At 47.5% G+C, this 71,761-nt stretch overlaps 3 protein-coding genes across 3 annotated transcripts; all 3 read right to left on the bottom strand.

The window, feature by feature from the left end:
- Positions 1-23,747: 23,747 nt before the first annotated feature.
- LOC122392430 (radial spoke head protein 9 homolog) lies at positions 23,748-28,778 on the bottom strand. The gene is made up of 6 exons (XM_043387255.1): positions 28,114-28,778; positions 27,784-27,970; positions 27,156-27,285; positions 26,523-26,663; positions 25,816-26,015; positions 23,748-24,448 (listed from the first exon to the last, which is right to left on the bottom strand). The coding sequence occupies exons 1-6, from the start codon at positions 28,338-28,340 to the stop codon at positions 24,152-24,154; spliced, it is 1,182 nt and encodes a 393-aa protein (XP_043243190.1). The 5' UTR covers positions 28,341-28,778; the 3' UTR covers positions 23,748-24,151.
- A 5-nt stretch (positions 28,779-28,783) lies between these two features.
- Positions 28,784-56,610, bottom strand: LOC122392428 (galactosylgalactosylxylosylprotein 3-beta-glucuronosyltransferase I-like). Its single transcript, XM_043387253.1, has 9 exons — positions 56,179-56,610; positions 39,123-39,281; positions 38,620-38,711; positions 36,880-37,010; positions 35,860-36,019; positions 32,994-33,140; positions 32,142-32,305; positions 31,521-31,650; positions 28,784-31,056 (listed from the first exon to the last, which is right to left on the bottom strand). The coding sequence occupies exons 1-9, from the start codon at positions 56,426-56,428 to the stop codon at positions 30,955-30,957; spliced, it is 1,335 nt and encodes a 444-aa protein (XP_043243188.1). The 5' UTR covers positions 56,429-56,610; the 3' UTR covers positions 28,784-30,954.
- Positions 43,690-47,784, bottom strand: LOC122392429. Its single transcript, XM_043387254.1, has 2 exons — positions 45,656-47,784; positions 43,690-43,706 (listed from the first exon to the last, which is right to left on the bottom strand). Exons 1-2 carry the CDS (start codon positions 46,760-46,762, stop codon positions 43,701-43,703), a joined length of 1,113 nt encoding a protein of 370 aa, XP_043243189.1. The 5' UTR covers positions 46,763-47,784; the 3' UTR covers positions 43,690-43,700.
- Positions 56,611-71,761: the final 15,151 nt, after the last annotated feature.

The following is a 71,761-nucleotide window of genomic DNA, read 5'->3' as shown; positions in this document are numbered from 1 at the left end:
AGAAACGTCTGTAAAAGGCTATCAATGCGCTTTTCCGCGGCGCTGTAGCTCTATTGGTTCCCGAGTTAACCGTTGGCAGTTTCCAAAATTGTTGAAATTGACCTAACTTGACCTTTGATGACCTCTGAAGACCAGAGACCTGACCTTTGAGCTGACCTTAAAAGTGACCGAAGTATTTCCCTCATTATTTTTGATGCTCTTCGGTTGTCGCTTACCGCGTTCGTTTCGCTACGTGGCCCAGGAGCCGAGTTACATGGGGGGTGAGGTGAAAACGCCCCCCCCCCCCCCAGCACGACACGGAAAACTCAGATCACCAGCACGGCGTGGGCTAAGGTGCTTTGCTATGCTCGCAGATGATTTTTAATCTTATCTCCAAACACCAGTATTCAAAATACCAAGGTATGCTGAACTGCGCAAGAAATGCTGGGAGCTATCATTTTTGCAGCCACACAGCGAATTTGGATCTTGCCCCTTGGGAAAGACACGAAGACTGGATTGAATATAAACGGAAGGCTCTTGAAAAAAACGCACACAGACCTTTCGTAAGGTAGGTATTCTTTTCTCCCATATCTCAGTTGTAGAAGTGTTGGTGTAGTAAATGTCTCAAATGATACACATCACTGAGATAGTCATCTTCCGTACAATTTGTCCGACGGATTTACATTCAAATTTACCAGTGCCTATCATTGACAGTTGACATATGAGCATTCTGCACCGTGCCTGCATAGGTGTAGGAACGTTTTCGAAAGTGTGTGGGGGGGGGGGGCAGGCTCCCAGAGGCACAAAACCTCACCTACCCCCAAAATCCATTTTCTCCTCGGATTTCGGCCACTTTATTTTCGCAAACATGCTCAAATTGGTTAAAAAAAAACGTGACAAGAAAAAAATCGAACAAAATCTCGGGGAGACTCCCGTCCAGAAATTAAATCTCATGGACGCGTCCCCCTGGCCTCCGCAGCCGCGTTGGCACCAGGAGCGGATCCAGGAAAACTCCAAGGGGAGGGTCATGAATCGAAGTAGTGCCCCTACCTATACCCAAAATTAAACCCTCAACTGATTTCGGCCACTTAACCCTCGCCCATGTAGGGGGGGGTTGGTGCAACCCCCCTGAGGCTTTTCGGAAATAGCGCAAAAACGGCGGCGCGCAGCGCCGCCAAATTTTGGGTACCTTATGGGGCAAACCTTGCGCATCTTTTGATAAAAAAATTTAACCGGGTCATGTCAGGTCACGGAGTTATGACGTCACAAAGGGAACAGCCTCCGGCCGGATTTTCACAAACTGAGTGCCAACGCCCGAGGTTTCCTGCCGGTGGTACGGACATCGGTTGATGGATCGTGATGAAACTTCCCATGCATGTTGGGGCAAGTATTGGCTATCATATGGTATAAGAAACTTGACCGGGTCAGGTCAGGTCACGGAGCTATGACGTCACAAGAGGAACAGCGTCCGGTACTATTTTTGAAAAGCGCCCGAACCACTATTTTGCTAATTCTTGTCACCTCAATAGGAATATGCAGCAATATTAGCTTCTATAGGGAGCAAATGGACCTCCCAAATCCAAAAATACAATCAGATTTCAAAAATTTAAATTTTGATTTTTCGAATTTCTGCCGCCGACTGTGACCTTGCCGACTTCCGGCGCTCCCAACGCGCCATTTTTAGAGCTAGGGAAACGAAATACATACCAAACGATAGAGAATTGATCAAGGAACACGATAGTGAAGGTTTCAAGTCGATATCTCCCACCGTCTTGCCGCAATCGCCGCGGAAAGTTGAAAAAAGTCTATTTTTCCGAAAATTTGACCTTTGACCGGTCATAAGTAGGTCAAATGTTGACCTAGGACCAAAAAATATACCACCAATCGCGAGATCTCGGCGAGAGCAATCCGTTGGTCTTTTCCGCTAAGCTCTACGACGCTCCGTTTTCAAACGCCAAGGGGGGGGGTCGCACCAACCCCCCCCCCCCTGCATGGGCGAAGGTGGCAGATCGCCGTTTACGGGCGAGGGTTAATTTTGGTGGTGCCCTATTTTCATTTTTTATTTATTTGTTTTTGCCCTGGCAGGCCTGTGGTGCCCCTGGCGGGCCTGTGGTGCCCCTGCTAATCCCGCAGGTGCCCCTGGCAGGTTTGTGGACTGTGGTGCCCCTGAAAGGACTGCGGTGCTCCTTACAAGCCTGAAGTGTCAACGACAGGCCCATGGTGCCTCTGCGAGGCCGGTGGTGCCCCTGCGAGGCCGTGGTGCCCCTGCTAGGCCGCTGGTGTCCCTGGGCCCTGACAGGACTGTGGTGCTCCTGACAATCCTGAAGTGTCCCCGACAGGCACGTGATGCCCCTGACAGTCCCAAGTTGCCCCTGCGAGGCCAGTGGGTGCCCCTGGCAAGCCTGTGGTGCCCCTGGCAGGTCTGTGGTGTCCCTGGCAGACCTGTGGTGCCTCTGCTAGGCTTCTGGTGCCCCTGACAGGCCTGTGGTGCTCCTGAAAGGACTGCGGTGCCCCTGGGCCCTGACAAGCCTGAGGTGCCCCTGACAGGTCCGTGGTGCCCTTGAGAGGCCCAAGGTGCCCCTGCGAGGCCGGTATTGCCCGTGCGAGGCCGGTGGTGCCCCTGGAAGGCCTTTGATGTCCCTGGAAGACCTGTGGTGCCCCTGACAGGTCTGTGGTGCCCTTGGCAGACCAGTGGTGCTCTTGCTAGGCCGATGGTGCTCCTGACAGGCCGGTGGTGCCCCTGTCAGGTCTGTGGTGCCCCTGATAGGTCGGTGGTGCCCCTGGTAGGCCTGTGGTGCCCCCGGGCCCCAAGGGGGCATGACCCATGTGACCCCACCTTGGATCCGCCACTAGTTGGCACCCATGCGAATTCCAGAAGCATCCAAAAACATTTTTATTACGAGCGAGCGTGAAACGTGAGAAATGAAAAGTCAGCAAAAGGTGTGTGTGTGGGGGGGGGGGGCAGTTAACATTGCTGGCCCCCATTCGAAAGTGGGGGACCATTGCCCCCTGCCCCCCTGTTCCTACGCCTATGCCAGTAACCGATCAACTAATGCAAGGCCGCCAAACATAAGTTTACGCATTCTGCTGCGCCAGTATTGTCTCTCTTTGCAGCGCGCGCTGCCCCTAAGCTGCCACTTATTGCTTCTGACCAAGTTACCTTTCATTGGGTGGAGGAAAATTGCACTCAATAACGATGAAGCACAAATGGAAATCTTCATGGATAGGCAGGCCAGAGAACCGTCACGTTTGTTCTTCGGGGTGATACCTACAAATACATTAACAAGTTCGGCAAAAAGTGGGGGGGCCAGTTAACATTACTGGCCCCCCACTATGAAAAGTGTGGGGGGGGTCCACCGGCCCCCCCCCCGTCCCCCCTGTTCCTACACCTATGCGTGCCTGTTTGAACAATATTCATGGGTAGGTGTATTATTATTGTTTAGGTTTGTGTATTCTTCTTTTGGAATTGCTTCGCATGCAATTCAATCAACAGCCAAAAGCCCGAGTGAGACCTATCTCGCTTTGTTCCAGCTTACATTCCCTGCCCAATGCCGTAAGTCACTTGAACCATAACCCTTTCTGCTCACAGCCTTATCAGCAGTGAGGCACATAACACCGGCCATCATTTGTTTGCCGACCGCGATATACCGTCTGGCACCGCCGCCCGCCGCCGCCGCCGCCGCCGCCACTGACCACCTGTTGCAGCCGCCCCCGCCCGAGAGCCGCCCGCGCAGGCCACTAAAAGTTGCCAGATGTACGACCAAAGTTACCAGACGGTCGTTATCCGCTGCTGGTAGGCGGAACGCTGGGAGCGAGATGCGACCGTAAGGTCAGTTCCGGTTAGGATTTCATGGCATTCGCCCGAAAATGAAAGTTCGGCTAGTGTTCGCATTAATGCGTTTAGAGCCGATAGAACTTTGACGGTACTACTATGCATTTCAGACCCTATGAGACCCTGTTTTTCGGCGATAATTTCTTCAATCTTTGTCCAATTAGCTTGAAATTTTGGCAGATGATGTTTCAGCTCAAGCGCCAATTTTTGTCAATATGGTCTTTTAACAAAATATAAAAATTTAGAGCACTTGTCGTTGCCTCGTAATGTTAAAATCGGCTCCGTAAATCCGGCAGTGGAGTAGAGGCTATCCGTATGTACGTAGGCGTGACGTCACTGACACGTGACCATTAAGCTCCGCCCTCCCGGCGGACGGGGCGGTGACCTTGGCCGGTCAGTCGGCTGCGTGGAGCGGGCGGGGCAGTAGCTGTCGCACCGGGGCGGCTCGCATGGAACGTGGCTGCCGTGCAGTTGTCGTTGCAGCCGCAACTTCATCGAATGAGCTAAATAGCGCGCATAAGTAACGCACTAGCTGAAGCCCTCGACTTTGTATTTATCACAAATGTACGTACACCTTGTTCAGCCACAAAAAAATATCTATTTCCACACAAGATTCGGGCTTGTGAAAAAAAAAAACGCTAATAAAAGACGCTGTTGATTTCAAATGCTTGCGTAAAATTACGTATCGCGTCAGACTACGTCAGACGTCCTAATTGCAAAATATAATCACCATTAACAGGATGCAGTTATGTGTTTGATATATGAAATTTGATTAGGAATGTATGCCGGCGTGATCGATTTATATCATCCCGGTGCAGCATAAGCATTGAACAATGAACACCTTCAGGACTAATTCATTTTATCATCGACTTAGGTTGAGGAGGTCGCCGGACTAACTTGACCCCCAGATCTTGTGTGTTGAAATGCAAACATGAAAAGTAAAAGCCTAGAGATAGTTACCTCACCATTGAGGACATACCTACTGTTACATAAGTTTTACAAAAAGATACGTGTTTATTGATGATCGTTCTCATGTAGTGCACAACGTCCGCCTGCCACAATTCTATTTATTTCTGTGCACGTCTTAACCCGCGAGTTGCTGGGGGGGGGGGGGCGTTAAACGCCCCCATTTTTTTGCCGGGCCATAGCACAAAAACCGCGCGCCGCAGGCGCGCCAAATTTTGGGAACCTGTAGGAAATTGATTGAAGTTTATTGTGACAAAGTTTCAAAAAAATCGGTCGGAATTTTTTTGAGATATCGAGGTTTTAGTGATGTCATGATTTCTGAGTTTTCGACCAATAATGGCACATGTTCAAAAAATCATATAAAATCACAAAATAGACATACAGACATGCCGTAAACGCCATTAGACTGCCAATACCTTGAGCAATCAAATGGTTATCTTCGATTATTGATTATCGTTCCGCATTTTTCAAAATCTTGAACTGAATCTTGGCAATTTCTCTTGACTACTTCACGACCATGATACAGGCATTTCTTAAATGAAATTTTTTGAGCCAACACGTACACATATGAAAAAATGAATGTCACCATCGTGTTCTACGCCCCAAATTACCCATAAAACATGTGTCACAGGTTGTGAATATCAGTTTTGATTTTCGGGGATATGTGCCTACCCGGTTGACCTGACCTTGACCCTGACCTATGCTTGACTGACCCCTACATGGAGCTGACACTCTTGTAGACCTCATATGATGGATTGTGCACCGTTTTGACAGAGTTTATGACGAGAGGCGCCCATTGCGAAGTCCTGAAGTCCATGCTACTGAAAGCCCGATGTCAGGTGTTTGAACTGACCTTGACCCGACCTGTGACCTCAAAATTCAACTTTGAAGTACTCATCTGATGCGTCTCGTCGCGTTCTTTCGTTTGCCGCCTCATGCGTTTCGCTGCGCTTATTGGTTCTCGAGTTATCGGCTGGGGGCGTTTAACGCCCCCCCCCCCCCCAGCAAACGGTGGTTGGCGAAATACCCCAGCAACTGCCGGGTTAACAATATTACTCACACATGACATTCTACCATATGACACATTACGCTTCTGCCCCACCCGGCGCCCCGCACCGCTTCACGAATTACGAATACGGTCGTCTCTCTGGAGCGATGCCCCAGGCAATCGGCCGTGCCCGAGACTCTTCATCCTACTTTGTTGCTTTCTGCGCCTTCCTCAGAAACATTTATTGACACTGCCCAATATATCAATATTTTTGGGTCATGCAGAGGCTTACGCATGATCTTATAGGTAATCGCGTAGTGACCTGACCCAACCTGACGATGAGATAGGTGCAACTCCGGCTTAAATAAATATTCAGAGTCCAAGAGTTCATCATCATCCATCTTTCCTTCTACGGCCGTTTCCGTTCCAATAGATCCTACCTTGATTCTGATCATTCTGAATATTCTGAGCTGGTTCGACGTTTAAATACCAAAATAAGGAAAAGAGGACATCAAATGCCCTCGAACGGATAATCTTTTGGCTTTCGTCCCGAAACAACTTTGCCAGCTTCACTTGTCTCCAGTACGTGGTCCCGCTGCGACCTCTCCGCGGTGCTGACACCGACTGAAGCGGCATAGACCCATCACGGTCACGGCCAGTGGGCGGAGTCAAGCTGAGCTCGGCGTAACGTGATTGGCCAGCGCTCCTATCCAATCTGGTGCGGTTGCGAGCGAGCCTCTATCCGGGTGCAAAAACTGATTAACATTACGAGCCAACGACAAGTGCTCTAAATTTTGATATTTTGTTAAGAGACCAAATTGACAAAAATTGGCGCTTGAGCTGAAACATCGTCTGCCAAAATTTCAAGCTAATTGGACAAAAATTGAAGAAATTATCGCCGAAAAACGGGGTCTCATGGGGTCTGAAATGCATAGTAAGTGTGTGTGTGTGGGGGGGGGGGGGGGGTATTTGAGGCATTGGTTTCTCTTGCAGCGCCGTAATTGACGAATGTTTGCCACTCCCCCTTCCCCCTTATTTAGAAAGAAAGCTTGACATTTCTTCTAAAAAAACTTGCTTTACGTTTCACAGCAACTTATAACAATGTCCCAAAATTTGTAGATGTGGGTGGGAAATGACATCCAAATGAAAATCATTTTCCACTCTCACCTCCAGTTGTCAAGCCCAATTTTCCACTCCCAATTCCACCAAGAAGGAGCAATTGCGTGAATGGTTGTTTTGCATCTGTCACAATTGTAGATAGATTAATGTTTTTGATCATTTTCCCACTCTTTTTGGGCCTTACCTGACCGACAATTTTTCACTCTCATCCTTTTTTTTGGTCAGCAATTTTCCCCTCTGACACCCAAGCAAAAATATGATTTTGGGACACTGACTTATAACGATGCGAAATCCAATACGTTTAGGAAAGTTGCATATGTTTTGCTTAAGAGTACGCCCCCTCCCCCCGTCCCCATGGCAGTAACCACCACATTTCTAGATTCACCAGTACACGGACACATAATTGTCACAGGTGACCAACATCAATATCGCTATCGACCGAGACTCTGATCACTGCTAGCTGGCAAACATCGGAGCCGGCGGCAATCTCTCAGAGGGTTTCTCAGCCGTCGTATCCGCCATTATGCTGATTATATCTACGAATACCACTCATAACAAGCAGATACCGCCGCGCTAAGTCCCCATACCGCCCCGGGCTGCGGAGCATTCCTCAGGCCACGCGCTCGATCGAGCCCAACCCGGAAGGTCAGTGTCTCGGCGGCGGTCGATGCCGCGGTCGGCCACAGAGACATCTTCCTTCGGAGAGCTCTCTCACGTTGATACCGGCTGGTAACACCGCCCCGATGGTCTATCGTCAGTCAGAGCGAGCGAGAACGCCTAGTGGCCGCGGCGGCGCCGTGGCAACTCAGCAGCGCAAGGGATCAGTTCCGCACTCAGCGAAACCAAGAGACGGGAATCGCGGAAGTCGGTCGCGCATGACAACGTGTTGGAAGGCGCCTCAGCTGGCATAACTTTGTTAGAACGTGCTGAGAAACTTAAAGACTCTCCTATCCGTCTGTGCTGTCGGAGTGAAAGGATGACTTTTCATTGCATTTATCCAGACAGCTCGGATTGGCGGGGATAAAAGGCATGGGGGCGGTGACCCGTGTCATATCTGAGAAAAGCACGTGCCGTGCCAACCCACATACTTATTAGCTGAGTACCTAAAGTTTCCTAAATAAGAAAAAAACTATAGCATAACCTCAACATGTCTTATTAATGAGGAAGCATGTTATACTCGTATGATTATTAATTTAGAGCAGCGCGTTTCACGGTTCGACATCTTCACGCAAGTGTGGAAGTAAGGATTCTACACTTACCTGCTTATTTCTCAACACAGCCATACTGATCGCGAACGGCACAAAACTACAAAAACAGTCACTAGCCTCCATCAGACAGATGTGAAATGTGTCAATGGGTGCACCCTTTTCGGCCCAATAAATTCATTGCAAGCTCATTCTTGGAAGCACAGGCTAGGGACAGTGAACACATGAGAGAATGAATGGGCAATGGACAAACCCTGTCAGTACACTGAGAAGTACAGATGACGGCTTTTGTAGATTACCTAAATCTGTTCAATATTGTAAGACATGTTTATAAAGTCTGATGGCCAAGAGTTGCGAACGAAAATTATAATTAAAATCTAAATCTTTTTGTATTTCAGACGTTTCGACAACACTGTGCCATCGTCAGTAATTGTCAGTAATTTCCTTTTCTAGACACATTCATAATCAGAGAGGGTCGAAATTTGAAATACAAGGTATACCGGAAGCCATCGTGCAAAGCATAGGCGGTCCCAGGGGGGGGGGGCACGGGGGCCATGGCCCCCCCTTTGGTGCTGAAAGGTGGGGCCATACTATCTTTTGGCCCCACCTTTCACATCGAACAAAAGTCCTAGAAAAGTTTTTTGTATGTTTCATTTTCTCTCTTGCGCCATCAAAGAACGTAAATTTCACTCATGAGTGGGCTCAGTTGCATTCTGTCAATTTAGCGGTCAGCGTCGCTGGCACCGGTTGACGAGTATGGCCGGATCTTATATGGAATATCAGCTTGGGTTTACTTGAGGCTCTCGTAGGCCCAGCAATGGCTGGCATGAGACCCTCTTCGCCAGTGGCGCCCGCCAAATGAGCGTGGCTCTACGACACATAAGACCTCATGGGTTGGTGCTGTGCACCTCAGAAGCCCGGTGGTGACGCCGTATGCAGGCTTGGTTACTTACGGATTAGCGTGGGACCTCCGGGGCCTGCAAAGAGTTTGCATGAGCTAGTATGTAATCTCAGAGGCCTGTATGTAATGTGTACATGCAGTGGCGGTCGCTGGGGGGGGGGGGGGGGGCATCAGGGCCATGCCCCCCCAAGGCACATAAAGGGGGCCATCATATCATTTATCCCCCCCTCAAGCAACCGATGGGCCCCCATAGGTGTATGGGGCCCTGGCCCTGATTCGATCGTCACGAGGCTAAAAAAAAACACGCCCAGCTATTAATATAGCTCCCACACCGGTCTTTGTGCGTCCTACACTGACCTCTGAGGGAACTTCAGTGGCGGTCAAGCGCCCACGTTGACCGCTAAGAGCCCACTTCGACCTCTGAGGCCCCACATCTGGCCTATGAGGGCCCCTAACCGGCCTCAGGGGCCCCAACCGGCGTCTGGGGGTCTCACACCGGCCTCTAATGGCCTTGTTGCTATCTTTGCTGTCCCAAGGCGAACATTTAGGTGCCAATGAGGGCCCCGCACTGGCTGCTGAAGACCCGATGCCGGCCTCTAAGGGCCTGCATTGGGCTCTGAGGAGGGCCCATCTTGGCCTTTGAGGGCCCTCTGCTGGCCTCTGGGGTCCAACGACGGCTCATGCCGATCTTTTAGGGCCCCACGCTGACCTCTGAGGGCCCATGTTGGCCTGTAATGAGTAAGAACCCACATTAGCCTCTGAGAGCCCAACTCGGTCTCTGATGGTCTCAAACTACTGGCCTTTGCAGTCTGCAGGCCCTGTACTGGTCTCTGAGGGCCCTAAACTGGCCTCTAAGTGAAAGCATATATGGGTGGGCTTCTGAAGATCACAGGGCTCACGCAGACTCCTGCACAGCCTTACGTTGGTCCTGATTGAGATTACTTTACGTCCTGATGGTCCCGCGCAGATTCCCTCATATTTCGACGTCGGGACCCCATGAGCCGGTGTGTGGGGCTGCCAGAGACTGATGAAGTCCTTAGGGCTCAGGGCCAGTCTTTTTAGCAGGAGGACTATAAGACAGGTTGAGTGAGCAACAAAAGAGCCGTTGCGAAGCCCCGCACGAGTCGCGCGCGGCCCTCAGATGCCAGTTTTGAAAACCAGGAACCTGTGGGGCCGGGGGTCTCCAGAGGTCGGTGTACCTACTTTCTCCAGCCGCCACACAACTATATGGGTAAATGTCATGGTTTGAAAATGCTCTCTGGGTTTCACATGCTTGTTCAAAGCAAGAGGTATCTGTACTTTTCCGAATTGTTTTATAGTGGTAAGGTCATGAATCCGCGTGCCCGACCTTCCAGTATATGCTACACCGATCCGTCGCCATGGTGCAGTGGCCCGACCGGTGGAAACACCGTGGGACGGGAAATGAAACTGGTGATTTTGCCTTAAATTGAGCTTAAAGATTTCACGCAAGAATGAGGTGGATGAAGCATAAGTAATGCCAACTTTTTCGGCGCCTCGTGGACGTAAAAAAAAATTATCCGATCACCCCCCCCCCCCCGGTGACGGATAAATGTTATGTCCCGCGAGTGTGACTTTGGCCCCCCCCCCCCCTTTTGCTATCGGCTGCGACCGCCAGTGGTGCAAAGAGGACTACATACACTATTTTTCTGGACACAACGAGAGGTACAAGAGGGGCATTGTAATAGGATTTTTCCTGCGCGCTTACCGAGTGTGCAGCCCGGAATATCTCGAGGACGAGCTGGAGCACATTTTTGAAAGATTTCAGCAACTCAAATATCCAAGAGGGTTTCTCATTTCTCAGAAGAAAAAGGCCCAGAAGATTCGTGAACGAAACACTAATGAAAGAGAAAACGCAAGAATAGAAAAATCGAGTAGATTGCTCTGCATTCCCAATTTTGAAAAGGTGGATACGGTAGCACGACAGCTTGAACAGGCCGGATTCAAGACGGTGATAAGTGCGGGACACAAAAGTGGCGATATTTTAAAAGGTGCACGCGACGAAGATAAGGATCACGAAAGTAGCATAGTCTATCAAATACCGTGCGCTGTTTGCGAAAAACAATATGTAGGCGAGACAGGTAGGGGCCTAGGTACCCGTGTCGGGGAACACAGAAGAGACGTGAGGGGGCACGTATTAAGTAATGCGATAGTGGTTCATGTGGATGAGGCCGGGCACTTACCAAGGTGGGAAGGGGCTGAAATTTTAGAGAAAGGTATGAACAAAAATATCAGGAGGGCACTAGAGGCTGCACACATCAAGACCAAGAACACACTTAACACAAGAGGGGGATTTTATTCGATGGCAGTAGCGACAGCCAGATTATCCTTGCTGAAACGGAGCACGCTGGTGAGGAACGAACGTGATCGAATGTAAAAATACCGAAATGTCATTACCCATGTGTAATTTCTTAATGCAGAGGCCTGTTTCACTAACAAATAAAACTTGTATTTACAAAGAAAAAGCTTGAGTTTACAAGAAATAATTACCAACATTTGATATTTGGATTTCACGAAACCTTTGAACATGAATTTTGAGTTTAAAATTTGCAAACTTTTTTACAAGAAAAAGTTTGCTAGAAAACATGGGAATCGCAAACTTTCTGTTTCACGAAGACCAGAAACTTGAAAGAAACATCGTAATTACAAACCTGAAATTCCAGTGGTCCTGACGTTCGGAATTTTGATATTTTTTGTGCCATAATGCAAAACTGTCATATATTTAGAACAACTATGCTTTGTTGAGTCGTTTCATGCTCAATTTTTACTTAGCACACACCCTAAGAAGCAAAATAATCGGTATTAAAATATCGTCATGTTTTGTCATTCGTGCGCCATAATTGCATTCAACAGTCTTCTGCTGTCAAAAGTTTTGCGTGTTATTTTCTTTCAATGATAGGACAATGTGAAGTATCATTTATATCTTTTTCCAACAGCATCATTATTTATAATTTAATTAGCCAGCTTTTGACATAAATACTCGACAATATTTGATACAAAGAAGCAATATCTTTAACATGCTATAGTTCTTGATTAAAAACAATTTTACTGTTTACAAGTTTATTTGCAAACATTTTCTTATCGGAGGTGCCACTGGCGATGAAGCTTAGTGAAATCGGTTTTTACGTAGTTGGTAAAAATACTTATGGATTGTAAACTACAAACACTTGTAAATACAAGTTTTTAGTGAAACAGGCCTCTGATGTTATTTTAAAAATGTGATTTGTGACTTTAGGAAATATTTTATATCAATTACTGACGATGGCACAGTGTTGTCGAAACGTCTGAAATACAAAAAGATTTAGATTTTAATTATAATTTTCGTTCGCAACTCTTGGCCATCAGACTTTATTACCTAAATCGTTTTTAGTCACTTTTAGGTCGTTAGAGGATACGGCTGAGATATTGGACTACAAACTGGTCACGCAGCGCAGCGAATGGGCTCATCCCATTGGGACGGCGGTGCTTCCGTGGGACACAGGACACCAAGAGGGGAGTGCCTTTGTTGGAAATAATTTCACCAATCACCCGGGCGGGGTGACCGACAGCCCGGAAAAGACAAATGACAAAAGTAGTTCAGTCAATGATGCTGATGTCCTGACGATAAGGTCTTTAACATATTAAAGGCGAATTTTGTTTGGTTAGGCACTTTATGTCCAACATGATCATTTCAGAGTCGGAAAGGATGATAGGAATTACTAAGGGGGAGACATTGGTCTGGGCGTTTGTTTGCTTGCTTGTTTTGTTGGGTTGGGCTCTTTCGGTCTAATGAGACTATTTCAGAGCCGGCAGAATGATAGGCATTAGGGGAAGGCGGACGGGCATCCTGGACGCATTAGTCTGGGGCGGGCGAGCACCCTGGTGACTCGTATAGGCATAGGCGGGCAAGTCCGTTAAATCGCTAATCCTTTAATTAACGGAACTAAATTTTGGGTTAACGATTAACGGACTCTCGAATTTTTTCCACGTGTAACGGACCGTTTGAGTTCCGCTACTTTTCGGCTCCGTTAATCGTTAAAATTTAGTCCGTTAATCCGTTAATCGTTACTTTTATTTCTTTTTTTTATTTACATTTATTTCATTAATTTTACTGGTGTGTATGAAACCTTCATGCGGCGAAGTTTTTCCTTTCTGGCTGCGAACACAAGAACACAAGTTACTTGAGTGCGCCTCTTGAGCTGTTTGTGTGCGCCTATCTCCGGTATTCAGTGTGTTGCGGCAATATACGATGCAAATTGTGATGCAAACGCCTGTCATTGGAACGCTGCCTGGCTGAGAGGCGGAGAGAAAGGGTAGAGCTGTTGTTTGTCAGGCGAGCTGAATCGTCGGTAACGCAGGTTGAAATCGGTCGCAACTCGCATCACACATATCATCACCATGCATTATACTTATAAATAGGTATATCCATGTATATCTTATCCATGCCGTCACCGAGCAGGCGCAATTGTTGGCAGGTCTTCGAGAGCAGAACCGCGCTACGACAAGTGAGTGGCGCCTAGCCGTTAGCGTAGGTTGGTCGAGTTGTCCTCAGAAAAATGCGCTAGCATTTTCATATTGTTTATTACCGTGTAAAATGTTAACGATTAACGAGCTAAAGTAACTTCCGTTACTTTTGTTGTGAATTAACGGATTATCGTTTAACGGAACTAACTTTTTAGTTAACGGATTAACGATTAACGAAACTAACTTTTTGATTAACGATGCCCACCTATGCGTATAGGTATAATCTCGGTTTCCTCAGTTTAGGAAGATCAGTCATCAGCCCAACAACATCTAACTTACTATTTGTGGTGACGTAGTTTCTGTCTATTACGAAGGTCGCGACATGGTGCTACGTAGCGCGGGTTACAGGTCACACCGTTGCACCTACCGCGCTGAAGTTTGCGCAACTCATAGAACAAGGATGGACAACGTGCCTTTGATGGGTCTCAGCTCGATCGGGTCGATAGCGAGCGCGTGGCGCGTGGCCAAAAAGTGCAAATTCGCGTCATAGACTTTACATGTATTAATCGGCTTGCAAAAACGGGCGAAAATGGCTAAATTTGGCCGACCCGGGTTCGGTCCCCGTGCAATATTTCGGTAACCGTGCTCCCGATCGTCACGGGGAAAACAGCATCGTGTAGAGAATCAAACGGGCTATCGAATGGTGTGCGGTGCAGGGGATGGCACGCACCGCGTGCACCTAGTGTGTGGGCACTTTTGTTTGAAAGATCGACGTTTCGGATGGATTTGTGATTTTATTTTATTTTCACGTGACCGTCAGACTGAGGGAGTTAAAACAATGCCTATTGGCAAGAGAAATGTACCGTCTCTCATGGAAAAATTGTGAAAAGCTAATTGATCAAAAACAATGTGGAAAAAATCGCTGAATTAAATGGTAGGGTAACGGCGGGTAAGAGGACGCAGGCGACAAGAGTACGCAGCAGCTGTTTCGGTTGCTTAGCAACGCCTCATCAGCGTCATCTCGAGTCCTAAGGAAGCTGTCTCTCACGCGGCTTCGATGGTGGAAGGTGGGCGCGCTACGGGTTCACTTGTCTTTTTTAGAGGCTTAGACGTGTTTTTCACATCGCTTTTAGACTTTTTGGTGTGCAGGAAAAGGTGTGACCTTCCTCAGGGAGCGGCAATAAAATTTTCATTTTTTCCTAACAAGATACCACGGGGAATCTGGTGTGTGTGTCAAGTCCCAATTGTTTACGCGACGACTGTGGCGCCAGCTCTCAGCCCGCTTTTTGTCTACCGTATGTGTCGGCCATGAGTACGCATTGCCGTGGCGGACAAAAGTACGCAGTTTTCCGAGTGCGTGGTTGTGTTGCATTAATCAACTTAGTTCATCAGGCGCGCAACCCCTCAGCAGATTCACGGGATTGGCCAACAAGGTGGATGACACTCGGGGGGACGCCGAGCAGTTGGGGAAACCACGAAGAGCATCACTGTTTCTGGTAGACCAGGGGGCATTTGCACGACCACAGGGGGGCGCCTCGACTCTGTTAAGAGTGACCGTTTAAGTGGCTGCGGTAATAAAGATAACAATAGTTTAATTACTTGCATGAATGCATTGATTCCAACGAGTAGGAATGCATACACGTAGTGCGTACTCCACCCGCACGAAGTGCGTACTCTTGTACTGCCTATCGGGCAAGAGTACGCAAATGCAGGGTGTTAGAAAATTGCTTACGGTCACGCTTTAAATTGGACGTAGGCCGCTGTGGTCATGACAGTTTGTGGACAAATGATCAGGCTTTATCGGAATATACTGATCGTAGCCGTAAACCAAAACCGAACGGCGTGAGACGACAAAATGCATTAGGTGCGTACTCTTGTACGGTCCTCCCCTATTTGTCCAAAATGTGCCACTAAATAATTACACGGATTTTGCTGCTTAACCTGATACGTTTGACAATTGAAAATGCTATCATTGGAAAGAGCATTCAATTCTCTCCAAGATCCAATCATCACGTTTGCATGACAAGCAACAGTATTCTTAAAAATATAAATGTTTAAAACCTCTGCAAAACGATTTTCAGTGAAAATTATCTACGCCTTTAATTTGTCATAAAACTACGCGCCTAAATTATAAAGCACATTTGACAGATTCTGAAGTGGAAAGCATGCTTATCAGACACGGGCACCTCGATGCGGTGGATATTTTTTCCACAAACCAAAACGTTTGGCTTGACTGCCGTCTGCAAGGTTTCCATGAAACCTGTCAATCACCAGGTTTCTATGAGACCATAGAGATCAGGAAAATCGACAAGGAGGTACAGGTAATCGATCTACGATACAAAAACGTGACATCCAGCGAAGCAAAAAGCGGCTCTTATGAGCCGCGAACAGAAGATGATTGCAATGACGATCAAAAAACTTCAGGCAGCCATCAAGCAGGACATGACGACCGATGCCCCAACATCAACAAAACAAAAACGGAGAAGTCAAAATCGGTGAAGCGGAAGGCGGAACTCGTGGCGCAAGTTGCCCAACTTCAAGCTGAAAATCAAGAACTCAGAACACAGCTCGCCCTTCTCATGACAAAAGAAGAAAACCAGACATCTCCGGGAAGCAACCAAAACAACCTAGCCACTAGACACCCGCCTGGACACATGCTGTGTCAGCCATGTGCCGAGTACTTACTCTGGCTGAGTAACCAAAAGCATGACGATTGTAAGGTCACAGCCCAACCGCAAACCACTAGTCGAGACGAAACTAAAACTTTGAGTGAAGAGGGTGACAAAAGTAAGCAAGAAGTGGAATGCGCTCAGAAGAAATGGGAGGGACAAACCGCCAATGAGAAACCACACAGCGGACAAGAGAAGCTTCGAAGCCATAACCAGGACGATGAACGGAGAGCATCCCACCTTTCAACTGGAAAACTGAGACCACCTGAAGCAAACCTTAAGCGGAAAGAGGGCCCCTCAACTGGCAACGAAAGCCGCTACGTATCAACCCAACTGAGACACGGCATTCATCCTTTTAGATGCAGCATACCAGAGCAGCATCACCTCAGCCAATCAAACGTGAAAAACATGGACTACAGACATGCTCTTAAGTATGGCCAGAGCAAAGACCAACAGCACACAGCTAATCGGGAGAAGCATCATATGCAAAACAACTCACTGTCACATATCCAACAAAGTAGCTCAATGAATCCAACAAACAGGACAGATTCATATCAAGCTCCTCTGTTCCGGCACAGTCGTAATTTCCAGGCTGGACCAAGGCCATCTATAGAAGGTACAGTCACTCCCCCGCCGACCAATCAGAGACAGATCCTGAGTGACGTCACCCCTGATGCTCGCAAGGGGTACTCCATTCCTTTGCAACGTAAAAATGACTAACTTCATTTGAAGATTATTGATGGCATTCTACACATACCGCTCAGCCGTTGATGTCAATGGCAAGCTTAACTAATTTTCCAGCGACAAAAAAGAGCAGTAATATGCTAAGAAATGGCCGGTTTTGAAGATATAGACGATTTAAAAACCCTCTGCAGCAGCAGGAAAGCAACGTAAAAACGCATCGAGCTTATATTTTTACTACGGATAAATCATTTTTCAGTAAGTTTTTAGATATGGTATAGATTTAAGTTACAACTTTATTACAATATTTTCATTACTTGAAACTTATTTTCAAAATAATATTTTCAAAAATGGCAGCTGTTGGCCAGTAGCTTGGGAGCGATCGTGGCGCACCGCGCCATTAATTGTACTGAGGCCCCCTTATGATGTCATCAAAAGTGGAGTGACATGGGCCTGGGCTGGACAGACACCAAGATTCGAGAAACCTTGGTACTCACATCGACCCCACTACTCCAGACAACAACAGCATCTCAAACATGACGGCCCATCTGCAACGGGAATAGGACATGAAAAACATAATGCGTATCAAACCCGTTTAGGGATCCAGAGTCACGCAACAAACAGAGAACATGCAAGTTTTCGAAGCAGGAGTGTGGCAAACAGAAATACCGCAACAATGATCACAGAAAAACGCACATGGAACATGAGCACAGCCCGGCCCACAAATGGAAGAATCCGTAGAAACCAAACAAATGTCATCTGGAATTCAAAATACAGAGTGGAGTCAGAACTCTGCGGTCACCCAAAAAACTTCACTTCATTCAGTACAACTGTCGGGGCTACAAACCCGATGATGAGTTTACGAACTCACTACTAGTCCATGCTGACATCATTCTTCTGAATGAGACATGGACATTGAAAACAAGCCAAGAATCCGACCTGAGAAGAGACGGGTACACAACGATCGCTACAAGCTACGACGCGTACTATGACTATGCATCGATAGATAAAACCGGCGTGACAGGACACGGTGGAGTTGCCATCCTAGCGAAAGAAGAGTTGAATCTATTATCTATTGGCGATACAGGCAGCACAAGAATAGTAGCCGCAGTCCTTCACGGCTTCCTCCCCGAAATTCTCATCGTAGCTGTATATTTGCCAACCGGAACAACTACAGAGAAAGTCGTAGAGTACCAAGAAACAATAGACAGTGTCAGTGCAATTATAGACAAGCATAGTACAAATAGAATGGTAATAATTGGAGGCGACCTCAATGTTGACCTACGAAAAGACACCCACTACAACAAAAAGTATACCTCAGCCCTCATCGATGATCATAACCTTATGATCCCGGTGGAGACGCAACTGGATGAGCTTTGCTCTTTTTATACCCAAGATACGACGCCAGTATCGTTACTTGACTATTTTCTTGTTGACTCTGCTCATGGATACTTAGTTAAAGGGTATGAAATATCTGATAGAAGCGCATTGAATAGATCGGACCATGAACCGGTTCAATTAGTAATCTCAGCTATTCTACTGAAAACTGCTCATGGGCGAGGTCACAGATAACAGTAGTACTGGATTGGAAACAGGATTCCGGTGGCTGCAGTAAGAGGCCGAAAACAGAACCAAATATTTCGCGCCCAGACTTCGATATCTCCTCTCACAGGCAACAAAAAATATTAGTTTATGTGAATGAAACTTATAAAGAAGCAATCTAGCCGTGCTCGTGTTTATTGTTGCATTTTTGCATAATGACAACTTTTTTTACTAAACGTTGCTGGTTACACTTTCCTCACCGTGGTGAGGGAACGTATGCCACAGATTTGATTATAATGATTTCTCACTCTCATCAACAAAAAGTACTTGTACATGGGAGTTTGATCTCTTTATTTACATGCTAATCGACACCAGTCCTGTCACAACGAACCATCCAAACGTCACATTTCAAACAAACGTCACAAAACACCCCTTCAAGTGTCACTTCGCTTCGCCTGCCCTCCCAATTTCATCAGCGACCTTACTTCCCCGCCTTACATCTTCTTGACCCTGCTGAGCTTTGGCCTCTTGTCGCTCCTCGATCGGGTTGCACCAGTGGCTGGGGTGTCTGCTTCCTGACTTTCGATGGACAGCACTGTCTGTCTCACTTATCAGTTACCATGTTTCCACACTTTCCAGCGAATAGATTGAAAACCGTCCCATACATCTCTGGAAGGAGGCTCCTAAGGATGTCGTGGCTATCATTGCAAACGATTTCCGCTCAGTTCGACATCCCGGTGTACGACTATCTTCGTCACTTCTGCGTCACTTCTTGGTTGATCGCAGGCCAGCAGCTGGTTCCTGTTAGCTTCCGTCTTCGGCAGTTGCCTCCAAATAAGGCAGATCCTCACGGTGAGGTCGATGTCTTCCTCGTCTTTCTCCAGTCGTACCTCCAGCGGCGTAGCACCATTATAGATTAGCAGGCTGGCGGAGGCACCGTACTTGTTACGCCTGGTGGCGGAGCGTGCTAAGGCGCCGGAGCTGTGTTCCAGGGAGGCCTTGGCGCTGTCATCCAGGTCCTTCATTTCAGTGGATTTCGCCACCGCGGCCACTAGCTCCTGGATGACAAGAGCACCATCCTGCTGTCACTCCTGCCGTGATGGTGCCATTCGGGAGGAGGCATCGGCGGGGCTGAAACGTGACCAGTGACCACCATCTGAGGCCCTTGGTTCGGAGTACCGCCTCATTCTCCAGGAACTGTCGGACTCTCGACCAGTTGTAGTTGCCGGTCTGATAGCTGATATTGTCATTCGTGAAGAACGTATCGGTCTGGCCCTTCATAGTTCATAACATGCTTCTGGTGTGAGTGGCGTGCCGATGCTATGGCTATCTTCGCTGGCCGCTCGTACACAGGGGGCATCGCGTAATCACGCTGGTCAATACTGACAGGACTGCGCCGCTCTTGAGCCGACGGCGCGGTCTCTGCATGCCGGTGCGAAATGACCGATCATCTTCGAAATCTTCCTTTCTGAAATGCAGCTCACATACAGCGGAATAGTCCTGATCCCACTCAGCCCGGTTACGGTGACCCATGGCGCCAACCCACTTAGCCCGTAGAGATGTTTCGGTGAGAAAAGCGAATAAGTGGCATGTGAGACATCTCCTGTTTTAATGTTTTGTTCCTCTTGGTTCGTTGGGTTGTAGCCAGAACGGCAGTTTTTTACCGCTCATTCCCCTCCTCCATTGTTGATGTAGGTACCTATACGTTAAGGCTTGGCACCACAATTTTTTCAAAAGAAAACACCACGCATTGTGCCCTCTAAATTATCAAATTAAAAGTGAAATATTTTAATTTTTTAAGCAAATGAAAGTAACATTGGTAGCTTCGATTTTAAATGTAAACGACAAAACACAAAAATGACGATTTTTGCAATACACAACACACAAATTATCCGCCCAGCAGCACGCGAGAATTCCATTTTGGCGCCGTCGCATAAAAACATTCGGCCTCTTACTGCAACTGCCAATATTCTGTTTCCAATCCAGTACTACTGTTATCTGTGGCGAGGTACATCAAAAAATGCAAAGATAAACTGGGAAAAGGCAAGAAGAGAAGGGACTACGGAACAATATCAAAGAAAGCTGGATGATCTCTTAGAAGATATCACCAGTGTTGCAGAATTAAATGAAGCCTTCAATAGAGCATCACAAGTGCTCCCGAAAAAACGCAAGAAAAACAAAGCTAGTAACTGGTGGAATCATGAACTCACAGAGCATAGGAAAAAATGTCTCAAGGCTAAAGCAATGTGGAAATCAGCTCCCGAGTGTGAGAAAAAGAAAGCTGAGCAAATATTTCGAGAACACAAAAGACACTATATAAACGCACAGAGAGCACATCAATTGACAAGGAAGCAAGCAGAAGACACAGAAAGGGAATTTGAATGTAAAAACTTGTCAAATAAATACTTTTGGCAATGCGACAGCATAGAACAAGCACATCAATTCCAAGAATCGTGGATGATGGTACAGAGATATTAGAACCTGATGAGATTGCACATAATTTTTTGACTCATTTTGTCCACACAGGTAAACCGATCAAATCCAGTGCCTTCAATGAAAAGTGGAGAGAGGCAGTAGATGCAGCAGTAGAAAACATATGCAATAGATATGAAGCTGATTTTGATAGTCTCGACCAATTGGACCCGATTGACGAAAGCGAGATTGATGAAGCTATATACCATCTAAAGAATAGAAAAGCTCCAGGATTCGACGAAATAACTGCAGAACATTTGAAAGAAGCAAAAGGAATAGCAAACGCAACAATAGCAGGTATTATGCAAGAAATCATTAATACTGGCAAAATCCCAGATAACTTCAAGTTTGGATTAGTTACCCCGGTCTTTAAGGGACATGGAACCGATCCTTCTAAGACTGATAACTATAGGGACATATCTGTCCTTACCACCCTCTGTAAAGTTTTTGAGATACTGATCGTGAAACGACTTCACCCAAAGATGGTCGAGGCTGGTATCTACTCAGAACTACAGTTTGCGTATCAAAAAAGTAGAGGGACACTCCAAGCAAACTTTGTTCTCCAAGAAGTCATATCAGCTAATAGAGACATTGGGAAAACGACCTATGTTGCATTTCTCGACGTACGCAAGTGTTTTAACTCTATTTGGCACAACGGGGTAATCTACAAACTCATATGCGCCAACATACCACCAAGGTTGATCGTCATTTTGCGCAACTTGTATCGAGAGTTTTATGTCAAAGTGAAAGTTGGAGGAACTGTATCCACCGATGGTCGCATAGAGCAAGGGCTCAAACAGGGAGGCGTCTTATCATCGAGCATGCTGATCCTATTTATGGAAGACAAGATACGCATGCTGCTGGAATCACATAAGGGAGCCAAGATAGGGTGTAAACAAGTACCAGTTATCGCTTACGCCGATGATGAAGTACTCATAAGCACAGACCCAAACGAACTCCAAGAAATGCTTGATATCGCTTACAACCATAGTTGCTTGTGGCGTTATAGATATAACGTATCAAAAACCAAAATAATGGTCTTTGGCAGGACAGCTCCGGTACAGTGGACGCTTGGCACTGAATCAATAGAACAAACCGATGAATACACCCACCTAGGAATCATTATGACAACCAGAAGTCCAGCAAAGAGAAGGATAGAAGAATGCATGAAGAAAGCAAGAAGAACATTTTTTGCTAAGTGTAAGAAAGGAATCAACCTCAAAATGGACAATCCGATGTCACACTATACAACGTGGAGAATATATGCTGAACCGGTTCTAATTTACAGCCTGGCAGTTACATCCCTTTCACCAACAGATATCATGTACTTGGAAGGGATGCTCATGCGCATTTACCGTCTCATCCAAGGTTTACCAACCAAAACGCAAAAAATGGTAACATATGTGATGTTGGGTGCACCGACATGCACAAGCCTCGTAATGAGAACCGCACTCCAATTCATAGGTTTCCTTCTGAGAGCGGCGAAGGAACACACTCTAACCAGATATATCATCACCCATGGAGCAGTCAATGCTGATCGAACCACGAGTCTTGTGCGCCAATGGGACACATTGCTCCAACATCTGAACTTACCAAGCCTCTCTATTCTGGCTAATCAAAAAATAAACCAACCGAGGACAGCATGGAACAAGTTAGCATCTGCATCAGTGGATCAAAGTATGACAAAAATCATCAGGAACACAGCAGAGAATATGACAAGTTTGTTTTGGCTTTCGCTACTGCCACAAACCGAAAAGTACGAAGCGCCGAAAACATTTTGGCCGGCAAGCAAGTACAGCGCAATTACCAGACAAGCGACACTAACCAAAATTGTCCTACTAACGGGCCACTCTTTGGTGGCCACAAGCATGGTTAGAAGGCACAAAGAAACTGTTGTCTGTCCATTGTGTCGTAATGCCATTGAAACTCTGGAACACATGCTCTTTGAATGTGACAAACTGAAAGACGATAGAGTAGCTGCTCAAAAAATATACAAAACTATCTTGAACAGGACGCTACCAGCAGCAGAACTTATCATCATCGCCGATAAACCACAAAGCTTGATCATCCATTATATCTACCAAGCCCGTGTGCGCAAGGAACTCACTGAGAATATAACCAAGAAGAGTAACTGTTAAAGAGTCCTCCCAACTATGATGTCCTGAAAATTTATATCATCCAGACAGCTAACATAATTGGAAGACGATCAGAAATGATCCTGCATCTACTAGATGGAGTCGACGAAATAAGTCAAGTAAGTAAGTTTGGCCGTCAAAAAGCAATCGACCGAAATGGATAGATAACCCAACCGACACAAGAACAACCGAACACCCGCCGATCGAAAATATCCCTTTTCGCGTTGCGGAGCACGCGGGTCACCCTAGTTGCTTTCCATTTCAGCCTGGGCCAGGTCGGAGTCCGCCGTACATTGTATCCGAATGATCTACCACACTGATGAGTTTCAAAGCATTGTTGAAGTCTGCAAGGGCGTTTTTTTTCTTCAGTGGGACAGTGCAGCCGAACTCAGCAGATGCCGAAGCCGGTCCCATCCGGGTCCATGTGCTGCCATCTGCTGAACTCTATGTAAACTATGAATGCGACCTGCTGCCGCAATGTGGGACGTAAGCTCCAAGTAGTCAGTATTTGCGAAGGACAAACCCGTCTTTGCGAAAGCGACTTTATGGTTGTTTGCGTGATCCATGAGATTCTGTCGCTCAAATGGCTACACGAGCAGCAGGTTATCATTGGGGAGTGACAGGCCTAAGTATGTAGGCTTCAATTTAAACAGCGCACGTACGAACAACCAGCACTTTTAAAGGTAGGTATGTGGCATGCGGCTTCAAGCAGTAATTGTACCGTTACAAATATGATAACAGCGTAAGCTCGCAGAGATCCATGAGAGGGTGAGGGGAACAGCTCATTTGAGACCAAGTTTTCCTGCCCGTTTTATTGTCAGATTTCGCCATAACCTGTTCGAAAGCGCCTAACCACACATTAAATATTAATAAATTGCAACAATTATCTTTAGCCTGACAGATTAGCCAAACTGCCTGACATAGTATTCCCGTACACAGGGAACAGTAGTTTGAGAGTACTGTCTAGTGAATCACTTGATACTTCAATCGCATCGCCGTGCCATCGTTCATGGCCGGACCTTTAAAACAATCCTACCGTTCTTTCGAAAATTCCGCTTACTCGTGCACCGTATTATCAAGCTTTCCACAAGCTTTCCACATACGTCACTAGCCTTTCAATGAGGTTAGTGACTCTCTTTGTCTCTCTTTACCTCTGACACTCCTTGTCCTTCTCCTCCTCTTCCCCATCACCAGCTCTGCCCTACTCCGGTGGCGTGTCGCCCTCCTCCGTCGGACTGGCCTCGTCTCCGGGGGCGGCCTCTGCGTCAGGGGCGTCTCCCTCGCCGGCGGCACCCCGCTCGTCGCCCTCCTCGGGCGTTTCACCGGCGCCCGGCTCGGCGCCCGGCTCGGCGCCCGCGTCTCCCTCCGGCTTTTCAGTGACGTCCTCCTCTTCTAATTTAGCAGCCTCGTCTGCTTCTTCCTCCGGTTCACCCTCCTCTTCCTCCTCTTCTTCGCCTTCCTCCTCACCGCCCTCTTCCTCGTCGTCCTCAATGTCTCCCTGTTGAGGACGAGATGGTGGGAAGGGTAAGATCAGTGCAGGGATAGGCTAGAGTGAGCAGTCTGGACAAATGGCGACACTGCTGCTGCTGTGGTCAGGCGGGTAGGATCCCAGCCAACGTGTAGAACGAAGGAACTACTAACGAGGGCGCCACTGTGACTAGTTGGTGCCAGGGAGAGCAGTTGAGAACCGATAGGAAATGGATTGTTACGAGCGAGCGAGCGCAGCGAGCGAAGCGAGTCTTTTCAATATAACGGAAAAATCTCAGTATGAGCGGCCCGGCCCGGCCCGGCCTGTAACGCTTTTGAGAGGCTTATATGATATATCTCAGCAACCGCTGGACCGATTGGCCTGCGGTCTTTTTTGCTGGGTAGCCCCATCCCTTCTACCCCGTAATTGATTACTTTTGATACATCTCAGTGACCGTCGTGGCACGTGCCACGTGAAAAGTCAAGGGTGTTCAAGCTGTTTTGCAAAAGTAATGATTTGGAGAGGCTCATATCTCAGCAGCCGCTTGGGCGATTGAGTTGCGGTAATTTTTGTAGGGTAGCAGCATCCCTTCTACCAAAAATAGGATACTCTCGATGCATGTGGGTCACCCCCAGTGCACGTGCAAAATACAACAATAAGGGGTGTCAAATTTGTTCCCATTTTAATAACTCGGTAATTACTGGGGCGATTTCGCTGAAACTTGGCATACAGGTAGGCACCCACCAGGCAATGCATTCCCATGTGTTGCGGTTAAGGTGCTACTGCACGTGCGCACGTGCAGGAGGCGCTTCCAGATCTCGAGAACGGCTGGGCCGATTGCGCTCAAATTTGGTACACGGTTGGAGACCAGCTAGTAGGGTGCCGTGCAAAAGTCAGTTTGGACCCCGTTTGCACGTGCGCACGTGCAGAATGCCGCTTCCAGATCTCAGGAACGGCTGGGCCGATTGCGTTCAAATTTGGTACACCGCTAGCGACCGGTTAGAAGGGTGCTTTGCGCAAGCCCGTTGGAAGTACCCTCTCACCTCTCCGCACGTGCAGGGCTCACTATCTCGCTCGCTCGTTCTTCGCTCAAAAGGCGTTTTACTGGTGCTTAGGAAATGAATGACACAGAACATTTTTTTTTTTCAATCACCACCGATAGTTTCGTGACGAAACTACGAATAAATAGACGCACTCCAATCAGTCAATGAAATGAAAAATACTGATGTTAAAATTGATAACTTCATCGTGATTTAAGAAGTTTGAACGCAACTGTCAGCCAAATAAGAATGAAGTTCAAAGCTTGCCTCCTCAAATCAAACACATCAGGGCCTCAAACTCACTCTCACTCACCCTAAAAACTCGTCCTACCACCCCTTCCCCTCCCCAGTTCTCACATCAATGACGAGTCCGGGCGGCGGCGGCGGTCGCGAGGACGGCAGCATGAACGGCACGTCCAGGTTCTGCTGGCCGGTGCCCATGTAGCAGTAGCCGTGGTCGGTGGTGCCGAGACGGTGGTAGAACACGGCCCCCGGCCAGGTGTGGTTTCGGATTACTACCAGACGGCCGCCCCGGCAGCGGTTCACAGACCAAGCGGCTGACGGGGAGGAGAGGGGAAGATGTTAGTGTCAGGGGACAGGGGTGTCAGTGTCATGGGATAGGGGTGTCAGTGTCACGGTGCCCGATCAGGTGTGGTTTCGGATTACTACCAGACCGCCCCGGCACCGGCTCACAGACCAAGCCGCTGTGGAGACGGGAGGGGGAGGGGTGTTAGGGCCTAGGGGTGGGTAGGGCCTAACTCGAGTACTGTATTCTAATGCAACTTCTAACTACCGTCTTTCACTAGTCACATCTGGGTCATCGCCGACCACAGCCGCTGACCGATCAGGCTGAGCTCTCACTCATCTACCAACCACTCACATCTGACTATTTTTTACGTGAACGGGATTCTCATGTCTGCAGGAGTACCTCCTTTGAACGGATCTCTCACGTCTGAACCGGTCTTTGCAAAAGTCTCTCCCGAGTCTCTAATCTCTACACAATTTATTACAATCAGAAAGGATACCCTCTGCACGGGTCTCTCACCTCCGGACGTGCCTCTCACCTTTGAAAGGGTCCTGTGAGAGAGGCTCCAGGAAATCGATGGTGAGATCTGCGTCAGCGGCCGTCCGTCTCATAGGATCAGAGGCGGGGACGCGCAGGTGGAAGTAAGACTCGAGCTGGTCCCCCTCCACAGAGCTCAGACCTAGAGTGAGGTTAGGGAGTTAGATGGTTAGTGGGAAGAAGGCTTCGGCGAGCGGAGAAAGGTTACAAATCGTGCGACCGCGATGTTTATCTATTCGGTTTCAACTTGCGCGAGATATTACAGTTGAAGTACAAGAAACGCTATTAGAAGCAAAGTGTGCCAGAACAAGTCCCTTTGATGGCCTCAAGTGAGCCCATAGCATGATGCGGACATGGAAACATGCACATTTGTCTCAAATCTAGTAAGAAAACATCGCAAACTCCTATCGACAACACTGCAAATTCAAACCACAATGACAGGCATCACTATGCAACAGCCAACAGCTATCCTTCAAATTTTTCAGATACATTCTTTCACACACTAAGCGCTTTATTTCTTCAAACAACTACACGTTGCACACTTCTAGCTCAACTCCCTTAATACCCCCCCCCCCCCCACACACACACACTATCACGTCGTTGGTAAAATTACCCGCCGCCAGGTTAACCGTACCTTTGAATGACGGATTTTTGATGACGGTGCCGGAGGCGGTATACATCAGGGCCTTCCTCGGCACAATGGCGGTCTCGTGGAACAGCTGGTGGACCACATACGCCAGTCGGTCCTCCTCCTTCACCACGGGCTAGGGAGGGACGGGGTCGAGTGAGAGAGGGTCTATAGAAGTTAGTCAATGCCAGCCGGTCCTCCTCCTTCATCACTGGCTGGGGAGGGACGGGGTCGAGTAAGAGAGGGTCTACAGAGGTAATCAGAAGCCTGGCCAATTCAGAACAGATCAGGACCAGGTAGCAGATGCTAAAATCAGACGAATGAAGAGCAGGTGTCAGCCGGTAGGCGAAATCAATAATTCAACAAACGTCGAGTCTCGGAGCTCAAGGATGAATACAAGAAACAACGCAACTAGCTTTACCATTCTCTTTCTTTTTCTTAATAGAGGTTAGTAATATGACGTAATACCCAGATTGGCTGACAGCCACCAATCTCAGCGAGCACAGATGATGAGCAGAGGCCTACCAGAAACCAATAGTGTGATGGAGCCACCAATCTTAGTGAGCACAGCCACAGCTGATGAGCAGAGGCCTGAGCTAGGCCAGCTGAGCACAATTTACACCAATCAACATACCCCGAGAGCGGCGGCCTCCTCGTCCGGACTGGAGCGGGTCGGACTGCCGGCCGGGCCGGCGCCGTGGCCGGGACCGCCCTCGTAGTCGTGCGCCGGGTCGCCGGTGAAGCGGCCCCGCACCTTGCTGGCACCGGCCACCAACTTGGGGTTGCAGTCCTGCAGCAGGCTCCAGTGGCAGCCGTCGGTGCTGGCACAAACAGAGCAGCGAGGTCAGATGAAGATTGTCAGCAAGTCAAACAAAATACAAAAATGACAGGCGAGAGAAGACAAGCAATGAAGTATAAGACGAGAGCACAGGAGTGAGAAAATAACTCACTCATCCGAACTCACCTGTAGAAATATTTCAGGTCACTGAGTACATCTTCTCCAACAGTTTGAGCCAAGAAGTAGTCCCCATCCATGCCCATGATGCAGCCTAAGAACTTCATTTCCTTCGCCTTGTTGTCAGCCTGTAGTTTGGCGAGTGAGTTTTCCAGCATCGCTCGTTGTTCTACGTTGACGGACAAGCCGTTGTAACAGCTGGTTATCTCGCTTGGTGTAAGCGCACCGATATCCATGGTGCGTTATAATAGTAGTGCTAAAGCTATTGAAATATCAAAATTTATCGAAATGGCTCACAAAGTTCGAAATGTGCTATATGAAGCTGAATGCAGCGCGACGAGTCAGACATGAAAAATTACAGGAAAATCGATGAAAAACAAACTTGATTTTGAACATATTCGCAAAGAAGCTGCCGACTATCTCGTGTCATTTGAGCTCATGATCCTTCGAAAGGTGTATCTCATTCACCGATTCAAACGGTATTCTAGCCCCAAATGTAATGTTTTACATCACAACAATGTTCTGTAGTGACTCATAATGATTTAGGTAACCGACAAATATGAGGCACGACTCACAAAACAAGATAGATGCTGATTGGTTGCAAAAAGTAAATCTACATCGATGAGGACAAAAACAAAAGACTGCCAATGACCACATAACCCTGACAAACTTGCACAAATTGCAAAACGAACATGTTTATTTTTCCTCGTGCGATATTGCGACTCGTCATTGCAACAATCAATGCAAGATACCGTACACAAGTGCGATAGCCATTTCACTAACTCATTTGCCGACGCTGACTCTAAAGGCCGCCCCACACTGGAACTCGCATGCAGGTTGCGAGTTTTTGGGTTTTCGGGTTTCTTCAAAATCAAATAATACAATCTAAGCTGAGTGACCCACACTACCATGTAACAAGCGAGTCTGCATGTTTTTGGCTTGCGAGCGACCTTGCATCGCATTCCAAAAGTTGATTTTGAGTCAACTTTCGATTTTCCTCGCTGCGAGGTCTGCGAGTTCTGCGAGGTTTGCGGGTTTTTCGTTGGAGTCGAATTTTAGTTCGTTGCTCTGGTATTGCGACTATATGTAATTTTCCGAAGGTGTACCGGCTTCACTGCATTCATGAAGCAACCATAAGGGAACGGTCTAAGCACTCTATGAATTAGTATTATGCCCGCAAACTCGCAACCCGCATGCAAGGTCCAGTGTGGGGTGGCCTTTAAAAAGGTAGGTGGTGACACTGATAACTGTGACGCTGACAGAGCTTCAAAATAAAGCTCAATTTCTAAAGTTGGTCTTCTTACAAACATCAATTATCCAGCAAAGATAAACCACCAAAGCGGCCTAGCGCAGAGGATAGTAAGAAACCAGATACAAGCTAGCTCGCTTAAAGCTCGATATACATCGAAGAGTCATAAACACTTGTACATGAGTTTAGAATTTCAACTGGAAGCAAAGGCAGCAAGAATTTCAAACAAATTCCAAGAAAATATGTTAAAAAGTAAATGATATACACAATACTCATTTACTTCGGATGATTGCGTAGTTCAAACTTTATAAAGCTCGAGCGTTAAATGTAAGATAAATAAACATTTCATATATAGGCAATCATTGAAATATGTGAGCACTACAACATAACTATTATATAATTCCATGGATTCCCAACTATCACCGAATCAATTTCAAACAAATGCAGTTCACAAATAATGTAAGCCAATTGGCAGCATGAAAATGACCTGTTAACGAATCACAATCAATGAGCAAGCACTTTAATTTATCATCAAACAAACACGACAGTCGAATGTTATCACTCTGAACTTGGCATTGTGTTCATCCTACATACAAACACTAGCTACAACTAAACTATCACCTTCAGCCATAATATAATTACATGGTAAGAAAACTGCACTAAACCAACCCTGTGTCGAACTTAGGAATCCCTTTCAAATCCCACTTAACCAAGCTCCTTTCTGGACACATCACTGACCAGGGTAAAGGAGCAGCCAACCATTATAAGCAGCCAATCGCCACTGCTCTTCAGTTGCTCAGAGAAGGAACTATACAGGGCACTGTCCACTACAAATAGCCAGTAGAACTTCAAACGCAGCAGTACGACACCAGTGGTGATTGACACGTGATGATGGTGAGTGGTGATGGTGATTGTGATAATGGTGATGATGATATGACTATGATGAACTGTGATTGCAATATATCACTTTGATATTCATGACAGTGATGCATCATTAGTTATTGATGAGCTGTATCGATCGTATGAATTCGATAGTATTTGATATGAGATTGAATCACCGATATTCATAGCATTTTTTTCTCAACTGCAATCTCTTTTACATATCTCTTCCCAGTTAATTCGAGGCACCATCAGGCAAAATCTCACTTTGACCGAGATCTCCTCGCATTGGCGTCAGCAATCTGATCTCTGACCTATCTATTTATAGAAGAAAGACTTGTCAACCGACCTTTGGCCACTCAGTGAACAAGCTCTTCGATCGGTGTCACTTCCAGACGAAACCGAACACCCTCCCCGCTAATGGACGGAATGAATAAACATCCCACATTCAACGGGGCAATCTGTTAATTCACCCCGAGTATAGCTAAATCTCTCTAATTGTACTCCCGGGCATTTATGCCATGCCGTCATGGCCCATGCCATGACGCATAGGACCCTAGTGAAGTATCTCACCGCTGTGACTGATGAGTCGAAGGTATCACAGCGCTACCAAACTGCCTTCGCTGAGGACGCGGGTGCGGCCGCGGTACAACGTAGTCTTACGCAGGGCCCGAAGGTGTTTAATGAAGATGTAGTAGATCTATCTAGCTGGCAGGCGAGTGCTACACCTCTATACCGACGTTTGTAGCCGGCTTGCCCTTCTGTTCAATAATCTTTTCTATCTTGAGGTCGGCCTTGGCCGTTTGTGTGTGCCAAACCAGAACCTGGTGAAGACACGGTGAGGTTGCTGTCAGCAATCAGAACCGCGGAAATCTAAGGCAACAGCATTACAAGGCACTCATCGCGTCAGTGTTATGGTCCGCGACGAGATTGCTAAAATTGTCTTTCCCGAATCATTATCAGTTTAACAGTCACAAGAGGTTACACTTATCAACAGAGACATAACCTCTTCTGCTGATCTTTAGTATAGACACATCAAACCGTTCAGCCCAGCATAAGCTGATGCTGAGCTGAAGTTTGTTCACCAGATCACAGCAGCACTTCGGGAGCTTTTGGAGCAGGACTTTCGCATTTCTCATTAATATTAGCAGAGGACTGTCACATGAAAAAATCGTTAGTCATAACAAATAATAAACGATTCCAACGACGTACCACCAAGCGCCAGTTCTCCCCCCCCCCCCCCCCACCTCTCACACACACACAAACACATCGGTCCATGCGTACCCACCTTTGTACACAGGTCTGCTTTGACCTCGAGGTCATCCAGGGTGACCCCCATCTGTGTGAGTAGGTCCGTCTCCAGAAAGCCGCGCTGGGACTCAATGGAGAACGAGGCGGTCGGATGGTTTAGTACCAGTCTGGGGAAAGAGGCGAGATCAATGTGAGACTTACAATAGCTAACATGAGCTGGGACCCAATGTCTAGAGGGGGTGTCATCTTTGAGGAATGGACCATAATTGGAGACACACTTAGTACAGTGGGTAGGGCAATAATACGTATTTTATTAACAAGTCTTTCAAAGATATGGAAAATAACTTAATTATCAAATCTGTATATGATTCCAGAATCAGGCCTTAATTTCGATTGTCTGAAAATGGATTGCAAAATCTTGATTTATCAACGGAAACTAAGTTTGTTTTCTTGAAAACAAGATGCAAAACTTAGACCCATTGCGTAAGAAATATATAAAACTAGTGGTTACAATTGACATGCAAACATGGCATAATGTATCGTCACACCACAACACATGAAACTGAGCATTATAACGAACAGATCAACAGTCTCACCAAAACGCACTACTTGATCCCCACCTTCTTTCCCCTCTCTACAGCGTGCCAACTCAACTCACCGCACATTAATGGCGAACCCTGCCATATCAGTGGCGAAGGCCCGGTCCGGTCTCCACGGGGTCAGCCAGCCGGTGACGCGTCCGTTATCGACCAGGGGTCGCTCCACCATCACACCCCCGACCAGACCCACGGGCCACACTCCGACCGACTGGATGTCGCGCATCTGGGGAGGGAGCGAGGAAGAGCTAAGCGAGGCGGGTTGTGCATCAGACATGTGTCATACCGCGCAAATGGCGTGCAGTTGGGTGTCACGCCGACCGACTGGATGTCGCGCATCTGCGGAGGGAGACGAGAGACTAGTCAGGCGAAGCTGAGCGCATATTAGGCAGTAGGCATATCCCACACCACACGCAAAACTGGCGTGCAGTTAGGTGTCATAGGTCACACCGACCGATTGGGTGTTACGCATCTGGGAAGGTAGGGGCGGTCAGACAATGCTGGGTGGGGATCGGTCATATGTCAGATAGCCGTCGGTGTCTAGTCGCACGTCCACAGACTCAAAGACAGGACGTTACTGTTCGCCCCGTCCGATCGCAAAGTCAGACCACTCTTATTGCCACAGGCGGGGTGTCGTAACATAGTGCGTCAGTGGGGACACAGGCCACAAGCCACATGCTCTGACAGACTGCAGGTAAATAGTCATGTCCCGCATACGACTGGGGGTAGGAGTGGACAGACCAATCGGCTTGGGCATTGTATCTTTCACAAAAGGTCCACGTAGAACACCACACTTAAGAATTGACACACGGCGAACTACTGGATTGACATCACAACTGAGCTCAAAGCATGGAGCATCAATCAACAAAACCGTCTAAGCTGTAACACCCGCCCATCCCACAGAGCACACCCACCTCAGTGAACAGCTCCAGGCTGTACGTGTTGTCGTCGTCGGCGAAATACACCACTCCGTTGGCGTCGACAATCTCCAGGTTTTCCCGGAGCCAGGACAGTGCCGCGTTACGCTGGAGCACGCCGCGGGGCTTCTTCCAGCGCGGGTCCTGCCGGGGGAGGAGAGAGGTTAGGGTAGATGAGGGATATGAGGGGGAGATCGAAGAGTAAGCATTTATGGTGTTACTAGCCTACATATTTTGTGGAACATGCATAACATCAGACGTCAGAAGAGGAAGTAGGTTCACCTGCTGCTCAGAAGCCTACAACACAGAACAGGCGAAATGACATCACCTCATTTATCAATACTAGAGGTACAGGTTTACGCGATAACTGTATGTTTTGATTTATGTTATGTTACGGGTGCATTAGTTTGGGTGATTGACTTGTATTTTTTTCTGTACTAGAGGTACAGGATTGCGCGATAACTGTATGTTTTGATTAATTATATGTGACGGATGCATTAGTTTGGGTGAGTAGCTTGTATTTTAGCTGTATTATTTGGGTAGATTTGGGTAGCTGTTTTTAATATAATAGCGATAGTTGCGGAGTGTCCAAGTCTTTTGTATGTTAGGCCCTTTTTTTAACTCAACCCTACCCCTACCCTACCCTACCCTACCCCTACCCCTACCCTACTCCTACACTACACTACACTACACTACACTACACTACACTACACTACACTACACTACACTACACTACACTACACTACACTACCCTACCCTACCCTACCCTACCCTACCCTACCCTACCCTACCCTACCCTACCCTACCCTACCCTACCCTACCCTACCCTACCCTACCCTACCCTACCCTACCCTAGGCCCTATTTTAACTCAACCCTACCCCTACCCTACCCTACCCTACCCCTACCCCTACCCTACTCCTACACTACACTACACTACACTACACTACACTACACTACACTACACTACACTACACTACACTACACTACACTACACTACCCTACCCTACCCTACCCTACCCTACCCTACCCTACCCTACCCTACCCTACCCTACCCTACCCTACCCTACCCTACCCTACCCTACACTACCAGCGACAGTCCAAGTTTCAGCTAAATCGGCCCAGAAACGGCTGAGATGTTGCAAAAATAAATTAATTGTATTTTCTGGTGAATCCCCTTGGCCAGCGGTGCCTTGTGTCGGCCTTCGTTGTCAAAGGTCAATGACCTGCCGGGTCTGTTTCCACTCAGTTTTTTAAGCGAACAACTGAGCCTAAAGCACGTGCCCTCTGCTCGGCGCCGGTCGCGGCCCCACCACGTGCACACCGCTGAACCAACCCCCTCGAAAATTTAATACGACAAATGAGTGCACGCGTCCGACTTGCAGTGAAAATTTCACCCCCGTAGCCCTTACCGTTCCCGAGCAATAGCGTGTTTTTGCCGATTCTAATGTTAGCCCTATGGTCACGCGAGCACGCGCCGCGGGCGCACCCCCGGCCCCATCATGTCCAAAATTTAATACGAGCTACGTGTAAAGGTGGCCCACATCGCTGTAAAATTTCACGGCCATAGGTCAACAGACGCCGCCGCAATAAGCGCCACAAAGTGCGTACGTCGCACACGGCGTGGGCGGCGGGGTACTTTTTAAGATTTATAATAGTAGATGAAGGTCAGTTCAAACAATGCTCCAGCACTGAGCAAAACGAACAATGAGTCTATAGAAAAATTATCCAGCTTGAAGTTACAAAGTATGTTTGCTGTATTTTATACAGGTTCATGGTACAAACGTTAATAGTTTCAGCCTCTATTTCATCTCAACAACCTACAACGGCGACTAGCGCCAGCAGCAGACACTTCCATCTCATCCCCCTCTCTTCCCCCCTTTAGCCTCAGCCCAAGCCTCTCCACCCTCAGCCCAGATCTCAGCACCCTTTCACAATGTATAGTCGGTCAAATATGTATCTTTCCCGGCCGCCAAGTGGCGCTACGGTCTGGATTCGATAGTTGGCTGAGCCCACACCCCAGGCTCTGGCGGCCCTGTGACGTCACGCGCGGGGGGCGGAGCTACACAGCGGCCGGCTGGAGAGTGACCGCAGACCAGCACTGGACGGCCTCGCCGCCGGGTGCTCCGGCGGGTCTGGCCGGGAGAGGCGAGCAAGCGGATGCGTTAGGAATCTAACGAATGTGAGGGCAGCGCGATGGTCTAATGATGGCTGTGCTTTCATGCGCCGTGTAAATTGTAGACTGAGTGCTATGAGCTATCAAAGGATTATCTGGTGTTTCAACAGGGGTCGCTGACCTAAAAATTAAGATGGTTGCTCTTGATACGATCGAATGCTTGGTGATATGATGATTAGCGCAAGAGAAATGCTTAATCGAATTATGACCGGTTATTTACGACCGGCCAATTATTTATTTATGACCGGCCAACTTGATGTGCGATTTCTGCAACCGTTCTACCCTCATCACTCAACTGAATAATTCTCCCCTTTTCAAAAACGGTGCAGTGATACGGCATCTCAAACCTAGAGCGACTACACTCAAGTTCAAGCTAACGGTCTCCACTCTCCAATTCAGATACCTATCGAAACCTTTCCGCGACCCGGTGCTGTGGCTCAATCAGTGGGCCAGCTGGCCGCAGACCATACCCGCAGGGCATGAACCTTTGACCATATTAGGTCAACACGCCGTGGCCCCAGCCCGCTCGCCAGGTCCGCGCTCATTGGCCGACGCGGCAACCGCACAACCTGTCCCCTCCCCTCCGTAGTACCTACTCGCAGCGGCCGGCGGATTCAGCCAAGTTACCGACCTGCCCAGCGTGGGGTGGGCCGGCCGGGAAAGATACATATTTGACCGACTATACATACCTTGGGCTGCAGTTTGAGCTCGGGTGGCGTGGCCACGCTCAGGTGTGTGTAGACCAGCCCAGAGCGGCGCAGCAGTCGGCTCACCAGCTCAGACTTGTGGTCGGCGTCCTCAACCACCAGCCAGTGCAGGTTCGGCACGTGCAGCAGCGTGTTGGATAATCTGAGGGGAGGGGGATGACTTATCTGAGCAGAGATGATGATGTGTTGGTATTAACTGTTCAGCGTCCAGCGCATCAGGACTGAAGAGAGCAGGGCCCTGTTCATGAAGTCTGCGGCCGCTTCGGCCGGCAGCAGGTTCTAAGCCCCGTCCATTTTTGAAACGTCATCACTCACTCGGCCGCAGCAGCGTTCCATGAACAGCGTCTGCTGCCGAAATAGTTTCCGACAATTGTTTACAACTGAAGCACACCGCTAGATAATTTGTTTACAAAATCGTCTCCATGACAACACGGCTTGCGCCTATTTGACTTCAGTGCGCCAAGTTCAGTGCAATTAGTTTTCTTGCGGCTCGGCGGTCGCTGGATTGCGGCCGCAGAGATCGCAGCGGCCGCAGCAAGGTGACGTCATACATTCGTCATACTACATGAGCCCCGCCCCTTTTTGTGACGTAACAACCCGGCTGGCCGCAGCGACCGCAGCGACCGCCGGGGTTCATGAACAGGGCCCAGAAGTCTGCATCGGCGCCCATATGTGAGCAGCGATCGTCGAGCGATAAAGGTTGCACAACGGTGTTTGATGAGTCTGCAAGTGCAACATGCTTTGGATATATTTTTGATCACGATGGTAGGTAATCAATGTGAAACTTTGATCGATATTGCGTCAAATAAGCTATGAATTATCTGCTAGGAGCAGAACACCACATTAATCAGTTGCCCTGACATACCACCAGACATATCACAATACAAAACTACAACCAGCATAGTTAAAAATCAGACCACCATTCCAGAACGTCCCCACAAATTCCAAGCACCCACTCGACATGACACACTGTTTTTACCCCGCCATCTCCCAGACACCTACCTGACTAGGTCTGCCTTCTGAGTCGGTATGGCGTGCGTGGGAGTCACCACAAAGATGGTGGGCAGGTCGGAATGGCGCCAATGGGCCGGCGCACTGCCCAGCCGCGTCAGCTGGCGACGCATCTCCGACGCCTGACCACAGCGACAAATGTCCAATGGATGCTCAATGGAGGCCAGGGAAGTTGCAAGGTTATGCTTAAAGTTAACCCGCGCCCTGCTGGGGGGGGGGGGTGTTTGAACACCCACCCTTGTGGTTTTTCGCGAATATCTCAAAAACGGCGGCGCGGAGCGCCGCCGTTTTTGATACACCTTATCATACATCAATTCTACACATGTTGTGTAAATTTCAGACCAAGGTCATTCAATGTCAGGTCACCAGGTCACTTGAATTGACCTCACCTCATAAAAAGTTTCAATGTCTGTCATAGCTACACCGAGTGACCGATCGCTTTGAAACTTTCAGCGATTGCTAAGAGCAATAGCATATACAAAATGTACATCTCAGAATTTTGATATCGATGACCTAAGGTCAGGTCAATTTTGCGACCTCCCCATTATAAGTCAATGGGAGAAAATTGAAATAGGCCTCTTTTGGACGAAAGACATTATAAACACTCCCAAACACTGAATTACAAGTGGTTTAGACACACTGAACATGAAAATGGTGTCCGTGACCCCTGTTTATGCCCTGAGGTCATCTTAGGTCACGAATGGTATCTAACAGTTTTTCGCAAATAACTTTTGATAGAGGCATGTTAGAGCGATGAAAATGCCTTAGATGTGTTCAGCTCGACGATACGGATCGACTGATATGCAACATGACCCTTTCCGGTCAGGTCATGACCTTGACCTGAGGTCAAATTTTCAAGTTGACCTTTCAAGGTCAAGTTATAGTTCATTCGATGCGTCTTGACGAGAGGAACACGATGCCGGTAAAAGTAGGCTCGTACAAGGATTGGGTCAAAAGTTACTGCAGAAAAACTTTCCGAAAAAATCGGCTATTTTTGCAGTTTTTGCCCCCTGCAGGCAAAACCGCTCTGCCGTCCAAAGGCAAAAACGCATATGTCGGGTCAGGTCATGAAAGCGGACATAAGGTCAAATCTGAGAAAATTACTCAGAAAGGGCGTTAATAGGGCTGTCGAATGCGCTTTTCCGCGGCGCTGTAGCTCTATTGGTTCCCGAGTTATGCGTTGGCTTCTTGGAAATTGTCGACATTCGACCTGGAATTCGGCGAAATTTTGCCTTCAATGACCTCTGGTGACCTGACCTTTGGCCTGACCAAAAAATTGACCGAAGTGATTTCCTCATTATTTTTGACGCTCTTTCGAACGCCGCCTTCCGCGTATCGCTAAGTGGCCCAGGAGCCGAGTTAAAAGGGGGGAGGGGTGTTCAAACACCCCCCCCCCCCCCAGCAGGGCGTGGAAATCCAGGACCCCCAGCCGGGCGCGGGTTAATGGAGGTGATAGGCTTTATGGATGTTTAATGAGCAATTAGTGGATGTCCAAGATTTTGTTACAAGAAAAATAAGGCCAAGGCATAACTTACAAGTACTTCATGAATAGAAAAATACTCATTATAGGAAACAGCTATTTGAAATTTATAGCCTCCCTTGTATCTGCCCATTATGTGTGTCAACTGGCATACCTCCTACACAACAGCAGAATTAAATTGAAACTCAGCAGACAAAAAGAAACAGAATGAGATTCAGACATCAATGAATTTATGCATCACTCCAACGCACCTGCAGGCGCATGGCGTACAGCTCCTTGGCCACCCTCTCCTCCCACTGGTCAGAGTGTGGGTGGCCAGAACCCTCCAGCAGCCGCACACCAGCTGGAACACAGGCCATTCAGGTCAGTTTACATGAAGATGCATATTGCCACTGGTCAGAGTGTGGGTGTCCAGAACCCTCCAGCAGCCGCACACCAGCTGGGAACAGAGGCCATTCAGGTCAGTTTACATGAAGATGCATATTGCTCAACAAATCTAGCTTCCTACCTTGTAGTTCACAGGTAAATACAAACCTGGATGTAATGACACATGAAAGGGCAAGTAAAGACCAAAATTCAAGCCATTGGCAAATGGCACGATGCACTTTACATTGTGCAATAAAATTTCATTGATGCAATGATACACATTATTTTGTTCAATTTAACATGAAAAGCAGTAAAAAAAAAGTAAAAAGCAGTGGAATCAAATGAAGTTCTGCACCTTCCCTCAAGATGTTGATCAATAAGTACCTACCTAATTGAAACCAGATGAGATAAAATGCCACCAGGCATAGCAGGAGAATGAGGCTATTTCTTCGTCTCAGTGCAGCAGATATTTGCCGGAGAGACATCTTGGTTGCTTGCGGTACGGTACTTGTTCTCAACCCCTGGCCTGGAATCTGGACGACTTGAACTGTTGGGAAAGGAGCACAATGGTCAGAACACACAGGCCACGGCAGAATCTCTTCATACCTGATTATTCTATGCCTTTCAGGCTCCCTGCAGCCTGCATTACATAATCTCATACCTGATTGATGTGGGCACAGAATACACCAAGACACCTTGGCGCTGTTCGATCAGTTTTTTATCAGCAGGCTGAGAGCATGCTGCTGTTACTTGGCTCCGACTTGGGCATTGGTAATCATATATTGGAGGCATTGGTATCATATACCTATTTAAGCCTGGGGATCATGGGCATCAATTTCTACTGTTGCAGCCTGCCAGTGCCCAAGCATAGCAAATCTACCACCACCACCTTTGTAGTGACCTTGGCCATTGGTGTCTGTTTTGACTCCCAAAGCCAAGCTGAAGAGGGATTGAGAGAGCTAAGGCACCCGCAATGCCGCAGAAGGAGCAGAAGGGACACCCATGCTGATGCGGAGGATTTTTATAACTTCAGTCTGAACCTTTTGAATGGAAGGGTTCACAAGGACAGAACTTCTGCCAAGCAGAGCTTGTTGCGCTCGCCCTGACCTCCATTCACAAAACTCCTGGTCTATGGCAGAATTTGGGAGTAAATTACCTTACCTTACCTTACCTTACCTTGAAGGTCATCGGGATAGAAAAGGCCACTTGGCCTATAGGTCCCGTTCTCACCGAGTTACTTGCAGAGACATTCAGGACTCGTAAGGTTGTGGCATGACATACATTAGGTGGGTCCAGTGATGGTCGAGTCGTGCCTTGAATGTCGAGAGTGTTTCGGCTGATACGACCTCAGCAGATAGAGCGTTCCAGTCGTTGATGATGCGGACGCTAAAGCTGCTTCGTCGGGCGAGAGTCACAGCTCGGGGTTTGAGCAGCTTCCACCCGTGTCCTCTCGTCAGCTCGGTCTCGTTCTTGGTGAAGAAGGTCGTTGCCGGCACATCGATTCCACCGTGGAACAGCTGGTAGACCGTCAGCATGTCTCCCCTGCGGCGGCGGTAGAACAACGACGGCAGTCGGAGACGCTCCAGACGCTCGGGGTAGGGAAGGTGCTTGATGGATTCCACCATACGCGTGGCGCGTCTCTGGACCTTTTCTAAGCGTTTCTGGTCTCCTTTGCTGAACGGTCCCCAGACGGCGTTCCCAAACTCCAGAAAGGGGCGGACGAGAGCCTTGTAGAGCAAGGGTAGGGTCGTCTCATCGATGTGAGCGAAGGATCGCTTGATGACCGCGAGCAGCTGTGAGGCTTTTGAAACGGCCGCGGCCGTTTGCGTATGAAACTTCAGCTCAGAGTCGATTATGATCCCCAGATCCCTTTCTTCGTCTACCACAGCGATGGGCGTCCCGTTCAGCCTATATTCGTGTGCAGGGTTTCTTGAGCCCATGTGCATCACCTTACACTTTCCTGCGTTGAACGGCAGCAGCCACCTTGAGGACCATCGTGCCAGAGCGTCCAGATCACCCTGCAGGCCAGCACCACGATCGGATGGATTTGTCAGTGGCTTGTATAGCTTCGTGTCATCCGCGAACATCTTCATATTGCTTGAGACCTCTAGTGGCATGTCGTTGACGTATATTGTGAACAGCGTCGGCCCCAATACTGAACCTTGGGGGATACCGCTGGAGACAGGTGCCCACTCCGAGTTGCAGCCCTGAATCAGCACCCGTTGACGACGGCCAACTAGGAAGGTCTGTATCCAGGTGAGAAGTTTACCTCCGACACCATACGACCTCAGCTTCTCGAGAAGACGTTTGTGCGGCACCGAGTCAAATGCTTTGGCGAAATCTAGGTAGACCACATCCACCGGGGTTCGGTCTTCCAAGGCAGCGGTCCAGTCTTCCAGTACCTCAAGCAATTGGGAGCTACACGAACGCTTTGCCAGGAAACCATGCTGAGCTCTGTGAAGCAGGCCGTTTGCTGACATATGGTGCAGGAGCTCATCCCTTATGACAGATTCGAGGACCTTACAACAGACGGATGTCAGGCTCACCGGTCTGTAGCTGGATGGTAGGCGGCGATCTCCTTTCTTGAATATCGGAGTCACGTTGCCGATCTTCCACTCTGGGGGGACATCCCCGGAGTCCAGCGATTTCCTGAAGATCCAGCTCAGTGGGTGGGAGAGGACGGCTGCATTCTCCTTTAGTACGCGAGGGTGAAGGCCATCGGGTCCTGGCGAGCTGTGTGCCCGCAGCGCTGCCAGCTTAGTGTGTACCCGTAGCGGGGAGATTTCGACGTCCTCCAGAAGCGGTCCGTGATGGGGGCGCTCCAGGACAGGGATGGTGTCTGACGCTTCTTCGACGAAGACGCTACTGAAGTATCTGTTCATGGCGTTAGCTTTTGCCTTATCAGAAGACACCGTTTCTCCATTCTCGTCTTCTAGGTCGCCGATGCCATTTTTGGTCTTGAGGCGTGAATTTGCATACCGCCAGAAGCACTTCGGGTTATCTTTGATTGACAGTACCAGCTTTTGCTCATGTTGTCTCCGGAGGGCTCTGGTCACGTTCCTCAGGTCGTTTCGACACCTGACGTACCTGGCGTGATCAAGTTCATCGTGGCTTCGGCAGTAAGTGCTCCACAATAGCCTTTTCCTTTTCCTTAGTTGGAGGGCTTGGCGGTTCATATATATGTTATGGTCAGAGGCCTTCTTTCTGATGCTGGAGCATGACTCAATGGCTGCACAGATTGACGAGCTAAAGAAGGTGTGAGCTTCTTGAGTACTCATGTTCCTCATCACCGCCCAGTTGCACGATTCAAGCACATTAGTCAATGAACGATAGTTGGTGCGAGAATACATGCGTGGCAGCGAGGATGGCGCAGGTGCGTAGCACATCAATGTGAAGGTAAGGATCACATGATCACTTCTACCCAGGGCAGGGCCGTACTCAAGGTTGCGAACCATACCCTCCTCATTGGTAAATACTAAGTCCAGAGTACTTGGCCTCTCTCCAAGCCTGTAACGTGTGGGCTGGGTAACATGTTGGAACAGGTAACAATCCTGGATCGTCTCCACAAAGGAGTGTGTGGCTGAAGGAGATGCACCAGTTGCCCAGTCAATGCCCGGAAGATTGAAGTCGCCAATGATGACAAGGTGTGAGAAGGGGGCTGCAGCTGCTTGGCAAATCAGCTGCTCCAGCCTTTTAATACTTTCTTCTTGGGAGCCAGATGGGCTTCGGTAGATGCACCCTATCAACAAGTGATCTGTTCCTTGTAGCTTCAGTCCAACCCAAACATCTTCAATCATTGATTTGTCAAAGACTACCTCAGAGACGCTCAGATGCTGTGCTACATACACACAGATACCTCGTAATCCAGAGTTGCCCAGGTCCATCATACCTGGATTGAAGTTGGTGAATAACAGGTATCCTGGAATGTGCAGCAGTGATGGGGCAATAGGCAGTCTCTGAGCTTTCGGAAGGGTCTCAGTAAGCAGCATCACATCTGGCTCCTCTCCACATATCCTCATGCTTAGCTCATCCCTTTTGTTTATGAACTGGTCTGTGTTTGTATAGAGCACACGAAGATTCCTGACAGTCTTTTTCCTCTGGCTCCAGGCTACATTTTCTTTGTCTAGTCAGTCTTGCCTAACTGGCTCTCTGGCAGTGCCATTCTGGTTTTCAGGCTGAATGAGTGTCCACCACAGCAGAGCCGTCCTCCTGTTGGCGGATGTTACCTGTTTCAGAGCCCGCTGATCCCCCAGCGGAAGGAGTGGGTTGTACAGCTGCAGAGTGTCCAACAGGTCTCTCCTGCTGCTGTCTGTTCATCCCATGAGCAGGGTTTGAATCGGGTACCCGAGCTCTATCAGTGCCTGTTGAAGATGCAGCATGTCGGGGCAGCTGAATCACTTTGCCACCCCTGATGACAAGGTTGTGTTCTCCAGCCTGCCTGCGGGTTGCAAGTTCCTCTCTCAGTTTTTTATTTGTTTCTCTCTCCTTCTGCGTCATGTCTGGGGAGATGTATATGTTACTGTAGTTCGCTGTGTTCCTGAGCCATGGCGCACTACGCAGGATGTCACCACGGACGGATGGGTTTCCGAGTGTGACTATGAGTAGTCTTGGTTTGTTGGGAAGTTTTTTGCCTGCTCTGAAAGAACCAACTGCTGTTACATTCAGTTTCATCACATCCTTGATAATTTTCACTACCACTGTAGTGTCCTTTGCAGATCTTTCTGTAACAGTGTCTCCTTCATGTTCAGGAAGGTTGTGGACCACTATGTTTGCCTTGCGCCTTTCCTTGTCGGCAAAGTCATCGAGTACCTTTGACATGTCCATAGCTGTCTTAGAGCTGCCAGTTGTAGGCATTTTTGGGAAAGAGTCAAGTTGTTGTTTTACCATATTGGTAACTTCCTCACAAGTTCCTTTCACTGCATCTGCATAGGATTCTTACCTCGTATTCTTACCTCGTTGGGTTCCATCATGTCTTGGGTTTCAGGATGGCAAGAAGGAAGGCAAATGAGGAATGAGAGAACCCCAAACACAAGAGACGCGCCAGTCCTACGTTACAAAGGCTTTCCTAATTCGTGCAGTTTAACATTGACTGGAATTGTGCGTCTCATCATAGTAAAGCCTGTTGCTTTTCCTATGTTCAGAAAAAACATGCATACAATATGAGCACATTGTCGCAAGCATAATCACAATGTCGGGTACCTGTCAATCTAAATAGTTATAAAGGCTGTCTGTTATACATGTGTCAAGCAAGCGTTTGAAACTGGTAACATCTGGTGCGCACACAACATCATATGGCAACGAGTTCCAGAGTGAAATACATCGAATGGAGAAAAATCGTTTTCGCGTGTCGGTTGCTGTGACAGGGGGAAACACTTTGTGGCAATGGCCTCTAGTTCTAGCAAGGGATGGGCGTAGGAAAAGATCAGCGGGTGAGATACAAGAATAACCATTGAAAATTTTCCAATACTGGATCAAGTCTGCTCGTAACAGCCTGCCTTGTACCGAGTACAGTTTCAAACTTTTTAGTCGTTCGCCATACGTAAGGCCCTCCATACCGTCGATGTGCTTCGTCCACTGCCGTTGAATACGCTCTAGTGAACGAAGATCCGTCGCGTATCCAGTGTTCCATACACATGAACAATATTCTAAAATTGGACGTATGTGTGTTGTGAACAGAAATATCATGAAATTTGGGGTGCGACACACTGTAGATTTCAGGAAACTCTGCGCCAGCCCTCCCGCTTTGTGGACGGTAGATTGTATGTGGTCATGAAATCTCATGCTAGTGTCAATTATTACACCCAAGTCAGTGGCCCTGTTAACCACTGGGATCAGATTTCCATCCAAGTAGTAGGAGGGCTGGGTTAGGTTGGCACAGTGTCTTGAGAAACGGAGTACGGCACATTTTTTAACATTCATGTTGAGGCCCCACGACAACGCGGTAGCATGAAGAATATCTATGTCATTCTGCACGGCCGCGTCAGGCAGAGGGTTTAAGACGGGCCTATTACTGTGTTTGACACAAGTATAAATCTTGAGATCGTCGGCAAATATCTTATAACTGCTTTTTAGTGAGGATGCAATAGTGTTAACATAAATCAAAAAAAGGAGAGGACCGAGTACCGATCCTTGCGGGACTCCGCTAAGTACCGCTTTAGGTTGACTTTTGTACCCTTTGACACACACTCTCATGGTTCTACCTGTCAGGAATGATCTGATCCACTTTAGGACATTTCCCTGAATTCCAATGCTTTGTAGTTTGTCAATCAACAGGTCGTGTACCACCACATCAAATGCCTTGCTGAAATCGAACAGTATGACATCACTGACAGCCCCGATATCAATTTGTTTAGATACTGTATCATACACTAGGAGCAGCTGGTCCATAGTAGTCCTACCTGCTCTGAAACCAAACTGGTGGGGATTCAGGAGTTGGTTGGATTCTAGGTAAGATGTAAGAGAATCACACAGCAAGCGTTCCATTCTCTTCGAAGAAACGGATGTTAGACTTATAGGTCGGTAGTTAAGTGCTTCATATCTTTGACCCTTCTTAAAGATGGGAACAACCAAGGATGTTTTCCAGTCAGAAGGTAAGGAACCCTCCTGGAGTGATCTGTTAAAAATAACTGCAAGGGGATAAGCTAAGTGAGTGGCACAGTTCTTAAGTAAGAGTGGGTGGATGTTATCAGGCCCCATGGCAGAGTTGCCATCTAGATCTAGAAGTACTTTGAGAACATCATTCTGGGTAATACTGATGTTATGAAGTTCCCCAAGGAATCGCTGGTGAGGAGCAGGGTTTCCTGGGATTGCTCTGGTGTAGACAGAGGAAAATGAGTCAGCAAATAGTTCAGACATACGACCAGGATCATCAGTAAGTTGTCCTGAAGGAAGTCTCAATGGACCCACTGAGGGGCGGCTCACCTTCTTCTTGCGGATGTATGAATGGAAAAGCTTGGGGTTTTCCTTAGACTTCGAGATCAGATCCTCTTCATACTTAGCTTGGGCCTGAACGGCAAACTTACGACACTGCTGATTTAGACTGGCAAAACTGGCATACATAGAACGAGCCTCACCAGAGTGACGACCAAGCTGATGCCTTACCGATTTATAACGGGACCATGCAGCATGCCTTCGTTTGATTAGGCTGGTGGGAGGATTGGTTGACCAGGGAGGCCTACCTTCACTAGGTGGCTTAAGTGGAATGCATTCTGTGCACACATCATTGAGTATCTCGGCGAATCGCTTAAAGGACTGATCCGAGTCTAGAAAAGCTAACTCTAGGTCCCAGTCAATGTTACTGAGCATACGATTTGCTGCTTGGTACTTACCCCTGTGCCAGGCTCTCTGAGGGATGGTATGTCCAGGAACTGAGTTAAGTGATGGTGAAGCATCAAATATGTAATCAAATGAAATAGCACAGTGGTCACATCCAGGCAGTGGGGCCATGATATCGAGAGATCCTATTCGATCTGCCTCCGAGGTAAAGATCAAGTCAAGGATATTTCCAGATCTGGGATATGTTGGCTCAGAGATCCATTGATGGAGACCTAAGGATAGGAATGTGTCAAGGAACATCCTTTCTAGTGGGGGACAATGGGACACTTGGATTGGCCAATCAATACCAGGAAGGTTGAAGTCACCTAGGACAATCACTTCTTTTCCACAGCAAAAGTGAAGTATGAACTGGTTTAAACGGTCATTTGAATCTGGTGAGTTAGAAGGCGGTCTATACACAACAAGCACGAATGTATTGAGTGAACTCAGGCGAAAGGAAAGGAGGTTAGGTAAGGGTTGGATTATATGGTCGATACTCAATCTGTTTTGGATGTAGCAGCACACACCATGCTTTTGCACATGCCCACAAACATCATGACGTAAGAGAGTGTAGCCAGGTATATCAACAATAGAACTAGAAATACTGGGCAGTAGATGAGTCTCAGTAATACACATAATATCCCATTTGAGTTTGGCATGCAAATCTACGAGCATGTTAAATTTGGGTGCCAGACCATTGATGTTTGTGTGCATAATACTAAGAACATTGGTGGTGTCGGTGGCAGATTTAGTCTTACAGTCTTGGTTCCGTTTTAGTTTCCCTGGGAGGCAGGGGGTGGTGCACCCACAGAGGGGGCAGTCCGTGCGTCTTGTCCGGTGTTAGACTGGGCTGAGGGCAGTCCAAGGGCCTGCGCCTGTTCTTGTTGACGGGCCCTGCGACGGGCAAGCAGTTCTGATCTCTGTGCATAGGTCAAGTCTCTAGATATATAGACTGAGGAGTAGTCAGTGTTTCGCAAAGCTTTTGCCTTGTCTAACACAAGCTTTCGATTCTCACTATTCATGATCTTTGCACGATAGATATGTGGGTGGCCAGGGATGGATGAGATGTCAGTCAGCCCAACTTTCGTGCCCATAACCTGATCAGTCAACTGTTCGAACTTTGAGGCTAGATCAGCTGTGGAATCGGCATGGAGGCCCTTGATTATGACAGACTGTTTGCGCTTTTCACGCTCTCTCATCTCTTTCATTTCCTCATGAACAATGGACCTGTAGTCGGCAGCAGGCTGTTGCAGTCTTGGTGGTTCAGGATGAGGTCTGGTTGAGGGAGTGGAGGCTTGAGCCGACACTGATGCTGTCAGGGTCTTAACTTGGTCAACAAGGTCCTTTACTGTGCAGCAAATACCTTTGATCTGCTGGAACAGTTGGGCTATAACCTCATTTGCTGGCACCTGACTGCTAGATGGAGATTTCCCCCTGTCAAGCCGACAGTTTGTGCAGATAAAGCTAATACCGGCACCATCATACTTAGCAATTGCATCCAGCATATGCTGGGGCAGGCCAGAACACATTTCGGTGCTGTGTACCCAATGTTCACATTTATCACAGCCGATCGCAGTGTCTCCGACATCTTTGGAACATGTTATACAGGTTTGCGTGCCTGCCTGCTGTGAGTCTGTGACATCCCTACTGGTGAGTATACTGACGCTAGCAGATCTCCCTCTCCCAGCTCCTGTTTTCTTGCCCCTGGCCATGGTCCACCGTGCTTAATGAGATGCGTGCACAGCTGGTAAGGTGGACCGACCGGACAACCAGTAGCGCGCAAGCAGCACAGAAAGCAAGACACCAACACAAGAGGCAGGCTGTGGGGACAAGACAAGTAGACCAGTTCAGGGTGAGAAAGCCGTTTCACATTCAGTCGGGATGGGGATGGTTGTTCTGGGCAGGAAAGGATAGACAATCAGTACTGCCAAGAGGTTGAGCCAGCGGGTAGTCCAGATTTGCAGGTGATCATGCAGAGGCGGTCATGCAGCAGGTGAGATCCATGCAGCAGGTGAGATGTAGCATGCAGATGTAGATGTTGAACAGCTTCACTCGCGTCCAACACCGATCAACGCCGCAAACGGTGAGGAAGTCTCGTCCCTGTGTCGAAGATTCCAGGGTATTTATATACATAAGGTCCGATCGCCAAAGTGATTATAACAAACATACCACACGATGTATTTTGGCCTCCTGATTTCATATCTGATAGTTATTCATGGCGCAACCAAGTTTTAAAGCACCTGTAAAATATTTACCGTCACCACCGGCCATTACCGCACTCCACCAGCCGTTTGCGCCACGTGGAAAGGATCGAATGAATAAACTCCAAGGTTGAGTGAAAACATTACGCTATTCGATTTTGTTATGAAAGTGACGTCATAATAATACTCGTGGCGGAGCAGTGCAGTGCCGAAGGCGATGCCTTAGGAGAGATTACAGGCAAGAGTAAATCAAATATTTTTAGGTTAAGTGGTTATGTATCTGGCTTCAGGCCGAAGGCCTGAAGCCTGATGCATGACCACTTAACCTAAAAATATTTGATTTATTCTTGCCTGCAATCTATTCCTGCAAGTAACTTTTTCCTTATCCCCGGTAGGCAAAAATCAGTAGGTTAGGTTAGGTTAGGTTAGGTTATGTTAGATTAGGTTAGGTTAGTTTATGATTTTTACCATTTTTTTCGTGTTTTGGTATTTTGACGTCACTTTCGTTGATTATCGTATTTGATTCCCTCCCCACCCATAAACGCATATTTACGTCTGGACAACGAGTTGCGTTGGAGAGGCCGGAAATAGTGGCGATTTCAGGACCGCAAGAATCGACCGTCATTGGTATGATTCTTTTTTAAACCGTGCACTGTTTTCGGCCGGAATTTAACAGTTACTACAAAATATTTTGTAATTACGTTTCCACCAAGAATGAATGCTATCAGGGCTAAATTTTACTACTATTGCATTTTGTCAAGAAGCATATAGTGGTGTTATATTGCAGTTTTAGCGCGTTTGTTACAAAATATGAAGCGAATAAGCGTCAGTGTAATTCATCAGCCTATATACGGCCTTGTTCATCAGTGCCAGAAGTTAACTTCAGGGAAAGCTATGCCAATGCTAATTGCTCTTGTCCATCCACTAAAATTTATGAAATATTTTGCTTTGTGTATTCCAAAAGGAGAGGGAACTATTTCATTTGTGCCTTCATGTCAGAATTAAAGGTGGATCATTAAATTTTCAACGCAGTTTACAAACAAGCATTTAATATAAGCAGTGGCTAAGAAAAGGTTGATCTATTCTGAAGTTCAGTCATCGTACCTCAACTTGGCAGCAAGATCCCCAAGGACAGAGGATATATTGTATACATGTCCTGTAAATCAAAACAAACAAGCATTTGGTCTTTCTCGTAAATAAGCAGTGGCTAAGAAAAGGTTGATCAATCCTGAAGTTCAGTCATCGTACCTCAACTTGGCAGCAAGATCTCCCAAGGACAGAGGATATATTGTATACCTGTCCTGTTAATCAAAACATTTTTGTGCCTGCAAAGGCTTAAGTCATCTGTGGTGTGTTCGGACTTCGGAGTTAGGCTATATGGCCGTTTTTGTTGTGTTTATGTGGAGATTGAATATAACTGTGACCCTGCATGCTTGTTTGTATACTTACTATGGTTAAACAGGGAACAGCACATTCACATAACATACTCACCTAGCACCTAACTCATAGCTGTACCCTGCAGGAGGATCTGTACTTGTTCATGTCTCGAGCATAAACAAAGCACTGAAGTAGCTTAGTTATCATTTCCCACATTTTCTGAGCATCTAACATGACATACAGCAGTGCAGAGCAGCTTCAGAGAAGAAACACTTTAAATGCACAGACTCACACCAGCCACCCAACGAGCCAGTTCCTCAGTTGACTGTTTCCCTGGATGCAGCTTGGCAATGTGAGCTAACTTTTGGCAAGTTGAAGGTTAGCAGGTAAGATTGAGTTACGGTGAGTACCTACCTATAACTGGGTGCTACTGCTATGCCAATGCAGGTCTTGGGTGGGCTGCAAATATGTGTGATGATTGAGGTTAGGTCAGATGTCAGGTTAGTCAGGTATGCTCATTGCTCAGGTCACATTTTTATGGACACTTGGCAAATTAAAATACTAACAATCTAATCTAAGCTAACCCAACTAAGCATACACAACTACTGACTATAGGAACTAAGCACCTACCTACTTGTGTCTACATCTCATACCATGTCAAAGTAGAGTCCCTTGGTGGAAGATTACCCTCAGTACTTTTTATCCCAGCCCTGTGAAGAAAACTAATACTTCTAAGCTCTGAGTCACTACTGGCCACCCACAGGAAGAAACGCTGAGACTGAGAGCTTTGCCATTGTATATTGGACCAATAATCACTATTACGAATGACTATGAACACATTATATGATCACATTGTTGCATGGATTGTCACATTGACAATTTTACTACAATCCTTTTTCAAGAAATACAGTGATGATTAACATCAAAATCAACAAAGTGGATTTAGTGATCCAAGCTTTCTCCTCCAGTAGCAATGGAATGGTCGCATTTTTCATTTGCCAGACACTGAGTACCTGATGCACATTACAATCTGCATAGCATCTAAGCATAGTAAGTCCATTCATTCTAGATTTTTAACTTGATAGTTAGCACTAATTTATCTTGCTGTTGTAAGTTATCATTCAATGTTTATACCAATACATCAATATGCGCTCATCAGTCAACATTTTCTGGCATGATCCTGCTCAGCATGCTCTTCAGTATTGCTCCAAGGTCTGCAATATTATAGCTTGATTTTGGCCAATAAGCTCTTTTAATTTTACTTTTTCTTGCTGATATATGAGCCCGATCAACTTGCGTTTATCAATCAAATTTCATAACCCAGTAAAAAATACCATTAGAAATTACCAAATGGTTCCAAATGGGAAAAACCATTTGACTTATTGAACACTTTTCCAAATGGTTCCAAAGAGGTTCCATTTGAAATGTGTCCAATTGGCCACCAATTGGTACCGATTGGGACCATTTCATGACCATTTGAAATGTATCCAATTGGTCACCAATTGGTACCGATTGGACACATTTCAAATGGTCATGAAATGGTTCCAATTGGTACCAATTGGTGGCCAATTGGACACATTTCAAATGGAACCTCTTTGGAACCATTTGGAAAAGTGTTCAATAAGTCAAATGGTTTTTCCCATTTGGAACCATTTGGTAATTTCTAATGGTATTTTTTACTGGGCAGCTAGATTACCATTTGAAGATCCTTTTGAAGTCCATGCATTTCATCCACAAAATAGCAAACTGCACCGTGAATTATTTTTATTGTTTTACTCTGCAAGCATATACATTTTCACCAGCACGTACCTATTAACATTAGACATTAACTACACATGGACATTGTTGTTTGGTCAACACCACATCGATGAGGCGACTGCTATCAGAATCAAGAACAGAATCACAATGTAGTTATACACTGGGCCATACGTATGCTATTCCACATAGGCGCACAATGAACGACGTGATACAATATCATTCCGATCGGTGATACTGTCTGTTGTTCCGACAGATTTCTTAATCTTGCGTGGCGATCAGAATTTTCAGAAGTCAGAACGTTGCTATAATGAAGGCATGCAGCCCATCTGGACCCGTGTAGAACCGGTAGACGGCGTCTGTCCGGTGCAAGTTCGTGCCTGCAACAGTACAGGACAGCACGGGTTAATTGGGCGATGGGATCATATAAATTACCACACAGTCATTTGTCAAATATCACAATATAATAACCTTAAGCTCATGCAACTTGCATTGTCACTTAGGCAGCCTGACCACAACAAATATGGCACTGACAATTTTCTGCTGGCAAAATAAATTGTGATCGCTAATTTTAAGCCTCTTTCTCACCTCTGTTAAACTCAGTAGGTACTTACAAAGATGCCAAATGCAACCAAATTTATTCAAATAACTATTTTCAGTATTTGCAGTCGTAAAACGAATATCGCATACAGAGGCACAAGAAAAGTCACTCACCAGCCGCGTGATTCTGCTCTGCTTCCTCTTTCACAGCAGAACTGGGTCCCGGTCGACCGCGGGCATGGTCCCAGCCCCCAGGCCCAGCGAACGCGAAACACGGTGGCGCGCCGGCCGGCCGGCCGACGTCGACGCCCGATTTGAACTGTGGCGCCGGCGCGGCCGCGGCCGGCGCCGCCAACGGTCGGGCGCCAACGGTCGGGCGCCGCCAGCGTAGGCACACAGAGAAAAAGTAGTGCTGTTTAAATGAGCGGTCAGCGGAAATGGCGTGGATTTTGCGAATCATTTTTATTTAATGAAAAACTAAGGTCTTGTAGTGATGCTTATCAAGTATAACCAGTCAAAGGTCTTCCCATTACCGCTAAGTCTATTATTTAAGCATATGTTTAAAAACCATTAGAAACCATTAGGGTACCAATTGGGAACTAATATACCCAGTCCATACTCAAAACACACTTGAAACCATTAGAGACCATCAAGGTAGAAACACTTTTGAAGCATACTTGTCACACATCTGCAGAAACAGGGCTGCAAAGTGGTGGGTTTATGACTCTAACTCCGACTCTGACTCAGAAATTGACTCCAGCTCCGACTACAGTTCGGACTTTGCTTTTATTCATCTCATGAAATAAAAGTTATTGCCATATAAGTATGTTTTTCTTGCCTAAAACGACCCTTGAATGCTTTTCAAATGCATTTTTCAATTCGACACCAGTTGAAATGGAATGGGAGACACCATTTCAAAACAGAGTTGCTTTTCCATTTGGGAACCATTTCGACACCAATTGGGATCAAATAGGAAAACCATTGTCCATTTCATATCAAATAGGAATATATCTTCCAAATGGAAACCATTTCAGTAACAATTGGGATTAAATAAGACACGGATTATCAGATAAAATTCTATTTCGCAACCACTTGAACAATTTAGATCAAATAGGAATATCTCCCGACTCCCAAATGGAAACCATTTCAAAACCAATTGGGATGAAATGGGACAAACCATTTGGGATGAAATGGTTTTCTTCCATTTGGAGACCAATTGGACACCAATTGGGATCAAATGGGAAAACCATTTGAGATCAAATGGGAAAAACCATTAGATACCAATTGGGATCAAATGGGACACACCACTTTGGATGAAATGGTTTTATTCCATTTGGAACCAATTGGTATCAAATGGAAAGCACCATTTCAGACCAATTGGGAAGTTACCAATTGGAAACATCTCGATACCAATTGGGACATACCATTTGGGATCAAATGGAAAGGACCATTTCAGACCAATTGGGAAATTACCAATTGGAAACCGTTTCGATACCAATTGGGGACATACCATTTGGGATGAAATGGTTTTATTCCATTTGGAGACCAATTGGACACCAATTGGGATTAAATGTGAAAACCCATTTGAGATCAAATGGGAATTTCTTCCATATGGAAACCATTTAGATACCAACTGGGATCAAATGGGACACACCATTTGGAATGAAATGGTTTTATTCCATTTGGAACCAATTGGAATCAAATGGAAAACACCATTTGAAATCAAATGGGATTTATTTTCCATTAGGAAACCATTTCAAAACCAATTGGGATCAAATGGAAAACACCATTTCAGACCAATTGGGAAATTACCAATTGGAAACCATTTCGATACCAATTGGGATCAAATGGGACACACCATTTGGAATGAAATGGTTTCATTCCATTTGGAACCAATTGGTATCAAATGGAAAACACCATTTGAAATCAAATGGGATTTATTTTCCATTAGGAAACCATTTCAAAACCAATTGGGACCAAATGGAAAGCACCATTTCAGACCAATTGGGAAATTACCAATTGGAAACCATTTCAAATGGTCATGAAAACCATTAGAACCTATTTCAAACCATTTGACACATTTGAAACCAATTGGTAAATCCTAATGGTTTCAAATGGTATTTTTTACTGGGAACTTGTTCAACTTGATATCAATATTGATATTGCTCAGGAGTCAGGACCTCTGTCAGCCTCCTGGATACTTCAGATTGTTTTCAGTCAACATGCTTCTTAAATATGATATAAGTCAATCTTAAGGGATTCAATTTATCCAACAAAACGACGTACAAGAGTAAGAAAACCACCAGATTAACTAAAAAATGGCCTTGAACAGAGCCATTGGAGCCAAGTGGTGCTCCATTTGTTTGTTTACAATGATTGTAGTGCTGATGTATTTTTAGGACTCTGAACGTCGGCTTATAAAAATTAAACGTTTTTACAAAAGTTGTAGGGCAAGTAATATTTATCTGAAAGAACTAAAATATTCAAAAGCCAAACACTATGTAATACATGAATCGGAACGAAAAAGTGACCCGAAAATCCAGCCTAATCACCGGCTCCTAAAACTGTAACAAAATCAGCACTTTTCCCCGCAACTCGTTGTCCAGACGTAAATATGCCCCATAAACCCCGGTTCCCAACATTTCCCCGAAAATGGCAGCAAAAAACTTCATATGGCAGCGCTGAAACGGCGGCGTTTTTCCCTCGTCGCATTCATCCGGGTCGTTGGTGCGTGCACGTGTGGGTATGTATCGTGTTATGAAGGGGTGTAACAGGTTGTTATTTTTGTGTTTTTTGGTTTTTCCGCCGCACGTAAGTATGATATCTGGATTCAGAATGTCAAATAATGCAAGAATATGCAAAATTTATGCTTGAACAGTCAATCGGACCTTATGTAAATATTTACCCGGGATTTAAAAGGCCACTTGGCCTGGGGATCCCGCTCACATCGAGCTCGTGACAGGATATTAAAAGTAAATCAAGTGGTTCATATCAAGAATATAGCACTTAAATGACTTTTGCTGAGCCCTGATCGGCGGCCGGCTAGTACTCTTGCCCGCGCTCACATACGTGCACGTTACCCCGGCAACGGGCTATTGACCAATGAGAAGCGAGAAAAGTGTTACGTCACTGCGATTTTTCATATACCTGTGCCCCCCGGACGTGACGTAGTGTGCTCGCGCGCGTGCAGGGTCTCTGCGATCGAAAAAGACCGCTAGCAGCGCGCCACTCGACGCCGCAATTGTCAAAAGCGGCGTGTTAGTATGCTTTATTATGAATGATGTGTGTAAAAGTGAGTTTTTATGTTGTTTATTTGGAGGAAATGGTTGGAATAAATTAAGTTATTTTTATTTCTGTTGGTTGGAGTTTTTATTCAAAAGATTTCGGTCTATACCATTGATATTTACTGAAAATACCTTCGCTTGAATAAATTGCAGATATTTGGCAACTGAAGTGTTAGGTAAGCCTAAATGATATGTTAAAAGGTAAGAGACACCCTGATTATCATTTGAGAAACGAAAATATATGAATTTTCCTTATAAGACTCGCTCAATATGATATTCCGCGGTTTATGCCCCGAGGGTGTCCGAGGGTTCCCGTTAGTTTGTCGTTGGCGCTCGGCTCGCGCGCGAGCCGACGTCACCGCCTGTGACGTCGGCTCGCGAAATACGTCATACCCTGCACACAAAATAGCCGGCTGCCGAACAGCGCTCTGTTTCAGAGTTGTCTCAATGGCTTTGGCTTGGCTTTGAGCATTTCTTTCGCAAGTTTCTACACACTTTTTGAGGGCATCAAGGTGGCCACTTGCCTCCCTGTCTCGGGTCTGAAGGGACTCTTTAATCAGGTCTGATTGTTTAGAGACTGATGCCTCCAGTTGGATGATTCTTTGCTCAAGAGACGAGACAAGATGGTCGCATTGCTTTTTTTGTTTCAGATCTACTTTGCATTTGTCACAGAGCCACGCAAGGGTTTCATACTTGTCAAGTGCCTTGACGGCTAGCTTCGGAACCCCCTGGCAGTGGGGGTGAAACCAGTCATGGCATTTGTCACACATAATGCCTGGCTCACCATCCTTGACAGGGTTTCCACATGCCTTTACGCTCGGTCCACCCCTGCAAATAGCCCCCTCACTGCCTGTATCACTGGATGACCGCGAGAGAGAGCTAACAGAGCCAGGCCCATGACCAAACAGTTTATACATGCTTTCATCCAACTTACCGACAGTTTTCTTGCTCTGTTCCGTGTCCGTGTCCATACCTGTATTGTCGCCGACTCCGCACTCTTTCACTTCATTCGGATTCTCATCTCCACGGCTTTGATTCCCACCTCCCACATTTCCTCCTTGATTTCCTCGTGGCGACGAACGCTCTTCGGTTTCGTCGTTCGTGTTTTCAGCGATGACCTTGGGATCGTCGGTTGCGGAATCAACGCCGGCTGCCTCTACGGTAGATATTTGTCTCGCGCGACGGGCGCGAACATTTGCCGGTGGTGAATGCCCGACGGGCATTTTGAGCCGTTCGTTGATGACTTGAATATATGACGATGATCGCGTATTTGTGAAGAACGGACGCCGGAAAATGAGAAGGTTCCAAAAAGGACGCCTACCAGGCGTTGGTTTCCCGCCAAAAACACCAGGGACACCTATTGGCCAGCTGAGGAATCAGGAACCAGGAGCTCGGTGAGACACGTCCGACCCGTATGAGATCCCGAGACCAACTCAATGACGCCGTGGTGACACCGCCGTGGACACCGAGCGGACCCATCACATTCAACGTGGGGATCGGCGCTCTTCCCGCAGGGGCCGCCAACTCGACCAAGAGGGAGGCGGCGCTGCAGCATCTCGCGTCCCTGACACAGTGCGCCATCTGGGCATGGACCGATGGCTCGGCGAGCGGTGGAGTGCTCCGAGGAGGGGCTGGCGCCCTGATCATCGGAGCGGACGACAGCCGCACCGAGCTTCGGATCCCGGCGGGCACCCTCTGCTCCAGCTTTAGAGCAGAGATGGTGGCCCTGCAGAAGACCCTGGAGCACATCATCGAGAACGAGAGCGGCACGGATCCGGTCATCATCTGCACGGACTCCATGTCGGCCGTGGCCGCCCTGAGGGAGGGCCCGTCGGCCCAGCGGTCTGCCCGAGGAGCGACGGTGTGGCAGCTGTTGCGGGAGGCGACAGCTGGGGACCGACCGGTCACCCTACAGTGGGTACCATCCCACTGCGGGATCCCGGGCAACGAGGCCGCCGACACACTGGCGAACGAGGCTGCGGCTCTGGCGCAGGAGGACGTTCCGCTCGACGTGGAGACCATCTACCGAGCAGCGGTCCGTACCGCAAGAGACCGCGCCGCCAGGGAGAGGCCGTCCTACCCGGACCCGGAACACAAGGCCGCGACCGGCTGGTACCGTGAGCTGATGGGCACAGGGTACCCACCGCCAATCTCCAACATGGACAGGACGAGCGCAATCGACGTCAGGGGCGGATCCAAGGGGGGGGTCACATGGGTCATGGCCCCCCTTGAGGCCCGGGGGCCCAAAGACCTGCCAGGGGCACCACCGGCCTATCAGGGTATCACAGTCCTGACAGGGGCACCACAGGACCGCCAGGGGCACCACAGGCCTAGCAGGGACACCACGGGCCTGGTGCCCCTGGGCCCTGACAGGACTGTAACGCCCCTGACAAGCCTGAAGTGTCCCCGGTAGGCACGTGGTGCCCCTGACAGGCCTGAGGCGCCCCTGCAAGGGCGGTGGTGCCCCTGGCAGGCCTGTGGTGTCCATGGCAGGCCTGTGGTGCCCTTGCTAGGCCTCTGGTGCCCCTGACAGGCTTGTAATGCCCCTGGAAGGACTGTGGTGCCCCTGGGCCCTGACAAGCCTGAGGTGCCCCTGACAGGCCAGTGGTGCCCCTGACAGGCCAGTGGTGCCCCTGGCAGGCCTCTGGTGCCCCTGACAGGCTTGCGGTGCCCTTGGAAGGACTGTGGTGTCCCTGGGCCCTGACAAGCCTGAGGTGCCCCTGACAGGCCCGTGGTGCCCTTGTTAGGCCTGTGATGCCCCTGGCAGGCCTCTGGTGCCCTTGCTAGGCCGCTGGTGCCCCTGGCAGGCCTCTGGTGCCCTTGCTAGGCCGCTGGTACCCCTGCGCCCGGAGAGGACTGGTGCCCCTGAAAAGTCTGAAGTGCCCCTCGGCAGGCCCGTGGTGCCCCTGACAGGCCCAAGGTGCCCCTGCGAGGCCGGTGGTGCCCCTGGCAGACCTCTGGTGCCCCTGGCAGGTCTGTGGTGCCCCTGGCAGGTCTGTGGCGCCCCTGGCAGACCTGTGTTGACTGGTGCCCCTGCTAGGTCGCTGGTGCCCCTCACAGACCTGTGGTGCCCCTGGGCCTTGACAAGCCTGAGATGCCTGGCTATGACAGGCTCGTGGTGCCCCTGATAGACCAGTGGTGCCCTTGCTAGGCCTGTAGTGCCCCTGGCAGGCCTCTGGTGCCCCTGCTACCCCTGCGCCCGGAGAGGACTATGGTGCCCCTGAAAAGCCTGAAGTGCCTCTCGACAGGCCCGTGGTGCCCCTGGCCCCTGACAGGCCCAAGTTACCTCTGCGAGGTCGGTGGTGCTCCTGGCAGACCTCTGGTGCCCCTTGCAGGTCTGTGGTGCCCCTGGCAGGCCTGTGTTGACTGGTGCCCCTGCTAGGCCGCTGGTGCCCCTCACAGGCCTGTGGTGCCCCTGGAAGGACTGTGGTGCCCCTGCCCCTAGGGGTGCTCATGGGCCCAACAGGTCCGTTGTGCCCCTGACAGGCCTGTCGTGTATACTTGCTAGACCTTTGGTGCCCCTACTTCCTGGCAGGCCTGTGGTGCCCCTGGCGGGCCTGTGGCGCCCCTACAAGGCCGTAGGTGCCCCTGAAAGGTTTGTGGTGTCCCTGGAAGGACTTTGGTGCCCCTGACAAGCCTGAAGTGTCAAGGACAGACCCTTTAGACGCCAGGGTCAAGTTCGTCGCACTGACAACGATTTGCTTACCTGATAACGTTCCTGGTAAGTACTCACTACTCAGCGTCCACAACATATATACACATAGCATCTATGCACATAGCACATTCATATATACTTGCTTACAATTGGTAAATGTGGTTGTGGCTAAGAGTTAAGATACTGACTAAAAATAAAAAATAAAAAGAAAAAAACTGAAAATGGGGGCACCACCAAAATGAAGTGGACGAAATCCGTTGAGTTTTTAATTTTGGGTATAGGTAGGGGCACCACTTCGATTCATGACCCTCCCCTTGGAGTTTTCCTGGATCCGCCCCTGATCGACGTCCACCAGATCCGAACTGGGCGATGGAGCGGCTCCGCCCAGTTCCTCCACGAGATAGGGAGGAACCCGTCCGTGGACTGCCCACAGTGCCGCAGTCTCGGCTGTATCGCGGCCCGCTGCAGGCTCTGTGGAGAGGAAGCCGACACACCGAGACACATCCTCCTGACATGCCCGGGGATGATGGGGGTCCGCCTCCGGACCCAGGCCATCGGCAACATACTGCCGACCCCAGAGGAGGTTCGGCGCAGCGATGCAGTGGCGGCCCTGGTGGCCGCCTTCAGGGCCCTCCAGAGCCACTAGGCTACACCGTGGCTTCGCCGCGGCTGCGGGGACCGACAACAACAACAACAGCTAGAACGACGGAGGACTGGCACAGATCGAACTTCCCAGCATTCTGGAAGAAGGAAAAATGGCCGGTGAATAGCCCCGACCTGTCGCCGATAGAAAATCTTTGGGTGATCGTCCTGTAAGAGTTGAGCAAAACGGCGCCAGGATAACCTGAACGCACGCTGACCAGGAACGTTCGATCTGTCTGGCCCAAGATCAGCTCACAAAAGCTGGACATGTTGATGTCTGATGTCCCGGATCGCAGGGGCGTCGCCGACGGGGGGTTGCGGGGGTCGCGACCCCCCCCCCCCCACTCGTGAGAACCGGGGGGGTCGAACCCCCCCACTTTTGGCGATGCTGGATATGCTTTTTTGAGCTATGATGTCAGTGAATTTGGCGCCAGGTTCAGAATCGCCTTAACCCGCGCGGGGCTGGGGTCTCCAGCCGAACGCGCGGGGCTGGGGTGGGTAAATTTTACCCCCCCCCCTGTTATCTCCCGAACTAATGGTCCGATTTGGAAAATTCAAACGCCAATCGAAAGATCTCATCACGAACAACTAAAAACATGTACTTAATTTAAAGTTTGAGCCTTGAGGTCAAGGTCAAGGTCAGGTCAAGGGTACAAATTGCAAGCTTCTACAGTATCGGCCTTGCACCGTAGTTGCCGAAGAATGGACTGAGACTGATTGCCCAAAACGTGTTCTTAGGCTACCAAGACAATATTCGCTGCATACAATATCATTCAGAGGTCAAGGTCAAGGTCAGGTCAGGTCAGGTCAGGTCACTAAAAACAAAATATAGAAAAGGGCATGTGCGACACATGTTTTATGGGTCATTTTATTCATATAATTCAATAGGCACACTCAATAGGTGATATGGACCACATCTGGATGAATTTCAGGTCGAGGTCAGGTCAAGGTCAGGTCAAGAGATGTCAAATTTTGAAGTTGGTTGTTAACCCTCGCCGGACCTATTGGTTTTCTACATACGCGCCGGCCGAGGGGGGGGGGGGCGGGTACGACCCCCCCCTCGCCGTTTCGCCCCTGGTGGAGCTAGCGCGTCGCGGAAAAAACGAGCGTGTGCGCCGTTACGAGACGCAGAGATTGGTACCCGATTTTAAGGTCCTAAGTCAACCGGTGACCTCTGAGGTCAGGTCAAGTGCCCCAAGGTACGGTTCAGTTTTTGGTGAATAACTTCGCAAAAAACGGCCGCAGAGCGCCGATTTTGGCAGCATCGTGTTCGTCTCGCTCAGGCGCGTCGAATGATATACTTTTTGTCCGGGTCAGGTCAACTTGGGGTGTTGACCTCAGGTCAAGGTCAGGTCAGCACCCCCAGGTCACGAAGTTGGTCGAAAGGGGTCATGTCGCATATCATTCGATTCGGCAGGTCTTCCTGAGTCCATTGGTGGCTTTCCCGACTCGCTAGCTCAATTTGATCAAGAGTTATGGACGAAAAACTAATATGACCTTGATGACGTCATAAATGACGTCACGCAAGGTCAACATTGCAAAAGTGACGCATCTAACCTTGCAAGGAGTGCATAAAATCACGATTCTGTGTGCTTGAGATAGTTGGAGATCGTTCCCGGCGCCAGAATAGCAGTTTTCATTTTTCCCCATTGACTTATAATGGTGAGGTCACGAAAATGACCTAACATCATATGACCTTTAGGAAAAATCCGAGATATACAAGTTGTGGGACTCATAATGGATACTAGATCCTGCAAGTTTCATTTCCCTGTGACATCTCCTCTGGCAGTGAGGGCGTTGCGAAGTTGCGACATCTGAAGACCGTGCAGAGGTTCACTTATGACGTCATAGGTCAGTGACCTGACCTGACCCAAAAATGCGGTTGGTGTCAAAAGATGCGGCTTGGATCAAAGGTCAGGTATGCCAAGTTTCAGCTCTCTATCGCCAGTGTGTTCGGAGCTATCGCGAAAAAACCCTATGGGGGGGGCGGCACCCGCCCCCCCCCCCCGGCCGGCGAGGGTTAAGGCCTGAAAAGGTGTCTATCTGATGCAGTTTTTCACGGCGAATCGAATGGTGCTATTTTTGTTTCCGTACGAGGTCTAGAACTTCCAAAAAATTCATATTTTTTTCAAAATTTTGTGTGTCGTGATATCATGAAATTTTTAATAACTCCCACATTTTTGAACCGATTCCTCTAAAAATTGGTATGTAGGTGCACATAGACCACATCTCTGACATATATTCCGTTTTTACGATACACTCAAAATTTTGGATTTTATAATTATTTTCCCAAAAAAGTCAGTTTTTTGAAAAAACTTTGGCCAAAATCCAAAAGTTCCAAAAAACCGAGATAGCCATTTGATAGACAAAGTAGAATTACGTATAACCTTTTTTTATTACGTCTTGATTCCTTTAAAAATAAAGATGTTAGCGGCGTTTGAAATTTTGCCGTTTTTGAGGCGAAAATGGCGAACATGACGTCATTAAAACGTCAATTTCTCAAAACATTTCCGACGGATTTCGCTCAACTTTCAGGGAATGTGTCAAATTGATGTAAGAAAAGGTACTGAAAGTTTGGCGGCGCTGCGCGCCGCCGTTTTTGAGTTATTGCAAAAATTCGCGAGGGTGGGTAAAATTTACCCCCCCAGCCCGCTACCTAGTCCCTATTGCATATAGGTCAATAAGCTGTGGGCGTGGAACATCAGCATGACAATATTTTAAAGTAGCCACTAGCCACTATTCTAGTCCCTTTTATCCCTCGGAGTGAGCGCGCCAAAACTGACCCAACCGCTCGTCTGATTGTCAAAATAATGGTTGCAGTCGATTCATCGGAAGACGTATCAGTAACTACGAGGTACGGCTCTCGCGAGATTAAGCGGTAGGTTTTGCACTTTTACATTTCCGGTTATATCTCAGAAACTAATCGATCTACGATGAAGCCATTTTACACGATCATGGCCGGCTTGTGAACCAACAATTTGATCGCATCTTCAACACTTAAAAGCTTAACCCTCGCCCGTAAACAGTGTTTTGCCACCTTCGCCCATGCAGGGGGGGTTGGTGCGACCCCCCTGGCGTTCGAAAACGGAGCGTCGTAGAGCTTAGCGGAAAGGCCAACGGATTGCTCTCAACGAGATCTCGCGATTGGTGGTATATTTTTTGGTCCTAGGTCAACATTTGACGTACTTATGACCGGTCAAAGGTCAATTTTTCGGAAAAATCTAACTTTTTTAGATTTCCGCGACGATTGCGGCAAAATGGTAAGAGATATCGACTTGAAACCTTCACTATCGTGATCCTTGATCAATTCTCTATCGTTTGGTGTGTATTTCGATGTCATAATTCTAAAAATGATGCGTTGGGAGCATCGGAAGTCTGCAAGGTCATTTGTGCATTGGGTCACGTCAGGCGTGTGACGTCACTGACCTGACCCTGACCCAAAATGAACTACAAGAAACAACCGACGATGCCTGAAATCGATAGCAAATTCGAATTCAGGGCATCAAAATACCCCGAAAAGGCATACAAGTGCAAGAAGTCATTACAGGTCAACCGAGGTCACTGACCTGACCTTGACCTTTAGTAACCTTGAAAAGGTCAACGGACATTGTGCCAATGTCAAATCAGCCAGTTATGATTCTAAAACAATCCATCAGTGTGTCAGGTCAGTCGGCATTTATACCAATGTGAAGCAATCTCCAATTTAGCGTAAATCTGGCCGGAGGTTGTTCCCTTTATGACGTCATAACTCCGTGACCGGACATGACCTTGACAAAAAAAAATACCAAAAGTTGCGCAAAGGATGCCCCATAGGGTACTGAAAATTTGAGCAGGCTATCTGAAACGGTTCGGCGTGTAGCTAAGAAAAACCTCAGGGGTGGGGGGGGGGGTTGCACCAACCCCCCCCCTTACATGGGCGAGGGTTAACCCTATTAGTGGCAGGGGGGGGGGTTGTTTTTATCCACCCCTCAGGTTTTTCGGGAATATCTCCGAAACCGCTGAAGCTACGATGCTGAAATTTTCTGACTTTTCCTAAAACTAAATTGGGCACATTCCCTGAAAATTTCAAGTTCATAACTTTACCAGGGGCGGCTCCAGAGCACTGGGAATTGGGGGTCCTATTCGTGAAGCGAGTCATTTGGGCGAAGATCACGATGCTGCACCAGTTTTACGAACAGTGAATGAAAGGTATCATGTGATAACATATACAAAGTTATTTTGCATCCTCTTTTGACACGTTTTTGCTATAATAGGCGGATCCAGGCGTCCAAAAAGGGGGGTTATTTTTTACCTCCCAACATAGGTGCCCTGACACCGCCTATGCATGACCAATACAATTTTAGTCGTTCTCTCATAAGAAAATTGTAACATAACAAGACCATTGCCACCCTTTTTAGAAGCAGTACCAACAAAAACCTTATTTACTATACTTTTTGTGTACCCCCAATCTCAATGATCTGTATCCGCCTATGATTTTTGAAAATGCATATTTTTAGGATCCATGTGAATTCCTGGTTCATTCTCTATCGATCGGCAAAAGTTGCGTTAAGATTGGTTCAGAAACCTAGCCGTGATAAACAGTCTAAAATGTATCTGCAATTTGCCCGTTTTTACCCCCCTCTACCCCCCTATTGACATTTTTTAATTTTAATTTTTTTTAGAAATATAGATCTCGTTGAGCCAAATCGAATGCCGTTTGAATTTTGAAAATCGGCCGGTTAGATCTCGAGATATCAAGGGGGGGTCGTAAACAGCCCCCCCCCCCCCTGCCACTAATATGGGGTAGCCAGGAGCCTGCCACTAATAGGGTTAAGACGACGAGGATGTAGCTTAAAGTACACTAAATTTTCTAGGTGCAAAACCTACCGCTAAAACCCGCGAGACCTGTACCTAACTAGCCTCAGCCCTGACTACCCTCGGACCTGCCTGATAGGGGGAATGGGGTTAGATGGTGGACTCCTCTCGGGCTTTCCCAATAAGACGCACAAAAAGGAGCATAGTGCAACGAAACTTCCAGTGATCTCGAGTTAATCAATTTTACACCTACTCTAAAAATGTATTGGCCCTGATTCGAATATAGCTGACCTTGGTTCACTTTTTTGAGTTTTATTTGCTTCCACTTACAATCGTATTTTTTGGAACTGATTTCGAGCTTAGCGCCAATTTGAACATAAGAAGTAGGTACCAAGTTTTGATAAATGGTGGTTATGTAACATATTACGAAGCTATCGTTGGTGGTTGTCAGTTGTCACCCACTCTAGATGGCCGACAGGAAGCCTGCTGGTCGACCTGACCTGACCTGACCCGATCTCCCCAAATACATGGAGTCATCATTTTTGTTCAAAACTAACATCGAAATCGTACTCGGGACCCCGATAACAACTACGGCTCACAAAGTTCTAGCAGGCCAGATTTTCCCTTCTTAATCTTTTGGGCGTTGACCTAAGATGACCCGGCCAAGACCTTGAAATTGGGCATCATCGGCGTTCTCTCATCACGTGCAGCATCCTCGCTTTTCCGCGAAGCTCTACCTCGATCAGGGGCCGAACCGCCGAAGGCATACCTTAGCGTTACGCCGTTACGTTGGTAAACGTTTTACCTTTAGCGACCCGTAAAACACGAATAAGAGCTACAGCGACACAGAAAGCGTATTTGATAGCTTTTTAAAAGCTCTTTCGCCAACTTCGCCTCAGATATGTCTTCGGGTCTATGGCTTGTGTAACACAGAGGCCAAACAGCTAAACGGACGGATTTTGCCGAAACATTTGTTCTGTAACAGCTGTGATTCAGTGAATGTGTACGATATTCATGTTATCACCACCGCGTTTGTTTCGTCGAAACACGTCGCATGGCTTACAATTTGAACTTGAAAATTAACTAGAAAACTTGACATCAGGTAAAGGTCATGACCTGACCGGAAAAGAACCTGCTGCATATGGATCGATCTGTGCTGCTGAGCTGAACACACTCCAGGTGCTGTCATCGCTCTACAGTGTCTCCATCGAAAGTTGTTGTCGAAAATGTGTTAGAGACCTTTGATGACCTAATGACTGACCAATTGACCATTCAAGTCACCATCTGGTCATTAGTTGCACCTTATCTCTAAAATGAGCAGAGGTGCCATGGCTACAAAAGTAAATATCTAGCGTTTTTAGCATATTCGTTCAAAGCAGAGGGCATTCGTGCTTTTTCCCATATCTTTTCATGGTTGGTGAGGTCACATATTTGACCCGATTTCACTTCTCAGATGTAAAATCCCAGGTACATGAACTGTTGGGACTTATAATCCCATTCGTTACACCAAATTCCAGACTTATAAGAGATAATCTATAGGAATGACAAGCTTGCAGTTTTTAGAGGCATTAAAACTGAGCTTGACATGACATTGTGACCTGACCCCAGGTGACCTGTGCTTGATTTCTATGCACGATGCAAAAGTGATGTACAATAAGATATACGGATACCGCTGCTTTCGTGGCGCTGCGCGCCGATCTTTTTCTCAACACACGAAAAAAACGGGAGTGTGTCTAAAAACACAGCTACCCATCAAGACGAAGACCGGTAACCCGACCCCCCCCCCTCAAAAATCCGTGGCGACGCCCCTGCCGGACCGTATGCTTGCCCGCATTAGGGAGAAGGTGGGATGCATATGTAAGAAAAGCGCGCCTCTCATGTTTGTTTTTTTTTCATGAAATTGACGCTGGAAAGGTGTGACATTATTTTTGGGACACCCTGTAACAAAGGCCGGCTCCTTAAGCACAGGTGTAGGCAGGCACTGCCCTTTTGGCTTCACTTAGTATCTTTTCAGCCTCAGAAGTCAGAAGAAGCGGGCGCTGGAGATATAAATGCTATCTCATGCTTCATACGAGAGTCCCGATCCCCAAGGTCTTCGGAACCACTGCGCAAAATATAGCGCCCCCACCAACCCCCCCCCCCTTGCATGGGCGAAGGTGGCAAAACACCGTTTACGGGCGAGGGTTAAATCGAGTAAAATGCATTTCATTGAAAATCATCGATAGGGAAATGTTCGTCAAACACTTATTTTGACATTTGAGGTCACTGATACCAGGTCAGGTCACAGAGGTCAGGTCACTGGGGGTCACAATATAAAAATAGCATGTGGTGCATGTTTTATGGTCCATTTTATATGCCAAATGCGATTATGTGGGACAAGCAGCACTTGGGGTCAGTTGATATTATGTTTTGGTGAAGGTCAGGTCAAGGTCAGGTCAAGGTCAGGTCAAATTAGGTCAAATTTCAAATTTGATATTTTGCATAAAATGGGTATTGATTCGATGCAGCTTGTCACGGGGAGTTCAATGGTGGTCTTTGTTTTGTGCTACGTGGCCTAGAATGGCTAAAAATTGAGTTACAAAATTTGACGTCATCAATTTTGAGCAGTTTTTCGCTATGACTTGGCCAAAAAAGGAGATATCGATCTAAAATTTTGTATATACATCGACGAGCGCAGGGAGTATCACATATAACCCTTTTTTTATTTAAAAATTGGGAATTTGTCGATTTTTTCTTAAAAAATCATCTTTTTTTCTGGGGTAAAAATCCCAAAATTTTGAAAATCCGAGATGGCAGTTTTGTAGCGCCGTCTTTTCTCCACACAACCACATAAAGAACATTAACCCTCGCCCGCACATGCCATTTTCCCATCCTAGAACGCAAATTGGGTGGTTGCCACCCCCCGCGCCATTTCGTTCCTGTTGGAGATATAGAGCTTAGCGGTAAAGACCAAAAAGATTCTTTGGGAAGAGAAAAATCCAATGATACCCAGCTTTACCTTCTCAGGTCAGTCATTGACCTTCCAGGTCAGGTCAAACTAAAAAATGTTGCTGTTTTGGGTCACCGTTGGATATTAAGTGCGCTGCTCACTGAAAAAAAAAAACAAAATGAGAATGGTTACGGATTGGGTTTCATGTGAAACCACGAGGTGGTCTATATAGTGAAATGGTGCTTGCTTGACCTCATTTATTAGGGCTGTCCGAGTCTCCTGTTTGACAAGCCTGATAGTTGGTCTCGTTTTGAACAGCGTTTGAAGCATCATGCGGTGCGACTCTTTTTAGGACTAACCGTGAGAATGTTTGCCGGTCTCATCTCATATCCTGCGTCGGTGTGAGGCAGCGTGGTGGTTTCAGATAAGTGCAGTCTCTGGACTTGTTTACATACAGCGCATTGTCAGGCGCCATTTGCAAATTGTGTGCGTTGGTGTGCGCTGCGCTTGGAGTTATATTGTTATAAGTAGAGACATTCTTTAGCCATATATAAAATATTGTGCATGATAACAGAGGAAACAACACACTGCTCATCAGTCATGGTCAGAAATCTTTTAATCTTTCGCTACAGTAAGATTTCGTTGAAATTGCAAGATTGGAAGGGCAGATGTCATAGTGACTTCGGCTTCTGAAGAAGGTAACGATCTTCCCGACCTCTACAAATTGAAGAACCAAGAGACAGTGGCGGCCGAGGAATTTCGCTCTCTAGGAGAAGACGTTTCGCACAACCGCGCGTTCACCACGGTGTAGCGGCGGCCGGGGTGAGTGACGAGTGTTCTTTGGTTGGGGACTGCAGCGCGGCACGACGCGACTGCTTTCGCCGCGCCCATTGCTACTGCATGAACTAGCTTTGTGTTTGAGAGGGCTTGGGCCTTTTGTGACCGGGTCGGCAGCGCGTGGCACGACGGGACTGCCAATTGTCTCCGCATATATGCTACTGCACTGAAATTTGTGTTTGAGAGGGCCTGGGCCTGTGTCGACCGGGCCGGCAGCGCGCGGCACGACGCGACTAATACGAGACTAATACATTTTGAGAAGAAAACATGGTTGTATTTTGGGCGGCAATATGGCCGCGCGGCAGGGCGGGGCTGCGCGGCTACATTCGAGGGTCCAGAAAGAAGGCTCGTAACGAGAATGGCTTGAGTTCTTCTATGAGACTATTTTCTGGTCTAATCCAATGGTGGCTGATGTTGAGACAGTCCAGCGATTATCGTAAACCAGAACGTGGTTTCATCCAGCTCAGAGTTTCAAAAGAGAACACACTTTGAGCATTTTGGAGACCAGTTTTGTTTCTCCGTGAGACCACTGAATGGTTTCGCGAGACCGGTTTCTAAGCTCTCTAAAAGGGTTTCAGAAAGACCGCGCAGAATGGCTCGAAAAGTGTGGTCTGATTTGAATAGGGGAAAAAAGACCGCTTTCTGGTCTCTGAGACCAAAATTTGGCTGACTTTTTTCAGTGTACCGATGACGATGCCGTTTTCTGGTGCCAAGCCAGCTAGAACCTCTGTCACACTACCCGGCCAGGTTTTTGCTGCTGAGGTCATTTCAGGTCAAGTTAGGTCAAGGTCAATTATATGTGTTTGTATGTCTGTGTGTGTCTGTGTGTATACTGATGTGTGCACCGATTGTTTATGTGTCCATATTACATGAAATCATGATCTGAGAAGCTTTTACCAAAAATGCAGTCAAAAAACTTCACAAAAAGTAAATTCCGCTTGCCTAAAACGCAATTATCTTAGATGACCTAGGTTGACCTTGACCGTGACCTTGACATCTGTACATCGTCGAACAACATGTTCCATGATAGGTGGGAGGTAAGACTGGTAAAAAAGGCCGAAATCAAGGTGTCAAAAGCTCAAAAGGCCCATATAGCCAACGCAAGATGTTGAGATTTGGCCATTTGGGTCATGACATGACCTGAAAAACAAGGTCATATCTCCGAAGCCAAAAATTACAGAAACTTGAAATTTTTTAGTGGACATTAAGAAAGGATAGACGAGCAGCTATACGAAAAAATCAGCCTTCTAGCTCTAAAAATGTTGAGTGCAGAGCAGAAACACTACCTGGGGGGGGGGGTGGCAACCCCCCCCCCCCCCCCATGTGCGGGCGAGGGTTAATGCATAGTTTTTGCAGTTTGTATGAAATAAACGCAAGCTAGCAGCATTTGAAATTGCAAGCATCTGATAGCCATTTTACGACATAAAAAAGGTCACGATATCTGACAATGCTACATTAGGCCGGCTTTGACCAGACCATTAAACCTTGTAATTTCAGATACCCCAAACATTACTCTGCCGTTGGCCATATTGCGACTAACTCGTTTGGGTAAACTTGACTTTTGAACATTACTGGCCACTAGTGAACCCCATTAGCCTCACTGTGTGATGCACCATGCCCCATAGGTGAGTAAATTTAATGTTCTACTTTGTTATTTCCTTTTTTGAATTTTCTGATCAAGAGCCAAAGCGCAACTGCAAACCTTGGCTAGCAGTAGCATCGGATATCATTTGGATTGCATGCATCAAACTCGTAAAATATTACACTGAGATTAAGGAAGGCAGTCTTGAACGCTGGGGGGGGGGGGGGGGGCATATCCCCAGAAAAGTTTCTCCAAATTCCAAAAGCTCATCGAATTTCGATTCTGTAAGCACGATTGTGCACTCAGCAGTTTTAAAGAGACTTTTCGTTTTATCCTCTAAAAAACGCAAATTGTCGCCGATTTCGGGCGCTGCGGGGAAGGGAGCGTTTGCTCCCTTATGCTCCCTCCCCTTGGATCCACCAGTGAAACTATTATTGGGATACATTTAACTAGGCAGTCATCTTTATCATCATTGTCATTTTCGAATTGCCAACCCTATAAACACGACTTTTCAGTTCAAGCGACCAGCAGATTACCTAACCACAGCTATGGATAAGAGATAACCCGGCAGGCGGTGGGCCTACCAGCCACCTTCCACGCGGTGGGGGGGGGGCACTTTTTTGCCCCCCCCGTATCTCCGAAACTACTGGACGGATCCGGAAAATTCAAACGGCGTTCGATAGCCCTGTCAAAATTGTCGAAGGAAACCAAATTTCATTGACCTCGGGGTCACCGATGACGTCACAGGTCAGGTCAAAGATAAAATGTTTCACCGTTCACAGGGCTTCTAGGGAAAGCGCTATAACACCGAGTAAAACGCATTTTGTCGAAAATCAGCGATAAGGCGTCAGTTGTCTAGTACATATGTTGCTATTAGAGGTCACTGGTCATACCAGGTCAGGTCACAGGTCAGGTCACCAAAGGTCACCAAGGGTCACCACATGAGCCCAACTTTACTAAGGTTATGTGATGCATGTTTTATGGCCAGTTTTTTCATTTCCAACTCAATGGTGTTGGTTATAAGACCATCAGGTACAGTTAAGGTCACTTTCTGGTAGAGGTCAGGTCAAGGTCAGGTCAAAAAAGGTCAAATTTCAAAGTTGATATTTTTGCATAAAGTAGGTATCGATTCGATGCAGCTCGTCACGGGGAGTCTAATGGTGGTCTTTGTTTTGCGCTACGAGGTCTAGAATTGCTAAAAATTGAGTTTGAAAATTTGAAGTCATCAATTTTGAACAGTTTTTTCGCTATAACTTGGCCAAAAAACGAGGTATCGATCTCAAATTTGGCATGTAGATAGAAGGCGGTAGGGACTATCACATATATTCCGTTTTTTCGAAATTCAAAAAACTTTTTGGATTTTTTGGCTATTATATTCAAAAAATATATTTTTTGATTTTTGGGGGTCAAAATCCAAAAAATTCGAAAAACCGAAATAGCAGTTTTGTAGCCCTTTTGATTCCACACCTTTTATGTCTAAAACATTTTTCTGTATCTCTAAAGCTGTAGGCCTGACAGCTCTTCCCGCGAAACCTTTTTTTGGGTCGAAAATGGCAAAAATGACGTCACTCTTACGTCATTAGCGGCCAACCTATCATAGCCTTTGGAAAAATTTTTGGTCACCATGTGCGCTAGCTGCTCCCGGGAGGGTACTGAAAGTTTGGTGACGATCGGCGCAGCGGTTCTCGAGATATATCGAAAAAAGTAAAGGGGGGGGGGGCAAAAAAATGCCCCCCCCACCGCCTGGAAGGATAAATGCGAGGTGATAAAATGATGAAGAGATGATGCCAGATGAGAGATTTCTCATCCATGATAAAGCTGAGATAGTAGAATATGAAACCTATAGTAAAACAGTAGTTCATCGTTATAAAACTTCACCCGATTGTTTGTTGTTTGCTTGGTTAAGACTCGGGGACTCTACGTCAGGATGGTACTTATGCGTTCAAAAACACTGCCACATTGCATTTACACTATGACGTAATTAATGCCAAATTCACTGCATGAACATTGTTACGCACGTAATGAATAAAACACCAGTCACTTTCTTCCGGTCCACAGCCACCGTGAATCAATTTCTGGTGCTGTTTTGCTGTGCATGTGCTGTTGTGCTGTGCATG

The sequence above is a fragment of the Amphibalanus amphitrite genome, unplaced genomic scaffold, assembly GCF_019059575.1.
Source record: "Amphibalanus amphitrite isolate SeventyFive unplaced genomic scaffold, NRLGWU_Aamphi_draft 000486F_arrow, whole genome shotgun sequence".
Taxonomy (NCBI): Eukaryota; Metazoa; Arthropoda; class Thecostraca; order Balanomorpha; family Balanidae; genus Amphibalanus; species Amphibalanus amphitrite.
Note: the sequence above shows the minus strand (reverse complement) of the source record. Positions and strands in the feature narration are given on the sequence as shown.

What these genes read in the sequence shown, in the direction of transcription:
- LOC122392430 (XM_043387255.1), bottom strand. Translation starts at nt 28,340, where the DNA reads ATGGATATCGGTGCGCTTACACCAAGCGAGATAACCAGCTGTTACAAC. An exon ending in CAAAAATCCGTCATTCAAAG is followed by an intron (nt 26,664 to 27,155) that starts GTACGGTTAACC and finishes ACCTCACTCTAG; the next exon opens with GTCTGAGCTCTGTGGAGGGG. An exon ending in CTCACAGGACCCTTTCAAAG is followed by an intron (nt 26,016 to 26,522) that starts GTGAGAGGCACG and finishes CCTCCCCGTCAG; the next exon opens with CCGCTTGGTCTGTGAACCGC.
- LOC122392428 (XM_043387253.1), bottom strand. Translation starts at nt 56,428, where the DNA reads ATGCCCGTCGGGCATTCACCACCGGCAAATGTTCGCGCCCGTCGCGCG. An exon ending in CAGAAGGCAGACCTAGTCAG is followed by an intron (nt 36,020 to 36,879) that starts GTAGGTGTCTGG and finishes CCCTCCCCTCAG; the next exon opens with ATTATCCAACACGCTGCTGC. An exon ending in AGCTCAAACTGCAGCCCAAG is followed by an intron (nt 33,141 to 35,859) that starts GTATGTATAGTC and finishes CTCCCCCGGCAG; the next exon opens with GACCCGCGCTGGAAGAAGCC.
- LOC122392429 (XM_043387254.1), bottom strand. Translation starts at nt 46,762, where the DNA reads ATGCACACAAACATCAATGGTCTGGCACCCAAATTTAACATGCTCGTA.